A 60,948-nucleotide genomic window follows, 5' to 3' on the forward strand; every position below is an offset into this window, starting at 1 on the left:
GGCAATCTTGATTCCAGCTTGTGCTTCCTCCAGCCCAGCGTTTCTCATGATGTACTCTGCATAGAAGTTAAATAAGCAGGGTGACAATATACAGCCTTGACGTACTCCTTTTCCTATTTGGAACCAGTCTGTTGTTCCATGTCCAGTTCTAACTGTTGCTTCCTGACCTGCATATAGGTTTCTCAAGAGGCAGGTCAGGTGGTCTGGTATTCCCATCTCTTGCAGAATTTTCCACAGTTTATTACGATCCACACAGTCAAAGGCTTTAGCATAATCGATAAAGTGGAAATAGATGTTTTTCTGGAACTCTCTTGCTTTTTCAATGATCCAGCAGATGTTGGCAATTTGATCTCTGGTTCCTCTGCCTTTTCTAAAACCAGCTTGAACATCTGGAAGTTCACAGTTCACATATTGCTGAAGCCTAGCTTACAGAATTTTGAGCACGACTTTACTCACGTGTGAGATGAGTGCAATTGTGCAGTAGTTAGAGCATTCTTTGGCATTGCCTTTCTTTGGGATTGGAATGAAAACTGACCTTTTCTAGTCCTGTGGCCACTGCTGAGTTTTCCAAATTTGCTGGCATATTGAGTGCAGCACTTTCATAGCATCATCTCTTAGGATTTGAAATAGCTAAGCTGGAATTCCATCACCTCCACTAGCTTGTTCGTAGTGATGCTTCCTCAGGCCCACTTGACTTCACCTTCCAGGATGTCTGGCTCTAGGTGAGTGATCACACCATCGTGATTATCTGGGTCATGAAGATCTTTTTTGTACAGTTCTTCTGTGTATTCTTGCCACCTCTTCTTAATATCTTCTGCTTCTGTTAGGTCCATACCATTTTTGTCCTTTATTGAGCTGCATGAAATGTTCCTGTGGTATCTCTAATTTTCTTGAAGAGATCTCTAGTCTTTCCCATTCCATTCTTTTCCTCTATTTCTTTGCATTGATCACTGAGGAAGGCTTTCTTATCTCTCCTTGCTATTCTTTGGAACTCTGCATTCAAATGGATATATCTTTCCTTTTCTCCTTTGCTTTTCACTTCCCTTCTTTTCACAGCTATTTGTAAGGCCTCCTCAGACAGCCATTTTGCTTTTTCATATTTCTTTTTCTTGGGGATGGTCTTGATCCCTGTCTCCTGTACAATGTCACGAACCTCCGTCCATAGTTCTTCAGGCACTCTGTCTGTCAGATCTAGTTCCTTAAACCTATTTCTCACTTCCACTGTACAGTCATAAGGGATTTGATTTAGGTCATACCTGAATGAGTTGGACTATAAAGAAAACTGAGCACCGAAGAACTGATGCTTTTGAGCTATAGTCTTGGAGAAGACTCTTGAGAGTCCCTTGGACTGCAAGGAGATCCAACCAGTCCATCCTAAAGGAGATCAGTCTCAGGTGTTCATTGGAAGGACTGATGTTGAAGCTGAAACTCCAACACTTTGGCCACCTGATGCAGAGAGCTGACTCATTTGAAAAGATCCTGATGCTGGGAAAGATTGAGGGCAGGAGAAGGGGACACCAGAGGATGAGATGATTGGATGGCATTACCGACTCAATGGACATGGGTTTGGGTGAACTCTGGGAACTGGTGATGGACAGGGAGGCCTGGAGTGCTGCGGTTCATAGGATCACAAAGAGTCGGACACGACTGAGTGACTGAACTGACTGAATGAATGAATGGTCTAGTAGTTTTCTCCACTTTCTTCAATTTCAATCTGAATTTGGCAATAAGGAGTTCATGATCTGAGCCACATTCAGCTCCTGGTATTGTTTTGCTGATTGTATAGAGCTTCTTCATCTTTGGCTGCAAGGAATATAATCAGTCTGATTTTGGTGTTGACCATCTGGTGATGTCCATGTGTAGAGTCTTCTCTTGTGTTGTTGGAAGAGTGTGTTTGCTATGACCAGTGTGTTCTCTTGTCAGAACTCTATTAGTCTTTGCCCTGCTTCATTCTGTACTCCAAAGCCAAATGTGCCTGTTACTCCAGGTATTTCTTGACTTCCTACTTTTGCATTCCAGTCCCCTATAATGAAAAGGACATCTTTCCTTTGTGAAATTCTCAATAAGTTTTGAACAAGATGCCCACATTTTCCTTCACACTGGATCCCACCAGTCACAGGACTTTAGTCTGTTGGTTGAGGGTGGACAAGAACAAGGAGTATGTAGCCATGGCTGCTGTATGCTGCCATCTTGCAAACGTAAGACAAGCAACCTGAAGACAAAGCCAACATTTAGAGGGCAGAACTGAGAGACTCACAGAGAGCTGGCGCCCTGGCTGGGTCATGCCTGAAGTCCACCACTCGACTGGACTTGTTGATTATGCAAGCTAAAACATCCTCATTTTGGTTTAAGCCAACTGCAGGGAAATTCTCTATTATCTGCAACTGAGCACATCCTACCTGATATAATGACTAAAGACAATTGCCTAATGCAATAAGTTAGACTCTTAAAGCCACATCTCTAGGGCAGGAAAGGGTGCCCTCAGCTACCTCCCCCACATATTCTGTACTCCAGTCCCACCTTCTCCATGACATGTGTCTTGCCTGTTCACTCCAGCCCCCAGGGGCACCCCTCCTCAATACTCCTGAAGAAACTCAATTGAATTGATACCTATTTCTTGAACACCTGGCATAACATGTGCCCAGGTCTGGGCTGGGCTGAACCATTTATGTACCAAATACTATCTGTTTATATAAGGGGAACCGGAACTAGCATTTAGAGCTCGGCAGGACCTAAGAGTCTGAATCCAATACCACTACATTCTCCAGATAGGGACAAAGTCCCCAGGGAAAGGGACTCATTCAAGGATACATAAGAGGTCAGACTGACCCCTTCCCCCAACCCCCGCTCTCTCTACCTACTCTGCCTTGGGAACCATCCAGGTATCTCTATAATATGTCGACAATTGAATTTTTGGTCTTACTAAAGTTGGAGAAGTCACAGTAGCCCTGCCAGTCACAGAGTTTGATGTTCGAAACCCTTTGCACTTTCTCCAAAACATTCACTCCCTCAGACATGTACAAGTAGCAGAATCTGATCAATGTCCCATCATGATAAAAATTGCTTCGCGGGCTTCCCTGCTGGCTCAGTGGTACGGAACCCACCTGCCGATGCAGGAGACATGGGTTCGATCCCTGAGCCAAGAAGATCCCACATGCCGTGAAGCAATTAAGCCTGTGTGCCACAACTTTTGAGCCTGTGCTCTAGGGCCTAGGAGTCGTGATTACTGAAGCCCAAGCACCCTAGAAATTGTGCTCAGCAACAAAAGAATCCACTGCAGTAAGAAGCCTGTGCACCCCAACTAGAAATAAAGCCCACGCAGCAACAAAGACCCAGCACAGTCAAAAATAAATAAATAAATATTTTTAAATAGCTTTTTCTCCCTATTGGAATTTAATCATTCATACTCTGGTATTAAGTAATCTGGAGTCACATTGTGGGTTCTTCCATTTGCTAACTTTGTGATCTTAGGCGAGGTTTTAAATATTTCTATGACTCAGTTTTGTCCTTTCTAAAACAAGATAATCGTTCTTACCTCAGAAGGGAGTAGTAAAGATCACTATCAGGTCACTCAGTCAAGTCCGACTCTTTGTGACCCCATGAACCGCAGCACTCCAGGCCTCCCTGTCCATCACCAACTCCCGGAGTTCACCCAAACCCACGTCCATTGAGTCAGTGATGCCATCCAACCATCTCATCCTCTGGTGTCCCCTTCTCCTCCTGCCCTCAATCTTTCCCAACATCAGGATCTTTTCAAATAAGTCAGCTCTTCGCATCAGGTGGCCAAGGGATTGGAGTTTCAGCTTCAACATCAGTCCTTCCAATGAAAACCCAGGACTGATCTCCTTTAGGATGGACTGGTTGGTTCTCCTTGCAGTCCAAGGGAATCTCAAGAGTCTTCTCCAACACCACAGTTCAAAAGCATCAGTTCTTTGGTGCTCAGCTTTCTTTATAGTCCAACTCTCACACCCATACATGACTACTGGAAAAGCCATAGCCTTGACTAGTCGGGCCCTTTTTGACAAAGTAATGCCCCTGCTTTTTAATAGGCTGTCTAGGTTGGTCATTACTTTCCTTCCAAGGAGCAAGCGTCTTTTAATTTCATGGCTGCAATCACCATCTGCAGACATTTTGGAGCCCCCAGAAATAAAGTGAGCCACTGTTTCCACTGTTTCCCCATCTATTTCCCATGAAGTGATGGGACTGGATGCCATGATCTTAGTGTTCTGAATGTTGAGTTTTAAGCCAACTTTTTCACTCTCCTCTTTCACTTTCATCAAGAGGCTCTTTAGTTCTTCTTCCTTTTCTGCCATAAGGGTGGCGTCATCTGCATATCTGAGGTTATTGATATTTCTCCCGGCAATCTTGATTCCAGCTTGTGCTTCCTCCAGCCCAGCGTTTCTCATGATGTACTCTGCACAGAAGTTAAATAAGCAGGGTGACAATATACAGCCTTGACATACTCCTTTTCCTATTTGGAACCAGTCTGTTGTTCCATGTCCTGTTCTAACTGTTGCTTCCTGACCTGCACATAGGTTTCTCAAGAGGCAGGTCAGGTGGTCTGGTATTCCCATCTCTTGCAGAATTTTCCACAGTTTATTGTGATCCACACAGTCAAAGGCTTTAGCATAATCGATAAAGTGGAAATAGATGTTTTTCTGGAACTCTCTTGCTTTTTCAATGATCCAGCAGATGTTGGCAATTTGATCTCTGGTTCCTCTGCCTTTTCTAAAACCAGCGTGAACATCTGGAAGTTCATGGTTCACGTATTGCTGAAGCCTGGCTTGGAGGATTTTGAGCATTACTGTACTAGCGTGTGAGATGAGTGCAATTGTGCAGTAGTTTGAGCATTCTTGGCATTGCCTTTCTTTGGGATTGGAATGAAAACTGACCTTTTCTGGAACACTCAGGACAGGCCTGGCACATGACAAGTGCTCAATAAACATTAGCTATTATTATTTAAAGTATTATAATAATACTCTTCTTCATGATATTGTCCATGGTTATCTTGCATTGATATTTAACGCTTAAGTTGATGTTTAGCTTTTTGTGGATACATGTTTCCCTGGTGGCTTAGATGGGAAAGAATCCACCTGCATTGCAGGAGATGCAGGTTTGATCCTTGGGTCTGGAAGATCTCCTGGAGAAGGGAATGGCAACCCACTCCAGTATTCTTGCCTGGAGAATCCACATGGAAAGAGGAGCCTGAGGGGCTACAGTCCCTGGGGTCACAAAGAGTCAGGCATGACTGAATGACTCAGCACACACATACATGCTTCATCCTTTCCAGACGGTCCTTCAGGACAGGGAACCATCAGAACTGACTGCTGTCTTCTGTGGTGCACAGGACAGGGCTCTGAGCTCAGTACTCGCCAAAGAATCCTTGAGTCAGTGGTCCACCTCCACCAGCAGGTGGGATGCAAGGATTTTCCTTCCGTCAGTTTGGAAAAGTCTAGCTTTCTCGTTTGCAAAATGAAGGCTCTGACAAATTAACTTTAAAAATTGGCCAGTTAAGGGAAGTTTCTGAAGCTTCTTGACACAATGGGGGCAAGACATTCATTCTTTGTGCCAATTGGAAACAACACCCCAAAAATGAGGCCCCACTACAGCTCAGGAGATTTCAGTTAGGTATCAAGAAGAACTGCCTCGCTCTACCAGTGCTTTGGAGTGTGCTGCCATTTCCTTCAGGGGATCATCCCGAACCAGGGGTCAAGCGATCGAACCTAGGTCTCTGCGTTGCAGGCTGATTCTTTACTGTCTGAGCTACCAGGGAAACTGGGGTGAGGGGGATAATTTGGGGGAAAAGGAGGCAGGAATGAGGTGAGGAATTAATGATATAATTTCTCTCCAGCAACCCGAGCTCCTTGTGAGAAAGGGGTGGTAGGAACACTAGGTATTCTTATTCTGAATCAGAATGTCTTCTCTTTAAATCTCTTCTTCTCTTAATACTCTTAACAAAATGAACCATTTCCAGGAAAAGGGAGTAGGAGATCTGAGAAGTGGTTTTCCAATTGAGTGGAGTGTTTTGGAACATTTCAACCAGGTTTCCCGAACTTTCTTTTTTTTTTTTTTCTTTTAGAATCAAATGTCACCAACTGACCAGACACCATTCTGTCTAAAAAGGAAATCTCCTATCCCTGACCCCAACTTTCTCCTCCCTTCTCTCCTCATTATATTTACCCTTTGACCTGAACATAATATAAATATTTAATCTCATTTATTACCTGAATATCATCTGTGTTTATTTAGTGATAGTTACTTGAAAACAAAACAAAAACTACCGGATGGGATCAAACAACCAGCACATCTGATTTTTCCACTAAGGTAAGACTTTTGGGTGTTTAATTTAGATAACTGACGGGTCACTCCCCAAACACACCAGTCTCCTTGCTCTTGGCCTTTCCTAACATTCTCTCGCATACAACTTCTCTCTCTCTGGCAAAATCCGACCCACCTTTCAAACCCTATTGCAAACAGCCCCTTCTCTGTGAAGACTTCCCTGCTGGCCCCACCCCACTCTGCTGGATCAGCGCTCCCTTCTCTGTCTTCCCAGAATGCCTTGGGTGGACCTACATCCTCAGTCTTATCACAATATGTAATTCCCTGGGACCTACTAGGAGGTTTTCGGAGAAGGCAATGGCACCCCACTCCAGTAATCTTGCTTGGAAAATCCCATAGACGAACGAGCCTGGTAGGCTGCAGTCCGTGGGGTCACTAAGAGTCAGGCACGTCTGAGTGACTTCTCCTTTCCCTACTAGGAAGTTTTAGAGGACTCCAGAATCACAGTCCCTAACATCAGACACTACAACTTTCTAGTTTCCGGAACAAAGGCAACTGTCTTAGCTTTTCGATGGACCAGGGAGCTCATCTTACTAGATTTTATTTAATAAGCCCTCGCCATTTAGGAGATGCTATGCAGTCCTTGGAGGCTGGATATAGATAAGGAAGAAAAGGGAATTGACTGGAAGAATAAAGATGGCACTAAGGGAAACTAGAGAGAAGAGGGCAGGGAAGAGGAAGGATTTTTCTAAAGAGGGAAGAACATATCATTTGGGAGTGGCCGAGACCCCAAACATCTAACCCCTAAGTTAGTATCTCACACCCCAACCCCGAGGCCACCACAGCCTATGGTTTGGGGGTGTGGGTTCATCTGTCAGTCAGCTCTGTGTTACTGCTCACCAAGGTCTGGGTTGCCGCCCTGGAGCAGGAACAGGATGAGGCATGGGCAGGCAGGTTCCCTCTGTCTGTCCTGGCATAACTCACAAAGTCTGCCTCTTGGGCAGGACCTCGCTTTGGGTCTACCCTGCCCCCTCCCATACCAAGCCTGATCTCCTTAGCCTGGGACTGGGAGCAGCCCAAGTCGGATCACTCGGGATCAATTTCCCCTTTTAACACACTTGTCAGACCTTGCCAGCCCCTTGCTCTCAGTGACCCATGACTGCCCCACTCACTCAAGAGGTGATCCAAGGTTCTTACCACATGATCTGGCCCCTGGTGACTTCTCTGCCCTTTGTCCCTACCTGGCTTCCTTACTGCTGCTATTGTTTTGTTTTTGTTTTTATTTTTTTAAGTATTTAGTTAAGGCTTCCCTAGTGGCTCAGATGGTAAAGAATCTCCCTGCAATGCAGGAACCCCAGGTTCTATCCCTGGGTCAGGAAGATCCCCCGAAAAAGAGAATAGCAACCCACCCTAGTATTCTCCTCTGGAGAACCCCATGGACGGAGGAGCCTGGTGGGCCACAGTCCATGGGGGCAAAGAGTCGGACACTTTAATGGCTGTGCTGGGTCTTTGTTACTGTGCATGGGCCTTCTCTAGTTGTGGTGAGTGAGGGCTACTCTCTAGTTGCGGCCCACAGGTTTAGGTCCCCTGCAGCATGTGGGGTCTTAGTTTCCAGAACAAGGATCAAACCTGGGTCTCTTGCATTGGCAGGCAGATTCTTAATCACTGAAATCGTTGGTCACTCAGTTGTGTCCAACTCTTTGCGACCCCATGGACTGTAGCCTGCCAGGCTCTTCTGTCCATGGAATTCTGCAGGCAAGAATACAGGAGTGGGTTGCCATTCCCTTCTCCAAGGGATCTTCTCAACCCAGGGATCGAACCCGGGTCTCCTGCATTGCAGGCAGATTCTTTACCCTCTGAATCACCAGGGAAGCCCACTAGACCATCAGTGAAGGCCCTTGCAGCTTCTTAAATACACTCAATAGGTTCCTTCCAAAGCCCTCTGAACTTGCCATCCCTTTTCTGAGGATCCACTCTTTCAGAGACATGCCTGGCCTGCTCCCTCCTTTCTTCAGGTCTCTGCTCAAATGTCACCTCTTGGGAAATGCCTGCCATGACCACCTTACCTAAAGCAGACCCCCGGCCCCTACTTGCCCTGCTGTGCTTCCCTTCCCCACACTCACTTGACATAGCTTCTCCCCACTTGTTCATTGCTTCCATTGGTTTTTCTCTGCCTCTCCTTGTACATACTGTCCCTGATTGCAGAAACTGTATTGTGTTTACCAACATGTCACCAAAGCCTGGCACATCACAGATGATCAGAAAACAACTGTTGAGTGGACAGCAGAATCAAGGAATCTGACCACCTCATTCACAGTGAAGAAGCCAGGGCTCAGGTCAGGAAGAACTTGTCCAAGATGATACATGCAGACTCGTGTGTGATAGATCCTGTGTCAGCCATGTCTCCTGGCCCCCAGATGGAGGTCAGTGGAATCTGGGGAATGGCCCCCTCACTCACAAACCCCCCAGAGTGGATGCAGAAAGGGAAACTTAGCCCCAGACAGCCCAGTGCTCAAGGTTGCTTTCTGGCTACACCTGAGTCTCTTCACATCTCTTACTCCAAGCATGTTCTGAATCCAAATGAAAAGGTGCTTTAAAAAATAAAAAACAGAGAAGATGATCACAGGCTGGGGGTGACCAGTCCTGGACTATGCCCACAGAAGGCAGGACAAGAGTCCACTGGATTTGACTTGCAAGCGGTTAGGGCAGAAGGAAGCCCTAACGACAAAGAACAGTTGGAATTGGAATGGGTGTCCAGGACAGGGTGAAACACTATGAGAACCCTAGAGAAACAGGAGAAAGCCACAGCTATCCATTTATCCATTTATGTGACATTCAGTCAATCATTCCGCAGATACTCATTGAGCACCCTCTGGAGTGTCTCATGATATGTAAGGTCTATGCATGGTTGGAACAACCTGTGAAGCTTCACAGGCCCAAGGAACCTAATCCTGTATGACTTGTCCCCAAGAATCTCTCTGTAGAACTTCAGCAGCTGAATGCCTGAGCACTGGGGAATCCCCTACAAAGAACGTGACACATTCTTCCTCTTCTTTGCTCCGGCTCAATGGCTCAGATAACAATGACATCCACACCAGAGTCATGGATGCTGGACCCTCTATAGCTCATTTTGTCCATCCCCTGCCCCTAAAAACAAACAGGACTTTTGTAAATCCAGGCAAGGATGAGTCATTCTTAGAGATTCCCTAGCAGAGTTGGTCCCATGTTTCTTTTGTTCAACACTGTGTTACTATTCTCAGCCTTTCAATCATAAAGCTCCTCCTGGAGTTTGTCCTCATAGCTTTCTGCTACACCTTTTTAAGTTTGCTTTTTTTAAGTCAGTCTCAGTCATCACAGATAATTCTCCAGCCATCAGACTCTGTCTGTACCATTTACAGTAAAAGTGAAAGTGAAAGTCGCTCAGTCGTGTCCAACTCTTGGGACCCCATGGACTATAGAGTCTATGGAATCCTCCAGGCAAGAATAGTGGAGTGGGCAGCCTTTCCCTTCTCCAGGGGATCTTCCCAACCCAGGGATCAAACCCAGGTCTCCCACACTGCAGGCAGATTCTTTACCAACTGAGCTATCAGGGAATAATAATAATAATAGTAATTCCATTTACTAAAGAATACACTAAAAAATCAATCAGCCAACAAATATGCACTGAGTATCAGTGATACACAGAACTCTGGTAAGTTTGGGGAGAAGTTCAGATAGAAGACAGAGGAAAGAGTGGTGGGTCAGGAGGCAGATATTAACTTAGAATCACACCTCTGACACTTGTCCCCATGGGGACAAATACTCTTCCCCATGGAGTTTATCATCTGTGAAATGGGATGAGCAGTCCCTGCTCTATCACCCTGGGTTGTTGTGAAGCTCAATAAAGATGATCACAGGCAGGGGCTTTAAAATTGTAAAACTCCATAGAAATGTGAGTCAGTGCAAGACTGTGTAGTGGAAAAGCCCTGAGGTTACAGCCACAGAGCTGAGCAGGCTTGACTGTCAGTACTGATTCCATCACCTACTTCCCATAGGACTTTGGGCAGGTCATTTCACCTCTATTTCCTTCTCTGTAAAAGTGGCAGATAGAGACACTGCACATAAAGAGTATTCTTCATTGGCTCCTAGTACCTAACAGATTTCCAGTTTGGATTTGTGCATTCCTTTGCAACTAATGGGGGAAGAGCAGTACAAATCAACAACCAAGAAGAGAGTGTAGCGGTGAGCACCTTGGTCCAACCAGGCCTGAAGGGTCAGCCTGAGGATCAGTGAAAAATGAGACCAGAAGGGCTGTGACATGAAGGAGATGGGAAGGGGAAATGCCAGCCAAAGGAGTTTGGGCTTGAGAGAATGATTTATGGGCATGATGGAGCCATGGATGGTTGCAGAGCAGTAGGATAATAGATGAACAGTATTTCTGCTCTTTGGGGAAAGTGGCTCAAGAATGGGAAACATTCTATAACTGTTGGGTTCTTCACTCCAGGGCTAGGTGCTAAGCGGCTGGAACAGAACACAGGCTTCAGAGGATCAAGGTCTGACAAGCACCTCTTTTGCATAGCTAGAGCTCAAAGCAAACTTGCCCACATTTCCAGAACTTGGGCCCTGTATTAGTCATAAATGGCTGTGTAACAAATTACTTCAAGAAGTAGCGGCTAAAAAGCACAAAACAAAAAACTTTATTGTCTTACAGTTTCCTGAGAGTGTCCCAGCTGGAAGGTCGGAGCTCTAGGTGTTTCAAGATGCCAGCCAGGGCTGCAGCAAGGAATCTCAATCACTCAGCATGTGGACCTCTTCACAGAGTTGCTTGAGAGGCTTGTGGGATGGCTTCTAGCTCCCCAGAGTGAGTGTCCAAGAGAGAGCATGGTTACATTTGTTTGATGCCCTAACTGCAGAAGACACCCACCCACCTTCACTTTCATGGTATTCTATGGGTCACTGACTAATCCCGGTACGATGTGGGAGGGGTCTACATAAGGGAATGAGCAAGGACCGATGGGAGTTTTCTCAAGGGGATTGCCACCATGGTCAGAAGAGTGAGATGTGGAAGAGAATGAGGCGGCTTCCCTGGTGACTCAGATGGTAAAGAATTCACCTGCAATGCGGGAGACCTGTGTTTGATCCCCGGATTGGGAAGATCCCCTGGAGGAGGGCATGGCAACGCACTCCAGTATTCTTGCCTGAAGAATTCTCACGGACAAAGGAGCCTGGCAGGCTACAGTCCATGGGTTCGCAAAGAGTCAGACAAGACTGAGCAACTAAGCATAGCACAGAATGAGGATAAAAATAATAGCTCCAGCATCAGGACGAGTACAGGAAGTTAAAAGGTGTTCCTCATAGAACTTTTGGTCCAGGTCAAGCCCAGAGGCTGTGTTTGGTAAATGGGAGTTTGTTTACTGGGATTACAACACAGGCAGGTAGAAACAACTGTTCTAGAAGCAAAAACCATCTCTGTTGTTAGGGAAATTAAAATGGAATTAGTCTTGCTCAGGCTTCAAAAGCAGGCGAGCAGGCCTCTGACTGACTTCTGACTCTGCCTGGACAACGTGCCTGCCGGGAAGCACAATTGTCACCAGCAAATTAAGAGGCACTTTAGATAAGAGAGGGTGTGGGTCTTGGAATTTCTGGATCCCCTGGGGACCTGGTCAGCCCCCTGGGGTCTGGAAAATCTATGACTCACAAGGTGAAACAGACAGCATTGTAAAAGTTACAGAAAAGCCAGAGCTGGGTTTTTGCATGCAAACTGATGACAAATCCACAAAATTGCAATTTGAAGTCTCATCCATGGAATGGACACACAGCCGGGGACCCTTTCCCAATTGGGACTTCATATAACTGTCATTCGGGATTTCCCAGCACTGTTCAAGTCTGGACATAGGTTTCAGCCCAAATGGGTGATATATATGCTGCTATTTCTCTCTATTGTTTCTCTTTCTTTTCTTCCAAGAACTGTGTATTGAAGTTAAGTTAAATAATCTTTTATAAAAAATTGAAATTGTTTTTGGGTTGTAAACAAATCCTGCAAACCTAAAACAAAACTTTCAGCAAAACATCTGTGGTAGACTGAATAATGCCCTCCAAGGATGTCCATGTCTTAATCTCTATTCTGTGAATAGGCTACCTTATATGACAAAAGGGGCATCCTCAGGTGGAGCTAGTGGTAAAGAATAAGCCTGTCAATTCAGGAGATATAAGAGACATGGGTTCAATCCCTAGATCGGGAAGATCCCCTGGAGGAGGAAACAACAAGCCACTCCAGTTTTCTTGCCTGGAAAATTCCATAGACAGAGGAGCCTGGCAGGATACAGTCCACAGAGTTGCAAAGAGTCAGACACAACTATGGCAAAAGGATTTTATAGATGGACGCCAATAATATTGACATGGGGAGATTGTCCTGGATTATCTGAGTGGACGTAATGATGCAATCACAGAATTCTTATAAGCGCAGATGCACTTGACCCTCCAGGACCCTGGCCACCCCTCTTCCTCCTCCACTGCTCCCCTCAAGAGCTTTGCAGAGTCAGCTCACAAATCACTGCAGAGAGAAACCTGCTTCAACCAAATTCATCTCAGCATCCCCAGACCAGCCCTGGAGAGAAGGCTCCTTGGTCAGCGCACTAGAGTTTCCAACTCTTTGCAAACCCCCTCCAGGCAGGGAATTAAAACAAAAAGACAGGGAAGGAGGAGGAGCTATCTGAAAACTAAGCTTTCCCCAAACACTTGAGCAAGTCTTAAACATCCTGAGGACTGGGGCCCGACAAGTTCTAACTTACCAAGAGCTCTTCCCCGCTAGCTGTACCAACTAATTACAAGGGAAAGGTTGAAAGGGGAGTTCTGAGCTTTTCGTGACAGTGCGGTTTTCTCTTTTACTCCTCTCTCCTCCATCTCCCTTCCCCATTATCTGATTCCTGGCAACACTGTTGCAGGTAGTTAGGAGCTGGCTGGGCCCACTGAGCACAGACTTGAATTGGATCCCCACCTCTACACACTGCTTACCCATCAGCATCCTCCAGAAAAAGGTTAGCAAAAAGCCTAACCTTCCCCTCAAGACAGCATTTAAAGGCAATGTTAATTTCTCCTTGTATAAGTAATGCATATTCATGAAAAAGCTACTAAGAAGACACTTCAGATCATTCCTCCAATCACCAGAGATAACACACTATCAATATTTTGTTGTACAGTAAATTCTTGACATTCCCAAGAACTGTATTTCAAGATCTTCATGAATCTCCAAATTTAAGAAAAAGGAGGTAGCAAAGTGAAAGCCCACTGGAGAGGAGCACTGGTTGAGATACAGCGAGGTGCTGAGCTACTTGCCCCAAGCATGCTTCTCAGGCCCTGCCTCCAGGTGTGCTGGCGAGATGGCCAGGACCTGTGGCAGAGTGTCCTGCCCTATAACCATGCCAAGCTGTGGCCCGTCACCCACACTTGCCTGCCCCCTGCTGAGGGCCCCAGGCCCTGCATCCTGGGCTGCTTCTACGAGCACAGACCCATGGGACGTAAGGCCAGCGTGAACCCCATGGGTCAAGATATCTGAAACTGTAAGACACTGAGCGGTATCGATGACTTGGAGGAAGAGGAGGAAAACGTAGAGGTCAGGCTGGAGACTTCTTGGGAGGCGAGCTACTGTCCTGCCTATGAGTGTGGATACGAGGGAGAACTTTTAGACTTGGAGAAGAAGGGTCTGGGGCTGGAAATTCTGAAGAGGAAACATTGGATTTCTGTCTCTTGCTGCTGGACAGAACAACAGTGACCGCACGTATCAGCCAGTCATCAGACTTCTAGATGCCAACGAAGCCATCCTGCAGTATTTCTTTCATAGACGTTTTCCCATCCAGGGGCAGACATGATCCTTTTGGATCATGCATACATTGACTAACATCAAAAAGGGCATCCACTTTGTGTTGTTTGACCACAGTGTTGAGGGCTTTGATTCGTGGCCTGAGCAATGTGGAGTCTGTAGGCCCCAATCCAGTGTTGTTGTATGGGGCCATCCCTAGGCCATTCTTGTAAAAACAACCTGACCATACCTTCCAGGATCTGGAACTATTGGCTGGGCCACCTCAATAATCAAGGGCTTGTAGTTCCTGGCGTCCTGGGATCTCCTGGGTCCAATTAAGGGTCCATCTGGGCCCTGCCTTTAAATTCTGAAAAAGTTGGCTTAAAGCTCAACATTCAGAAAACGAAGATCATGGCATCCGATCCCATCACTTCATGGGAAATAGATGGGGAAACAGTAGAAACAGTGTCAGACTTTATTTTTCTGGGCTCCAAAATCCCTGCAGATGGTGACTGCAGCCATGAAATTAAAAGACGCTTACTCCTTGGAAGAAAAGTTATGACCAACCTAGATAGTATATTCAAAAGCAGAGACATTACTTTGCCAACTAAGGTCCGTCTAGTCAAGGCTATGGTTTTTCCTGTGGTCATGTATGGATGTGAGAGTTGGACTGTGAAGAAGGCTGAGTGCCGAAGAATTGATGCTTTTGAACTGTGGTGCTGGAGAAGACTCTTGAGAGTCCCTTGGACTGCAAGGAGATCCAGCCAGTCCATTCTGAGGGAGATCAGCCCTGGGATTTCTTTGGAAGGAATGATGCTGAAGCTGAAGCTCCAGTACTTTGGCCACCTCATGCAAAGAGTTGACTCATTGGAAAAGATTCTGATGCTGGGAGGGATTGGGGGCAGGAGGAGAAGGGGACAACTGAGGAGATAATAAATCAGGAATATATCTTCCAATCATAGGTAAATATAATATATAGATACAATATTTGCCTTACAGAAAAAGGAAATATTAGGGGCAACCAACCTCAAGAAGCTTTACAAAGAGATTCTAACTCCATGGAAGCAACCTAAGCGTCTAGTATCATACAAATAGATAAAGAAGATATGACATATTCCATTATATATATATATCACATTTTATATATACATCATATATATATCACATCTTTTATCTGTATATATCCCATCTTATTTTTTATGGTTGAATAATATTATATTATGCTGTTGTTTAGTCACTAAGTCATGTCAGACCCATTTGTGACCCCAAGGACTGTAGCCTTCCAGGCTCCTCTGTCCTTGGGATTTCCCAGACAAGAACACTGGAGTGGGTTGCCATTCTCTTCTCCAGGGGATCTTTGTGACCCAGGGATTGCACCCGCGTCTCCTGCATTAGCAGATGGATTCTTCAGCACTGAACCATCAGGGAAGTCCCAAAGTTATGTTTTTTATATACATTTACATATATAAATATATATTTATTTTATATATATAGTGGAATATTCATATGCTCAGTCACAGGAGAGAATGAAATTTTCCAACAACATGGATGGACTTGGAGGCTATTATACTTATTGAAATTAGAGAAAAACAAATACCACTTATATATGGAATCTAAAAACACAGCAAACTAATGAATACAACAGAAAAGGAGCAGACTCACAGACATAGAGAACAAACTAACGGTTACCAGTGGGAGAGGGATGGAGGAGGAGCAAGAGAGTAGGGAATTAAGAGTTGCAAACCATTATGTATAAAATAAACTACAAGGATATATTCCACAACAACACAAACAACACTTTATAACTATAAATGGATTATAACCTTTAAAATTGTGAATCACTAGATTGCACACTTGTAACATATAGTGTTGTGCATCAACTATACTGCAATTTTTTTTAATGGAAAGAGAAAAAATGTATTTAAAATAAAGATCTAACAATAGTTTTAAAAGAGAGAGAAACTGTAACTCCATATCTAATCTTTAGCATCATAAGCTTCAAAGATATCTGTTTGAAGCTAAGGGATGGATAAAGTGCCACACACTTTACAGATGAGGAAACTGAGGCCAAGGGGAGAGATCAATTTGTCTGTGTCCCTCAGCTAAATGGGAGTCAAAATGTAGCAGGGAAGAGAAATGCTTTGGCAGTGTCTGCAGAGAACGGGCTGGAGCGTGCATTGGCCAGGGAACAGGGAAGCCAGCAGGAACCCTGACTTCCCACTTGCACAAACAGGTTGAGCCTCCAACTTGATCGAACCCAAGTTTTATAGGATCTGCAGCCAGGCATATTGTCTGGGTTTGGAAAATGAGACACTAGTGAGGTTGAACATCCTCCTACTGGCTGGTGGCCGCTCACTCAGACAGGGCATGTGCTCCCAGGTATCAGAGCTGAGGCCAATGCATCCCCAGAGAAGCTAACCAAGAAGGAGAGATGCTCACCCGAATGTCACAGGAACACTTGGTTCAAGAGTGTGCATCCTACTCACGCAAGCAGGGTAAGCTTGCCAGAGCTGAAAATCTAGGACCAGCCCGCCTCCCACCCCTGTCCTGCACTTAACACTGCTTAATCCTGGTCAAGTCTTCTGAGAACTAGCATCATGCAGTAACAAATCTGCCTTGAACAGAAAGATCCAGACACCCCAGACTGGCAGTTGAGCTTACACCTCCATTCCAGGACAACCAAAGAGCTCAAGGCAATGCTTTGGATTTCTGTTGTAACCTGTAAAGCTGCCTGTCCCTCCCATGCTCCTCCAGGATTTAGCCTGAGGCTAAAAGCCCTCACTTGCCACTCCCTTTGCACCGCCGGGAGCCAGCTGTGTGGAGTCCTCCATTCCTAGACCTGCCTGGGACTGATTCATCCGCTGCCAGATTTCCCTGAGTCCCAGCCCAAAGCCTGTTCTCACCGCGCCCACAAAGCCCTGCTGCAAGCCCCTCTCTTGCGCAGGAACCTCTAAGAGTCTATTTCTTTTTCCTCTACCACGCCTAAGCTCCTATAGCTTCTGTCTTCATATTTTATCTCCTCAGTGGCTCATCAAAGAGACGAAGGAGGAGGGTGATGAGAACAATTCTCAATAATGATCTTTTTAAAAAAAGAGAGAGAGAAGGGGGAAAGATCTACATGCTACTCTTAGAATTTTAGCTAGCTCATTCTTCCAAATGGCCTAATGGGGCTATTGAATTTAGAAAGATCAATCACTCAAATTTTAGGAGGGCCCTTGAAATTCCCCAAGGATCTCCAAGTTCCTGGGAAATGTTTGAAAAGAAAAATTAATGAATTTTGGAATCATTCAAAATACACACAAAAAAATATTTCAGACCCAGATATTGTTTCCTCCTAAGATACAGACACACTTTTACACAGAAACTCTTTGGTACCCATGTCTCCCACATGCAAATCTATGCATATTTCACCTTCAAACAAACTCAGAGTCACGAGGGAATGTGAACACCCCAAGCAGAGTTGTCCAAAAAATACAAAAATATATAAATACAAAAATACAGCAGTCAAATTTGAATTTCAGATAAACAATGGATACAATTTAAATATGTCTCAAATATTGCATTGTTGTTGTTCAGTCATTAAGTCATGTCCAACTATTTGCAATCCCATGAACTGCACCATGCCAGGCTTCCCTGCCCATCACTATCTCCCTGAGTTTGCTCAAACTCATGTCCATTGTGTCAGTGATGCCATCCAATCATCTCATCCCCTGTCGCCCCCTTCGTCTCCCACCCTTAATCTTGCCCACTATCAGGGCCTTTTCCAATGAATTGGCTCTTCACATCAGGTGGCCAAAGTATTAGAGCTTCAGCTTCAGCATCAGTACTTCCAATGAATATTCAGGGTTGATCTCCTTTAGGATTGACTGGCTTAATCTCCTTGCTATCCAAAGGACTCTCAAGAGTCTTCTAAAGCACTACAATTTGAAAGCATCAATTCTTTGGTACTCAGCCTTCTTTATGATCTAACTCTCACATCTCTACATGACTACTGGAAAAACCATAGCTTTGACTCTATGGACCTTTGTTGACAAAGTGATGTATATGCTTTTTAATATGCTGTCTAGGTTTGTCTAGCTTTTCTTCCAAGGAACAATCAGCTTTTAATTTCATGGCTCCAGTCACTAACTGCACTGATTTTGAAGCCCTAGAAGAGCATGGAATATACTTATATTAAATCTATTCATTGTTTATTTGAAATTCCAATTGAACTGGCCATTCTAAACCCTATCTGGCACCCCTAACCCTAAGGGATCTACCTCTAGGTCCCCCACAAAAGTACTCTCACCTAGCCCCACATAGACACTCTACCTTGAACGTGAACTTTGATCCATTGTGAATTTTCTCGATTTTCATCCGAAAATTACCAGGGCTGAGGATACAGGGAGAAGAAGGCTATTTTCAGGCCCTTCACCCATTTGCCTTACTCCTGATCTCACTTAGGAAGGCAGTCAGTGGCTCAAAGTTTGAGGTGTTGCAGTGTGCAAACTCACCGAGTGCCAAAGATCTGTGGTATCCCAAAAGATTATTAGCACACTTATTCTAATCTTCCCCTCCACAACAGTTCTGGTTTGGACTAAGAAAAGGCTATAAGTATAGCTCATATGAAAAGTTTAATTCCCAAGTACTAGAGCCAGGACTCTGCAAGGCCTTTGCCAGGTCAAGAGCTTTCTTTACTTCCCCCACCCCCAATATTTCCATTGTCAAGATGAGGGGCAGAGGTTTGCTGAGACACACCAGTCAGGAAATTCAGACCTCGCTTGAATTAGAAGGGAAGCTAAAGAGAGGCATGAGGGGTTAGGGGCACCATGAAAAAAGTATTGGTCACTCAGCCATGTCTGAGTCTTTGCAGCCCCATGGGCTGTAGCCCATCAGTCTCCTCTGTCCATGGCGGGCACCAGGGGCTCCGCCCAATTGTAACCTAAAGACAGTGACAGCAGTGGAGACCAAAAACAAATCCTGGAGCTACTCCACAGAGAAAGTAAGAGGACAGGGAACAGAGAGAAGTGAGCACAGCTAAAACACACACACACACACACCCCTAAAGACCTAGAAATAGACATAAATACACAGAGAGACAGAGACCAGAGAGGAGGGAAAGCTGCCTTGTTTATTCTTGTGAAAGGCATCTGGATTTCTCGGTGCGATCTTGACTTGGGTTTTTTTCCTCATTTTCCAGCTGGACTGAATGGTGAAATGCCTGGCATGAGAGGTGGTGTGAGTCAATTACAGATCCAAGTCCATCCCTCTGCCCCCTTCCCTGCTCTTTGCCAGACCACACAGCCTCTCTGCCCCTCCTGCCAAGCATGGCTTAGCTCACTGTCCAGGTAACACACTTCAAACGCTTGGGGGTGAGCTGGAGTGGGCTGGACCAGCATCCTAGGAAGGGAGTAGATTCCCCTCCCAGACCAAACATTTCTCGTCAATTTTCTTGAATGTCTTCCCTTCCTCTTATATCCCTGATACTTTGAATGACCCCTGGAAGTTAGAAGTGGAAAACCCGATTTTTCACCAGGGCTTTATTGTCATTCTCTTTTGCACTGCCAGCCTGTGTGGCTTTAGTGTTGTGGGGTTGACCAGATGTCAGCCAATGCCAAAGAGCAGCCTGGCAATAATAGAGTCTGCTCATCCCTGGAGTTGGTTATGATCTCCATGGCAATCAGAAACAAAAGGAGGTACTTAAGTGACCAGAGGGCTTCCCAGGTGGCACTAGTGGTAAAGAACCTGGCTGCCAATGCAGGAGATGTAAGAAATGCAGGTTTGATCCCTGGGTCGGGAAGATCCCCTAGAGGAGGGCATAGCAACACATTCCAGTATTCTTGCCTGGAGAATGCCACGGACAGAGGAGCCTGATGGGCAAGCTCCACAGGGTCACAAAGAGTCAGATACGACTGAAGCAACTTAGCATGCATGCACGCAAGTGATCAGAAGCCATAGGACATCAACTAAAGTATGTGTATTATCGGGATACTCTCGAGTGTGGGTCTTATGGCCCCCAGGCTGCCTACATCTCTTAAGGTATTTCCTTTAGACTACTGTGTACTAACTATATATGTCCAATTTCTTATAGAAAACTGTAAAGACCTATGCACTCAAACACACTCATCTTTGTGTCTCTGGTAACACAAAGTGAAAGACAGTGCCTGGGGTAAAGTGCTCTCATTCAACATCTGCTAACTTCATTTGCTGGTATCTTCCTCTGACTTTTTTGAAACACTACAGAACTTGAGAAACCTAAAAATAACTTAATATTTCTTCCTCTCTTAAGTCTTTTCTCTCTTGACAGTTAGATCTATGCATGAGATTTAGTACTGTCCCAAGGACTCAAAGTCCTATTATTGTACCAGTGGGGAATCTGAGGACAAAAATGGCATTGACCTGTCAAACACTGGGGTAGGCAGTATTCCAAAATGACCCCCAATGATCCATATACTCTTCTCTAATCCCCTCCCCTTGAGTGTTGGTGGGACATGTAACTTGCTTCTAACCACTAGAATATGGCAATAGAATGTCAGCTCCTGTAATTATATCACCTTATATGGCAAAGGTAAAGGGACTTTGCAGATTCAATTAATTTGCAGTTGAGTTTGAGTGAATCAAAAGATAGATTATCCTGGGTGGGCCTGCCCTAATCAGTTCAGTTCAGTCGCTCAGTTGTGTCCGACTCTTTGCAACCCCATGGACTGCAGCACTCCAGGCCTCCCTGTCCATCACCAACTCCCAGAGTTTACTCAAACTCATTTCCATCGAATCAGTGGTGCCATCCAACCATCTCAGCCTCTGTTGTCCCCTTCTCCTCCTGCCTTCAATCTTTCCCAGGATCAGGGTCTTTTCCAATAAGTCAGTTCTTTGCATCAGGTATTGGAGTTTCTGCTTCAGCAGAATGAATATTCAGGGTTGATTTCCTTTAAGATTGACTGATTTAATCTCCTTGCTGTCCAAGGGACTCTCAGGAGTCTTCTCCAACACCACAGTTCAAAAGCATCAGTTCTTCAGCACCCAGCCTTCTTTATGGTCCAACTCTCACATCCATACATGACTACTGGAAAAACCATAGCTTTGATTAGATGGACCTTTGTCAGCAAAGTGATGTCTCTGCTTTTTAATATGCTGTTTGGGTTGATTATAGCTTTTCTTCCAAGGAGTAAATGTCTTTTAATTTTATGGCTACAGTCACCATCTACAGTGATTCTGGAGCCCAAGAAAAGAAAGTCTGTCATTGTTGTCATTGTTTCCATTTTTTCCCCATCTACTTGCCATGAAGTGATGGAACCAGATGCCATGATCTTAGTTTTTTGAATGTTGAGTTTTAAGCCAGCTTTTTCACCCTCCTCTTTCACTTTCATCAAGCAGCTCTTCAGTTCCTCTTCACTTTCTGTCACAAGGGTAGTGTCATCTGCATATCTGAGATTATAGATATACCCTAATGAGGTGAACTATTAAAAGGGGCTCTAAATGTTCCTTGAAGTTAGAAAGTCAAACCAGCAGAGGTTATCCTTCTTCTCCTTCCTTTCTTCTCCTTCTCTCTCTCCTGGAACAGATAATTTTTGGTGTGGGTACAGAGGTTTGCCATCTGTGGAGTCAGGGAGTCACTTCTGCCTCTGAGTTTCCTGGGACTTCTCTCTCCTGCCCAGTCCATCCCAGATGTTTCAAAGGTTCATTTCTTTCCACATGCCCCAATCTCTTTCTACCTTGACATGATGACCAGATCTTGACTTCTTTCACCAAGTTCAAATCAAACAAGGGTCCTCCATCACTTCTTCCTCCCAGTACCACCTCGCTGCCTTCCTGGGAAACTGAGCAATAACCAGGTTCCAGGCAATAACTTGAATTCTCCTCCTAAGCTCAGAACAGGGTGCTCTTCTCTGCATAGCGCTCTCCATCTGGGCATTCCTGCTCACACTGCCACAATTCTGTGGACAGTCCTTAGATCTCTCCTACCATCTCTGCTGTCGTCTCTGCGGTCAGGGCAACTTCAGCAAATGTACCCTGTCTGCCACCTTCTCTCCATCTTTTTTCAGTGCTTCCTCTGGATCATCTGTCTCCCACTCCATCCTCTCAGATGTCCAGACTCAGAAACCTCAAAGTCACTTATCCTCCACTAACCCACTTTCCTCAAATATTCTTTTATTGATCACCAATTTCCTCCTCCATAATAAAGAAGGAAAGCATCTCCCTACTTATTATGTAGAAATGTTTGGGTGGATTTTCAGCATGCAAGAAGAAAGAAGCTCCATAAATATAACCGTGTACCTGAAGCTGAAGCATTATGTTTTCATTTTGTTTGAAAAGTTCAGTCAATGGGAATGGAAGAAGTGAAGAGAGCTGTGTATATTGATCAGGACAGCCATGGAATGGGCTTCCCTTAGTGGCTCAGTGAAAAAGAATCCACCTGCAATGCAGGAGATGCAGGTTCAATCCCTGGATCATGAAGATCCCCTAGAGAAGGAAATGGCAACCCACTCCAGTATAGGCTACATAATATAGGGTCGCAAAGAGCTGGACACAACTGAGCAACTAAGTGGAGTGGTGGAGCTATAGAATAATGGTTGTTTCCAGCTGAAGAATGGACTCATGGGGATTTATTATACTATTCTCTCTACTTTTATGTATACTTGACAGTCTCCATGATAAAAATAAGATGCGTTTTGTAATAAAATTTAAAAAAACCTCCCCTTATCACTCAGTCATATCCGACTCTTTGCGACCCCGTGGACTGTAGCCTATCAGGCGTCTCCATCCATGGGATTCTCCAGGCAAGAATACTGGAGTGGGTTACCATTTCCTTCTCCAGGGGATCTTCCCGACCCAGGGATCAAACCCGGGTCTTCTGCATTGGAGGCAGATGCTTTAACCTCTGAGCCAACAGGGAAGACCAATAAAATTAAATATCCAATTAAATCTTTTTTTAACACAAAAACATTTTGCATTGGGGTAGAGCTGATTAACAATGTTGTGGTAGTTTCAGGTGGACAGCTGAGGGTCTCAGCCATATGTATACATGCCCTGCCACCCAGTAAATTAAAAAAAAAAAGAAAGTCAGAGTAGGGTGGGGCAATGCTGTTTTCATAATCTCAAAGGATAATGATAGTCTGAAAGTGAATTGTAACAGCACCTCTCGAACCCAAGTTTCTCCCCAGCCCCCAACCAGCCTGCATCTTGTGACTTGCCAGGGGCTATGAGCATCTGTTCTACAGCTGTAAGAAAACAGCTAAGTAGATGGATAGCTATATATACACATAGGTGGTGACAATCAGTAAATTATTAGTGTGTTTTCAGTTTTCAGTCACTTGTTTTTAGACCATGACAACTCACCTCTGGGTCTCTAAAATACAAAGCATTGTCTCCTCAAACTATCCCAACTGACACGCCAGTTCCTGCCTGAGTCCAAGATTTATATAGAATTCCTGGTTTTCAGACCAGGGCACCATAAGACACAGGTGGTCACATCTTCGGGAACTGAACTGGTGGTTTGTGGAGCAGAGAGTCATTGCACCAGACAAAGTGGGTATGCATCTTTCTGAAGACTAAATAAAACCCCTGTACCTTTCCAGCCTGTGGCTCCTGATGTGGCTTTTGAGTCTTCTTTGGAGAATTCCATAGACAGAGGAGCCTGGCGAGCTACAATCTGTGGGGTCGAAAAAAGTGGGACACAACTGAGCGACTAACCCACACAAACACACACATTTCCAGCCTGTGGCTCCTGATGTAGATTTTGACTCTCAACTTCTAGAGCCAATATTGACCTCGTGGGTTTCTTCCCAGACTCCCAGGGTAGAGTTGGGTGCCCTTCGTTCCCAAGTCCTAGTCCTGGCCAACAGCAAGTCCTAGGAAGTGCTCCAAGTAGGCTCCAGCTGGCTCTAACACAGCCCCCCCTTCCCCACGAACACCCCCACTGCCCATTGCCATCTGGCCAGGTTTCTAACTGGCTGCAGAGAGTAAGTGATTGAGGAGGATTTAATAACTATCAACAGAGGAAATTAAAATTTGTTTGATTTCATTTCTTTCCCCTTTAATACTTGGCAGTCAAGAAAAGATAACTAGAGAAAGAGGCTGGCTAACAGAAATCAATCCAAAGGGTGGGGGGGGTGGCAGGAATGGGAAGGAAGAAAGAGGAAAGAAACAGACTTTGTTCCCTTATCCACAAAACTTCAGAGTGTCTGCGGTGTGCCCATCGCTGTTCTAAGCATCTAACAACACGATGGTGAACACAGCTGTCCAATCGCCTGGTCTCGGGGCACTTTCTAGACATAAATAGGCCAGGAAAGACAATGAGAATAAAGAAGATCTGAAAATTCCAACTATAAAACTACTCCATGGAAAGGCGACTGAAGAAGGCATTGTGAATAACTACCACAGGGGTGTTAACTGCGTGTTGTAGACGGAATTGTGTCCCCGTGAAATTCATATATTGAAATCCTCACTCCCAGAATGTGCCCTCATTTGGAAATAGGGTCTTGGCAGACGTAACTGGTTAAGATGCGGTCACACTGGAGTGGGACGGGCCACCAATCCACTATGACCAGTGTCCTCATAAAAGGGGGAGTTCGGACACAGACACACACTCAGGGAAACAGCGTGTGAAGATTGGAGTTATGCTGCCATAAACCGAGAGCTACCAGAAGCTAAGAGACAGGCCTGGAACAGATCTTCCCTAGAGCTTTCCAAGATAGTGTGGCCTTGCCAGCACCTTGATCTCAGACTTCTGGACTGAGACATAAACCATGAGACATAAAATTTCTGTTGTTTAAGCCTCTCAATTTGTGGTCCTTTGTTACAGCAGCCCTAGCAAATTAATCCACAATGCAATAGGTGCTGTGCTAAACAAGTTACACAATTATCTCATGTGACCCTCACAACAACCACTGACAAGGACCATAACCCATTTTACAGAATAAATTAAACCAGACGAAGGTTAAGTAATTTGTCCAAGGTTGAGCTGCTTTAACTTAAAATGACGGAAGTATTCAAAGCTTGGGGCTCAGGGAACGCTGCCCTCCACACTCAGTCGACTCTAATTCAGTAAACCCCACCTCTCTCTCCACTCAGTTTTTGGAGCTTTGCTCCAAACACACGTTGTCTCTTCTGTTGGTTTATGGTGAAGATGCTCCTACTTCCTATTTGGTAGTCAGATTGATGCCTCTACCTGTTCTAAGTCTGTGCAAGCAGGATGGCCTAGTGAGTCATGTGGGCATGCTGAATATGGCACTCATTCACCAACAAACAAGTGGCCAACCGCCCTGGCTTCATGACCTCTCTGTGTGCAACCTCCAACATCCCCCCCAAACACACACACATACACACACACACATACCAGCCCTAACAGTACAGGCTATTCATGTTATTTATTTGGAGCTTTTTCTCCAAAATTCACCACCCAGTTGTGTGCAAGTTCCTTACCTCAGCCTTGTACCCAGCAATAGAAGACATCTTTCATTTTTCAAAGGTGTAGAAGTCATTTAACTTCATTTTGATTCTCATGTGCTAATGGGCCAAAGAGTAGGTATGGATTTGATCCTGAGACAACCCGTAGGAGCTGAGCAAAGGCTGGGTGTGCTGAGACTGTTATAAAAGTAAAGGTTTTGCAGTATTGTTTTGTTTTTCAAATGATTTAAGGGGTTTTCCTGGGAAATTTTGCTTATACTGTTTTTGTACGTCAAGCTGACTTTAACCACTATCTAAGCCATGACTCCACTATGGCTTAAAAAAAAAAAATAGTGGGAGACTTAAATCATCAGACAGGACATCAAACATGTGCATGCCAAGCTCAAAAACTCTGCACCATAACAGTTAAACCATAATCACAACATGAACAGTGATTTATTTCCAGCAAAACATCAACCAAACATCAACCAACACACTAAATTAGTGTTGTCATTTTGGGTTTTGTTGGGTTTGTAGTTTTGATTGAGTTTATTTACATATTTGTTGGAGTTTACAATGAGATAAGTGTATGGAGCCCATACCTTAATATGTTTCGACATGTTCAGGTTACACTACAATTAACATATTTTAAGTCCAACAATAGGAGTATATTGGAATTTATTGTAATTTTTAAAGAGTTCATAAATTACTCACATTTGAAACACAAAGGTTGACCAAATCAGTATATAAAGTTACAAAGCAGAAATACATCAACATGAATTTTAAAACAGCCAGAATGATAAAGAGATAAAGCTCATTTAGGAAGATGTTGGAATAATTAGGGGGTGGTAAATGTTTTTCATTCAAAAATAATTTATCAAGTGCCCTCTGCTCCAGGAACTGTACTAGGAACTCACAGCCAAGAAGTAGGGAAAGAAGGAGAAGTGGAAATATGATATCAAGATGAGTAAGACCTTGGGTCCTTCAAGACAGTTAGTCTAACGGGAAGATAAGGGTAGAACAGGTAATCTTAAGTGCTAATGAGGTTCATAGGCATGCTAAGTCACTACAGTCGTGTCCGACTCTTTGCAACCCTATGGACTATAGTCTGCCAGGCTCCTCTGTCCATGGGATTCTCCAGGCAAGAATACTGCAGTAGGTTTCCATGCCCTCCTCCAGGGGATCTTCCCAACTCACAGATCGAACTAGAGTCTCTTTTGTCTCATGCAATGGAAGGCAAGTTCTTTCCTGCTAGCTCCACCTGGTTCATGTAGATGGCCTCATTCAAGGCTCACAACAACCCTAAGGGGTAGGCAATATTATTCCCCCATTTTATTGATGAGGACTCAGAGGACCACATGGGATAAACACTGCTACTCAGCTAGGTGCTCTTGGAAAATCACACATGGGAGTCAGAGAAACCTTCCAACGCAGACATGGTTTCATCTGAGTCTTTCATGATGACGAGTATTTCACCAGGCAGCACAGAGAGGGAAAGGCATTCTTGTCAGAAGGGACAGTTGTGCAAAGCCATGGGGGCACAGAAACACATGGTTTCTTTGAGAAATGGCACAAAGGTCTATACTGGCCCAGCTGAATCGGCTGCCTTGAAGGGGTTCTCGCCCATCCCTCAACCCTAGGAAGGGATCAAGCAAGTCATGTCACTGGACCCATCCTTCCCACACTAGTAGAAAAGCAGTGCTTCTTGATGGTTTGGAAACCAAGCTCAACTCTTCCAAATAGGACCATCACATACAGCTATAGACTGTGCATTGCACAATAAGAGCCCCACCTAAGAGGCATGTATCACACAGCAGACAGCATAGATACATACATTCATTATGACACTTTACTGGAAAGGGAAGAAGAGTTGCTTTTCCCTAACAAAATCGGTATGTTATAACACTTTTCTGACAAATAGAAGTAAGGTACTAACATCTTGAGGAAGAGCATCTTTTCCTAATTCACACAAATGTGCCCTATGAGCTACTGGTGGTAAACTAGCTCTTACCAATTCTTCTTGCACTGTGATGAAACCTATTCCAATCACACATTGTTACTTTATTTGACCTTTTCATGATGCAAATGCATTACATCAAACCTGCTTCAAGCAGGTAACACTTTCACTTTCCTCTGATCCCACGTCATTCCATCTTCCCTAATCAGTCAATCTGTATCCCTCTGAGATGTGGGTCTATCCACACTGTCTTCTGACTCAATGGATCACTTTTCCTGGTGTTGTTGTTCAGTCTCTAAGTCCTGTCCAAGACCCCATGGACTACAGTACACCAGGCTACCCTGTACTTCACCATCTCCCAGAGCTTGCTCAAGCTAATGTCCATTGAGTCGATGTTGCCATCCAACCATCTCATCCTCTGTTGTCCCCTTCTCCTCCTGCCTTCAATCTTCCCCAGAATCAGGATCTTTCCCAATGAGTTGGCTCTTTGCATCAGGTGGCCAAAGTATTGGAGCTTCAGCTTCAGCATCAGTCCTTCCAATGAATATTCAGGTTTGATTTCCTTTAGGATAGACTGGTTTGATTTTCTTGCTGTCCAAGGAACTCTTAAGAGTCTTCTCCAGCACCACAGCTCGAAAGCATCAATTCTTCCGTGCTCAACCTTCTTTATGTTCTAACTCTCTCACTCTTCCTGGTTAATCTCATTTTCCCAAAACTCACACACAGCCCTGGGCCTGCATGTTGTCAAGACATACCAGGTCCCATGACCCAAGAAGACAAGAGCCCTCCAACCAGAAACATACAACACTCTCTATTCTGCATATCTTTCTGGTTCCGTATGCATTATTCTTTGGGAGGGGGAAGGGGGCTGCCCACTCAGCTTCCCGAGGGCCTGTGGCCCCTGCAGTGGGACCGCCAGGGAATTCCCAACGTAAATTCTTAAACTTATATATTGCTTGCATAGAAATAGAAATCATTCTGAGCTGAAGTTGGCTCCAACTTCTTCAAAAGACAGCCTGAAGTCTGTTTAGCCTCTAGCTCAATGGCCTCCACAGCAAGCCCGGATACAAAATGAGCTCAAAAGAAGTCCATAGGTTTGCCCTCAAAATCGTTCTAAGAAACTTCATAAAACCTAGAAAAACACTGCAGAAAGGATACAGAACTATTTCAGGAGGAGGGCTATCTCTGCAGAGGGAAAAGTGGCATGGGCTGCTGCCAGGGGTGAGCTGTTCTGTGTAACATTGTATTTCTTTAAAAATAAAACAATAAATAAATAACCTCCAACAAGATGGCGACAAAATCTTAAGGTGGTAAATGTGTGTAGTGACTAGGAGATATCTACTCTACTGTATTATCCCCTGCTTTTTGAAACCTGGAAATACACCATAATTAACATTTTAAAATGTGAAACAAAAGGACATTTCTCTGCACTTTGGCTGAAGACTATTTTCTAATTATTCACCAGAGAAGCTTTAGGGCATCCTTTGATGAACCCCAAGTAATCAAGTTCTGACCTGGCCCGTCCTCGGCTCAGAGGGAAAGTGATTGTGAATACAGCTGCTGGGGGGACTTGGAAGATCTCCTCGCTCCAAGTGGATTGGTGCTATCACAGCAAAGTGCGGTGCCAAGGCTGGGGTGGTGGACAGTGCACCCCAGGGTCATTGATACGACTGTCCATCCGTGCTGTTGCTTCCCCTGACCCCCATTCCTATTGTCAGACTTCCACCAGGGTCAGCTTCTTTTCCTTCGCCTCAGGAGGTGTGTTTTAAATGATGTATCCATTCTGCCACCTAGCCTTCAGCCCCATCACTACAACAAAGCTGCCTTAACTAGCTCTTCTGCACAGATCTCAATCTTCCTGAATTTCCCTAATCTTGGGGAGTGGGAACACACAGGACCTGGGTGACTGGGGAGACTTTATTTCTCAAGGGTCACTGTACCTTAGATTTGGACCAGGATGAAGCGGTAGCATTGAAACGCCCACTGTGAAAAGGCATTTTCCTTTGGGAAAGGGACCAGTCAATCCCATAGGACCTTTAAAAAGGAATAATAACTCACAGTTTAGGCAAATCTGTCAAGGACAGAGGGGAGAGCAATGACTAGGAGTGAATAAAGACAAAATCCTTAGCTAACATTTTTCTTCTCCAATCAGAGGAATCCATGATGTTTTATGTCCCATTAAAAGCCTTGCTTCCCCAAGTCATCAGGCATCATCCTGGACTCCAAAATCACCTAGAAACTCATAAAAAATGACCACAGGAAAGGACTCAAACTTTATAAAACACAAATGCTATGTACCCTTGAAAAAGTTGTCCATACAGAAGCACAAATCTTTTACTGGGTTGCATTTCTTAAGATATTCGGTTAATCGTTTAAAGGAATGGGAAAAGGTGATCTCTGGGGAACTGGACACAAGTGAATGATATTTAACTTCTTACTTTTCCAAGAAAGATGCAGTTGAAAGACATCAATACTGCCTGGAAAGCAGTACTGGGAAGCTCTTGACAGAGAAGGAGGAAAGGGACCCCAGCTTTTTAATTTGAATCTGGCAGGCATAAATGTGCCACCCCTCCTCCCCGCCACAAAACTAAATTCATTGATGCAAACTTTTTTTTCCCCAAAAGCAGTCCTCTAAAGGTGCTTGTGACAGGTCTAAGGCTTCAGAACTCAGGGGAGGGGAAAATGGAATCAAGAAAGGCTCCAAGGCATCTCCCATAATCCAATATCCTGGAACAGACCTTCCAGTCCACTGTCAGATGTTAATTACCAGCTCTTAGGGGCAAAGCCATCCGGCCAGTAGCCCATCTTTGAGCCAAATTGCCATAGACTAGCCTAGGCTACCGAGAAAGTTCTCTCTTAAGCCCTCCCAGGGAGCCTGCCTACCTGAGGGTCCCTTGGATGGCAGCTTCTGTCCCATCAGCCAACTGTCAACCTCTCACGACATAAGCCTGTTTCCCCATGGAGAGACAGTACCCCTCTCCCTCTCCCTGGCCCCCTGCCGCCCTACCCCACAGACCAGCCTGGCTTCCTTTCTCTCTACCCTTTTCGTCTTCTCTGTGAATCATCCCCTCTCCCTTTTACCTGTCTTCACACATTTTATTTTCCAGCCACTGGAAGTCGGCTAGACAAAAAGACGTGTCACTGAGGCCGTCTCTCTCAGAATAGAGGGTGGCTGGAACTAGGCAACTCATGTTTCTCTGGAAGCAGCACCACAATCTCCCCATTCATCTGAAATGCTACCAGTGTGCCCAGAGCCGGCTTTGCCGCGGAGTCGGTGCAGAAATAGGAGCAGGGGCCGGGACACACACAACACCCTGTCCGAACCTGACACAAAGGGGAAAATAATACGTGATCTCCCTCACTCCTCAAATATTCCAACCAGAGTTGGGAATATTAATTTTCCTCCTACCTTACCGAGCCCCTAGACACAGAGGAGAAGCAATACTAACGAGCCTTGCTTGCTTTTGCTTTTTTTTTTTTAATCATTACACACAGCTCCTCCTCCCTCTCCCAGCCAACACTTAAAGCCCCTCTGGCAATACGAACAAAAGAAAACTTAAAATTTTTGCCTTGATTTTAAAATGTGCCTTTCAGCAAGTAGGTAAGTGGAAAGAGAGATCAGGATCTGGGGGTGTTAACAGCATAGAGTGAGATGCTTCTGAACCCAACCGGGAAGACAAATATTTTCTACCAGCAGAAGGAATTCTTATCGTAGAGGAGGGTGCAGTCTAGTGGCAAACTTCATGAAATGCAACCCCTTCTCCAAAGGGAAGTTAGAGCCCTTCCAGAGCAACGAAGAGAAATGTAAAAGGGGGTGACAGTGCTGACCCAAGTTCCCCCAAAATAGGACAGCCACAGCTGCTCAGCCCTCAGATGGGGCTCCGAAGGCCACACCCCCATGCCAAGTGCAGGGAAACACTAAAACCCCCACCTTCCTTCTTTGAAGGCATTCACTTTCTTTCCTTTCACTAAGGAAAGAAGGGTTCCCCGGGTCCCCAGAGATCCTCTGAGGTTTCAAAAGGGATCACGGTGTTTCCCGTCGGGATCTGCTGGTCTTGTGGTATGCCAGCAGCTCCAATTCCTGGGGCTATGCCTGCTCCCAGGAGGGTCCCTCATAACCTGGGGTCCCTCTGGTCTGTTACCTATGCCCTCCAGGGCTGTGGCCCCATAGAAATACTTCTTTAAAAGAACCTGGAGGGGAAGGATCACTCCACTCTGCCTTCCTCGCCTCTGACAACCCCACAGCAGGGCAGGACACAGGGGGCCTCCGGGCACGATTTTCAGAACCAGCATTTCCTCCCAAGTGCCAGTCTCTGTAGCTCAGTGCTGCCTATGCTGCTGCTGCTATGAATGTCCCTTGGTGCAAGTACATACAATATGCACACACCACACACACACACACACACACACACAGCTTCCCTGGGCCAACAGTGTAACTAAAGAAAAATGGCCCCTTCCCCCTGCGACCAAAGACAGTCGCTTCACCAGCAACAGAAACACTAGATTAAATCCCCTTCCCCAGATTTTTAGGGGGGAATTTAGTTTTTCTTTTCTATTTCCCCTCACCACCCATCGCTGGCCATCTCACACTAACACCCATTCCAACACACACACACACACACACACACACACACACACACACACACACCCTTACTTGGTCACTCAGACACCAGCAGACAGCCATTTCCCAAAGCTAAGGTAGCATTTCTTGGGCACTCTATATACCCAGTTGGCTAATAAAATTCTTCTCCCTCCAGCCTGAGCCTTGGCTAGCTAAGGGGTGGGAGGGACGGGAGACGAGTTGCTCCTTGTTGTATCCACCGCGCTGCAAGGAATTCTTCTCCCCCTCGACCCCCACCTCCTCTCCCTCTCTGGGCAGCTCCAGCCCTGTTCCCCGGGCCCCCCCTCCCCCGTCCCCTCATCACTTTCTTCCATTCTAGGGAGAGGAGGGAGCTGTTCAGGCAGCGAAGGGGAGCCCCCGTGTGTCTAGAAGGCCTCTCCCCACCCCCACCCCGTGTGAGTTTGTACTCCTTGGCATCTTTGCCTGGGTTGGGTGTTGGGGAGCTCAAATTGCAGCTACAAACTGGCTGGCAGCCAGGGGCCGTCTATTTAAAAGCGCCGGCTCAACCGGAGCCCGTAGTCTCTTTGGAAACTTCTGCCGGGGAAAAAAGAGCTAGGAAAGAGCTGCAAAACGGTGTGGGTTTTTTCCTTTTTTTTTTTTCCCCCCTCTTCTTTACTACCCTCTCCTCCGTTTGCACCTTTCTTCGGGCTTCACGCAGAACCTGCGAATTTCGAAAAGGTGCTAGCAGAGTGGGAGAAAAGAGGTGTTAGGTGGTTTGGTGTGTTTTTTTTTCTTTTTTTTTAATTTCTTGATTTCCACATTTTTCCTCCGCCTCCGCGGCTGCAGCCGCCGCCTCTTACCTGTTCCGCAGCAGCCGCGCGCCGCTGGCAGCTGAGGGTTAGAAAGGAGCAGGGTATACTTTGAGATTTTAAACAAAAATTTTGAAGAAGAAATCTATTTTTCTCCCGCCCCCCGCCCCAACTGCCTTTCTCACAGCCTCCGAGCTCTTTTTTTCCGGTGGTTGTTGGGGGGTGAACCATTTTTGGCTCCCCCGCCACAATTCTGACCAGGTCAGACTCGTGGGGAAGGGGATTTGTTTCTCCAGCCTCCGGTTCCTCTGCCTGCACCTGGCGCTGCTCCCTCTCCCCCTACCTGTTGCAAGTCTGTAATCTTTGCAATTGAGACTTGCTTGCAGGCACTCCAGCCCTCCATCGCTCCCTACATTTTGCAATTGTCCGGGGGAGGGCACCTGCTCTACCTGCCAGAAATTTTTTTCAAAAAAGAACATTGCTCCGCGCTCCCTCCTGGCCCCTCTCTCCCAGCACTCTCGCGCTCCTGCCCCGCCCCAGGTAAAGGGGGAGACTCGGAAAAGATGGTGCTCACCGCGCTCCTCCTGCTTCTGGCCGCCTGTGCGGGGCCGGCCCAGGGTCTGGGCTCCTTCGTGCACTGCGAGCCCTGCGACGAGAAAGCCCTCTCCATGTGCCCCCCCAGCCCCCTGGGCTGCGAGCTGGTCAAGGAGCCGGGCTGCGGCTGCTGCATGACCTGCGCCCTGGCCGAGGGGCAGTCGTGCGGCGTCTACACTGAGCGCTGCGCCCAGGGGCTGCGTTGCCTCCCCCGGCAGGACGAGGAGAAGCCGCTGCACGCCCTGCTGCACGGCCGCGGGGTTTGCCTGAACGAAAAGAGCTACCGCGAGCAAGCCAAGATCGGTGAGCGCGCTCCGTGTGCCAGGCAGCTACATGGCGCACGGGCGGGGGCGGAGGGGGATTGTGGGGGGGCACGGGACAGGCTGGCCCCGCGCGCTCTGCCCTGCAAGTGGCTTGGAGCCGGGGTGCTGGCCGAGAGGAGGGCGGGGAGGGTCCCTGCACTTCGGAATCGGAGCTGCAGCCGATCCTGCTACCCCAGGGGTCGGTCTAGCCGAGCGTCTCCGGGTTTTCGCTCCTTCTCCTCGTCCCTACCCCCACCTTCTTCACCCCACCCCTCCCCCCTCGACTAAACGGTGACTCTGAGCTCCTATTTCTTCTCTAGATGCAAATCCTCAGGTACTCCAATCTCCAGTCCGAAAGTGTGCATCTTACATGATCAACTCCCTCTCCACCACCCCCAATATGTTGTGGGTTTTGGTTTTTTTCTGAACTTGAAAAAAAATGCCTTTTGTTAAAATATAGCTTCAACTGGGGACCTGGAGAGAGAGGCGTTACCGGTTTTCGGTGCTAATTCTACCTTTGTCCTCCCCAGCCCCCTACCCCCCTACCAGTCCCTCCTTGACGTTTCTATTCTCCTACCCCGCCCCCCCACACACACGGGCGCACACGCACACTCACGTGCACACATAACACACGCACGCACGCACCCTTGGTAGCTCTTGCCTTTGGGGCGGGGGCTTTGATGCCCCTCCCACGTGCACACTCATTGCTCTTGACTTGATACGATTGACTGGTCGTATGTAAAAGATACTGAAATGCAAAATATCTCTTTTTCCTCCCAGGAAAGGAAAGGTGACTTTGGGCAAGCTCAGAGGCGACGGGGAGGTGGAGCAAGTCGGGGGCGGGGCGGGGGGGGAGGAAGGAAAGGAATGGGAAAGGTGGGCTTGATGTTCCAGGGCTGGCTGTTCCTGAATCGAACTCCTTTCCCCTGCTCCTATTCAGATTTTACCTAGGAAGAAAGGTAGATATAGGGCTGGGAAACAAGAAGAGATGTGAAATTCAGACACCGCGGCTTCCCCGCTAGTGCAATCCCCGACGCTGTCGCGTCGCCCCTCGAGCTCTCAAGCCAGATCACAAGTGGGTGTGGTGTAAATGGAAGAGGGGCCCTGGAAATGCAGAATGCAAAATCAAGGGGGCGGAGACGGAAAAGCCACGCACCAGGCACCTCCCCTCCACCTCCAAGTAGCCCCGCCCCTGGGTTGCCCCGCCCCCAAACTCTCAGTTCTGGGGTTTAAAAGGTTGACAGAGCTGCTTGTTCAGTTGAGACAGTTCGGCTTCATCTTGGAAAGTTACTTGATTTTTTTTTTTTTAAGCTTAATGAACTATACACAAAAGCCTGGGTTCTGAGCATTGGTCCTCCCCCAAAGGGGTTAAGACTTGGCTAAACTGTATTTATTCTGTAAGGTATTTTCTTACTGGGACAATACCTTTCCCTCCTATCTCCGTCCATTACGAGCACCCCAACATGAGTTGTCTTAACTGCAAACTACAGACACTCTCATGTAGGAAAGGAGTGTGTCTGCGGTTGAGAAGAGAGGCACGAGAGCTTTCCTGGGCTCGACGTGGATTCCCGCAAACCCTGCAGGTTTTGTCTGTCCAGCTTTGCAAAAGGTAGCGTTTCTCCAGTTTACGGCCAGCAAAAAAGGGAGAGGGCAATGTGCAGGTCCTGGAGGCCCCTGAGGACGGTTGGTGAAGTTATTTTTATTAAGAGCCAATTTTCAAAGGCGGTCCCGCCCCAGCTCCCTTCATCTTGTGAGATGTGGTGTGGAAAAGCTTAGCACCAGCACCGAGATGGGGAAAGGCATGAATCGATTTCCTGGCTTGGGAGAGAGAGCTCTGGGTAACAATCCGGTCACAGCGAAAGTATGCAAGGTATCGCTTGGCCGCATTCTGGCCCCACTTTTATTTGCCCAGCCGTGTGGTTGGTGTGATGTGGTTGGTGTGGAGGGTGAGCGCGCGCAATTGCTGGCAGAGCAAACTGGCGCATCCAACTTTCCAGTTCAATCCCAACCCCTCCCCACCCCCAACACACACACAAGGGCTTTTGTTCCAAGCAAGATGAGATGCCCTTTAGACTTCTCTGCAGCCCCTTCCTCAGCCCCCACCTTCAAAGTGCCTTGAAGCACGGAGCGGCCTCCCCGCCCCCCCCCCCCGCCCCCCCATCCCAACCCCTCTGAAAGACTCCACCTCGCCTAAAACAGGTGCCTGATCCGCTCCGGTTGCTGGATGGCTGCCCTTGACCGGTAGCTGGAACTGACGCCTTCCTCCCGGACAGATGGGATGGGAGTGGGCCCTCCTGGCTGGAGTTTTTCAGTTTGGGTGGGTCTCCCAAAAGTTGGAGATGGTGCAGCAACAGTACTTAAAGAGAGGAAAACGAACAGAGAAGAGGAAGGAGAGTTTCGGCTACTTTGGCCAAAATTGCTGCCCCCCGACATCCCACCGCCACGCCTCTCTACCAATATCGAGCAGTGTGAACTGGGATTTGCCCCTTCCGATGTAAATTTAGAGACAGACATAGATGATTTATGTATATATACACATATAACCAAAAATATGTGTATAGAGAGATAGCTATAGGGTTTTTTCAACAACAACAACAAAAAAGTGCATTTCTAGAATCAGAAATGGGGAGCAAAGGAGAGAGAGATGGCTAGCCGCCAAAGCTTGTGGGAGGAAGAGAGCAGGGCCGGCGAGGACTGGTGTTTTGCTAGGCGCGTTGCTGGGCAACGGGAGAGGGAGTGCGCCTTCGAGCCGGGTCCTGGGAGCGCTCCGGGCCCTGCATTTTATTTTGGCCAGTTCAGGGGCAGAGATAGATATAGAAACAGAGGGCAGTGTGTATGAGGGCTGGAGCTATTTATTGGACCAAGCTCAATAAATATGGGTGAGCTGGGTCGAGTCTGGGGAAGGACCGAGCTTTGCTCTGGCATTCTTTGGAGAAGGAGCCTTGTGGCTTTACTGGCCCGCATACTTTACCCGTGTCTGGAAGATCTCTCTTGTGCTTGTGAGACATTAAGTTTGGGATACAGGGAGAAGTGGGTGCTGGGTTTCAGTTCTGTCATTGAGAAATAAGAGGGGAAGAGCAGAAAATATGCTTCTCGGAAAGAAAGAAAAATTACCTAAATAAAAATGCATTCAGCCTTCGCCTCTTTGAGGGATTTGGCCCTCCATCACCCTGGCTTCCATTCCCAGCCTAGTCCAAATGCCCTGTTGAAATCAAGTTCCAGGGTTAGGTTTATTGGCCAAATTTGTGTCTGGATTGAACAAGATGATGGAAAACTGAAGGAGCCAGATTCCTTTCCCACCCGTATCCCCTCCCTTTGAAACAAGTCTTTGAGAGGCTGGTTGTGCCCTGAGCCAACCAAAATGGGAACTGGGAAGACAAGAAGAGGGCGCTTTTAACTTGACTTTTCTTGCCTCCCCACTCCTTTCCCTTCCTCCTCTTTCTGCTGTGTCAGCTCAGACTGGAAGAGCACGCACAGTTGGCCACAGTGAGAGTTCATTTTCTTTCCATTTCTCTTTTTCTCCCCTCTCCTTTCTTATCCTTCCCTCCCATCCCACCGCCTTTTCTATCCCACCCCTTTCTCCATCCCCCAACTCCAAGACATCCCAGGGGGCTTGGCTTTTCAATCAGAGCATCTGTGCTAGTCCTGGGGCTCAGGGTCAGATTTGAGCAGGCAGGTGGGCTTGCAGCTGCAGAGGGAGGACCGGGCTGACCTAGGAGCCAGGGGTCACCAGAAGGTTACAACAAAGAGCATGGGAGCAGGAATCCCCATGGAATCCCCTAGGTCCCCTTAAGGCGGAGGAGGAGGGAGGAGCTAGCAGGAAAGGAAGGTGATTTTTGTCTAAAGCTTTTACTTTGTACTCGAGCGATGTATTTAAAACTCTGGGTTATTTAATGTATGGAAAATAAAATTTTGGAGAAGGGACCACCACACTCCAGGCCCACTGCCTCCAGAAACCGGAAGAACATCGTAAACAGATCAGGTACCTATGAGATCCCACCGGAAGCGGAAGTGAACAGCAGAGAATGGCTGCCATGACGTGGATGCTATCTGGTGGGGTTTTGTTTGCATGTCTGTTTTGCATTTTTACTATGGTAGGTCGAGAAGTTACCATCCCCAGAGACCATCCTTCAATTGTAACCTGGCAATATGTTTTCCAAAACAGTAAGATTTATTACATATCTGCAAAAATAAATAAGCAAATAAACAAAAACAGTTCTAAGCTTCCACTCTCCTCTCCCTCTACCCACAGAATTCCCCATTCTTGTTTCCAGCTCCAATTCTTTCCATGATTTCTGTTATGATGTCTTTTTCTTCTTCTTTAATATAAATCCAAAGAAGTGACTGGGAATCTGTATCAGAGGTGAAGTAGCCCTTCCTGCCTGGCCACTCAGCTTAGCTAGGTTTGAGTGTCTCTCCAGGAATTGTCTGGGTATTGGCCAAAGAATGCTACAGCTGGAAGGGACCTGCCATGATCGCAGCATCTTGGCAGTCAGGCCCTCATTTTACAGATAAGGACGCTGAAGCCCAAAGTACAAGTCACAAGCCTAGAATTAGGTGCTGGGTTAGAGGCAGAGCCAGGGCTAAAACTCAGTCTTAGAATCTTCTTGAGCCTAGTCCTCCTAGTCCTAGTTCAGCTCTCCCTGGCTTTCTACCTTAAGTCCCTGGGGCTCTGGCCTGGGCCTGGTCTAACCTGCAATGAGGCCTTTGGCAAATATTACCCAGTGCTGTCATCTCATAGCAGGAGGGGCAGAGAAGGCATGTTGTGAAGATGAAATAAGAGCTCAGAACTGGGAGTGCTCCATTTGAGGAGAAGCAAAGTGGCCCCAAAGTGAAGAAAGCAGTACCCCTTTATTTTCAGTCTTTTCTGTTCCATCCCTTTTTCTGCACGGTCTTGCAGGCAAAGCTGGCTTAGACGAGTGATTTGGTGCAGGATGGGGGCGACGGGCGGGGCAAGGAGGGTGGAAAGGGGTGTGTTCAGCCCAGACTTCAGGCCCCATGTGCCAAACTTCATTTTCTGAATGATAGGGAGCTGTCCTGATGTGGGCAAGCAGGCAGGCCCTCGCTGCCCCTTGGCTGAGCAGCAATCCAAAGCCTCTTAAGGAGCTGGCTTCCTATGGTAACCAGCCTCCTCCAGCATGAGCTTCCACAAAACGGGGCAGCAGGATGTTGAGATCCCAGCTGGGGTAAGGTGAGGTGGGATGAGGGAGTGATTGGGGGATTTTCACATCGGAAACAGAGAGAGAAAACCACACAACAAAAGTTGATAAGAAAGAGAGAGAGAGAGGATCGCCAGGTTTTTTAGCACAGTCAGAGCTCTTTTTGAAGGAGAGGCAAGGAAGGCCTCCAGATTATAGCTGGAAGCCTCCAGTTGACCTGAGGAGTTGTTGAGCACCATCCTCACACGCCTTGGAGGCTGTGGCAGCTGCTCCCTTGGGGGATTCCCAAGAAGGAGGCAGATAAGATAAAACTCTCTTCCCAATGGGTTAGACCACCAAGGAAGTCCTGGAGGGGGTTCTAAAATAAATGTGGGCGCTCAGTCGTGTCGGACTCTGTGACCCAATGGACAGAGTAGCCTGGCGGGCTACAGTCCATGGGATTTCCCAGGCAAGAATACTGGAGTGGTTTCACACTTCCTTCTCCAGGGGATCTTCCCGACCCAAGGATCGAACCTGAATCTCTTGCATCAGCAGGTGGATTTTTTTTACCACTGACCCACCTGAAGCCCCTTAAAATAAATAGGTAATCTCTTTTTTTTTTTCCTTCTTGGTGGGATTTTCCAGGACCAGGGATCAAACCTGTGTCTCCTGCATTGGCAGGCAGACTCTTTACCACTGAGGCACAAGGGAAGCCCCTAGGTTATCTCATTTTTGATCCCCATCCTAAACCGTCAGAGACCAGCCCTTCTCTTGCCAAATCCTGAAGCAAGATCCAAATTGAATTGGCACTCAGAAGCCAGCCCCGTGTGACCTATTCTGACTTGCAGTGATGTTCTATGTGGGTCCTCGTCATCCTGAACTGTGTAGATTGTACCAGTAAAGCTGTACTGAGCATGCTCCCCAGTCTCCCTGTCCCTCAGGGAAGATGCTTCTCATTCCAGACCCTTCAGAGCAGCACTGTCCAACTGAAGTATAATATAAGCCACATGCAGATGTCATTTCAAGCTTTCTAACAGCCACATTTTTAAAACAGGTAAAAAGAAATAGGTGAAATGAAATTTAATTGTACATCTTTTCAGTATATCCACAAAAAACGTTCATATAGATTCAAAATAAGCCATTCTGATGAGCTATTTTCATAAGCCGTTTAATAAGCCATTCTAATGAACCACCTGAGGTGAAGAACGGACTCATTTGAAAAAACCCTGATGCTGGGAAAGATTGAAGGCAGGAGGAGAAGGGGACGACAGGATGAGATGGTTGGGTGGCATCACCGACTCAACAGACATGAGTCTGAGTAAACTCTGGGAGTTGGTGATGGACAGGGAGCCTGGCGTGCTGCAGTCCATGGGCTCACAAAGAGTCAGACGCAACTGAGCAACTGAACTGAACAGAACTGAATGAGCTATTTTACATTCTGTCTTTCATATTAAGTCTTTGAAATCTGAGGTGTATTTTACATTTACAGCACATCACAGTTCAACCACTGAATTTTCATTGGGAAGAGTTGATCTGTATTTTTAGGTTTCATAAGATTTACAGTTGAAGAAGTTGATTCATATTTCTAAGTTGTCCCAAACATATTCACAACTTTTCTGATAACCAAAGGTATTGGTTGTCTAAATTAATTTAAATAAAATAAATCTTAAAAATCAGTCCTACTGGCACATAGGTGAAGTGAAGTGAAGTGTTAGTCACTCAGTTGTGTCTCACTCTTTTTGATCCCATGGACTGTAGCCTGCCAGACTCCTCTGTCCGTGGAATTCTCCAGGCAAGAATGCTGGAGTGGGTAGCCATTCCCTTCTCCAGGGGATCTCCCCAACCCAGAGATCAAACATGGGTCTCCCACATTGCAGGCAGATTCTTTACTGTCTGAGCTACCAGGGAAGCCTTAGCGTCAAAAACCACATTGGCTAGTGGGCACCTAACCAGACAGGGCAGAGGCCTCTGGCAAGCCCCTCCCACACCTGTAAAGGGAACCTGTCTCCACTCTCTGCTCCTGCTCCAAAAGAGTCAAAAAGGAAAAGAGTCTGAGCCTTAATTGCCAAAAAGGACATTGTTTGACCCCTAGCAAGTCTCTTAGGAGGACCTGGCCTGGGGGCGGGGCGGGGCAGTGGGGTCGTTGACCAGAGTCCAAACAATCTGCTCCCTGCCGCCTCCTTCTGGTTATGCAGGGCTTTCCAGGGAATTTGGCTAAAGTGTGCTGTTCTGAATGGGCCGTGATGAATCACCAGTGGGAGTGTGGCCAGGTCGGAGAAATGGCCCCTCACTTCCTCCCTCTCATATCTCCCCTAACCCCATTGAAAGGCTGCTCCCCACCTCACTGCTCCATTACCTTCTGGTTTGGGGTGTGCATTGTTGTTAGGGTGTCAGTCGCTGACTCTTTGCGACCCCATGGACTGCAGCATGCCAGGCTTCCCCGGGGGTGCGTATAGGGAACAGACACAGACATTTTTACTGAGCATGCTCCACCTTCCCCAAGTCTAGAGACCTGGTTGGAGATGCTCATGCTGGGTGTTGTGCATAAGTATGTATTTCTCATGTGTAAATTTATCACCAGCTGCTGCCCAGGGATCAAGAAATGTATACCAGAGTCACGGCCCTGCATCCTAGTTCATCCTCAGGGAGAAAAAGTGAGGAGGATCCTTTCTTTTACCTAGAGGATGTGTGAGTGGGACCCCATTCTTTCATTCTAGGGAAGGGTCACCAACCTGACACTTGCCACATCTACACTGTGAAAGGTAGTAGGTCACCTTTTCTCTCTGCATCTTTAGGGAAGGAGACCTAGCGCCTTAATGCAGCATGAAGGAATGAGGTTACACAAGGGACAAACTTCCAGGCAGTGTTCTCTAAGTGGAAACTGCTTCTCAGAAGCACTTGGGTAAAGTTCCTCTCACTTGGGGCTGGCAACCTAGACACTCCCTGGGGACGAGGGTAGAGCCATTGCTTCCCAGCAGACCTTTCTGCAGTCCAAGGTGCCTGAGACCTTGTGATCTACAAGCAGACACCTGTCAGCCACGTATCACAGCAACCAGATTTTTAATTGATGATGGAAACAGGGGAAGTAGGAGGCAACAGAGTCCTTACAATGGCAGAGACCTGTACTGAGAGTTCACTAGCACGTAACAACTCATGGAATCCTCATAAGCCTATGAAGAGAGGGCTGTTGTCATCCTCCCCATAAGTCAGATGAGAAGACTAAGGCAAGGAGAGGGGAAGAAGCAACTAAGAGAGGGCAAAATACACCTGCACCAGGATTTAGTGAAGCACTGCTAGCAGCCCCATCTTCCACTCAAGAAGAGAGACTGACAGTCAAGGGCTGGTAGTCCAACTCCTGATTCTGTTTATCTGCTTTGCTGTAGGTGTCTTTATTTCCCTGCTCAGGATAGAGATGTTGGTTTTCCTGGCCTGAAATGGAGAGGGGGCTGTAAAGGAGCTAAGAGTTGGATAAGCCTATTGCTCTCAAGGTCCAGTTACTGACTCTCTGAATCTTCTCCCCACCTTTGCCATGTACCCCAAATCAGCAAGACTCCTCCACATGTCTGTTTGCAGCTCCTCCCTACCTGCAACTGGTTCCTTCGGATGACAGTTGTGTGGATTTCTTGACCTCTTGCAAAGTCCGTGCTCCTTCCCTTTTCAGCCCATAATTCAGGTGAAGAAAGAGCCCAGAATATGCATGTCTGTTACTGACCACAAAGGAAAAGAAAACAATTTTCCAGGAAAGACTGGGGCAAGGCCGGCCCTGGTCAGGGATGTCATGGGCAGGGCTGGGGATAGTGCAGCTCCCCTAGGAGGCTTCACAGCCCTCCCTACAGTCCCTGTCCCTTTTTTTTTTATGCAGAGACACACAATGTAATTCAGTCTCTTAGCATCTGCAGCTGGGAAACGGTCAGACTTCAGGAGGCTAAGACATGTCTCACATTTTTTTCAACAGTGAACAGTTGATCCGTCATTTTCCCAGAAGCTTCATGTTGTAGCAAAGAGCAGGAGGCTGCAGGTTGGCTAGGAAACAGGGCAAAGCAGGGAGGAAGCACGGAACATCCAGCCATCCCCAGGCACGGATCAGGGCCCTCCGATGAGCTGCCCAGTGGAATTTTCTGCAGTGAAGGAAGTGTTCTCAATCATCGCTGTCCAACACAGGAGCCACCAGCCACATGTGGCTATCGAGCCCTTGAAATGTGCCTCAAGCAACTGAGAAGCTGAATTTGTAATCTGATTTAATATTTATTCTTTTCAATAGACACATGTGGCTGCTGGTTATCATACTCAACAGTACAGTCTTAGATCAAAGAAGCCCAGTAAATGTAGGGGACGCTACTTCTTCCCGCTCCTGAGGCCCACCTCTCTGCCCCTTGTTCCCTCTGTAGTAAATTCCTGTGTTTAAAGGCAAGTATGTGGGTGACATGACCCCCCAGGGCATCCACTTAGCTCCAACATGCCGCAGCTAGCCTTGCAGGACTGCCACTAGACCTGCACTTTGTCCCATGAGCCGATTCACACATCTCTCCATTTCAAGATTCTTTACTGAAGACAATGTGCTGGAGAGGCTAAGATAAATGACAAAGTTCTGCCCTTAAGACGTTGACTGTCTGAATTCCACAGGGGGAGCTAGAATGAGAGCTGGTGGAAACCCAGCTCCCCTTTTCATTTCTGGCAGAGAAATTCTGGGCGAATCCCTCTTGCCTTCTGACAAGAAAAAGAGACTCTTCCTCTCCCAGGTCCAGGTGGCCTGGCAAAGCGCTACATCCTTCCTGCCCTGCGAGTTCCAAGTATGCCACAGCTTCTTCAACTTCTGTAAGCAAAGTTGCAATATCTGATCCATCCGTTCTTCTCTAGTTTTGACTGTTAAGTCAAGATAGCATGGGAAACAACGACCAGACTGGGCCCAGGCTGTTAATGGTGCCCGGGTAGGACTAAGAGCCCCAGGGTAGAAAGTTCCATCATAGTTTCAATCATAGCAGCAGGTCTCCGTCGCGGGCTTGGGGAGGGACGATGCATTGGCACTTGTGCTGTGAGGAGTAGCGCCCCCCTCCCAACTGGGGATGCGTCTGAGTCTGCAGCAGCTGGGCCTGCACCCAGACACCCTCAACATTCACTGGGGAAATTCTCTGGTGGTCCAGTGGTTAGGACTCAGCGTTTTTACTGCCAGGGCCTGGGTTCAATCCCTGGTTGGGGAACCGAGATTCCACAAGCTGCACGGGGGAAAAAAAAATGTTCACTGGGACACGAGGATGACACAGTCCTCAAGCAGCTTTTTGGGTTGCCAAGGGTGGTGCCTCAGTGGATGTTGTTGTATCAGTATGAATGGGCAGCATCTTAGGAATGAAGCAGAAACTGAGTTGGCTGTCCTAACACGGCAGGGCTGGTACCATCAGAGAGCCAGCTGGCAAGACTAGGGGCAGAACAGAGCAGAGAATCAGAACTCAGCCTAAAGACAACTATCAGGACGCTGCGAGAGCCCTTGCTTTCTTAAGACACTGAATTAAAGGGTCCTGCCGCCACAGCTTCCCAGAGAACGGGACAACAGTGAACACTCGCTGCAGAATCCTTTCAAAAGGACAGCTAGAGAGAGGAAGGGAGGTCCTAGATCTGCTTCCCTTTTTTCCCTCATCATTATGCTTGCATTGTTGACTAAAGAAACAGCCGGGGTTTACACACTTGATCCCTCCCCGCCATCCCTCGCCTCACATAGGTCCTTCCCAGTCTATGCACGTCCATCTTCCTAACTCTAAATGCATGCTGAGAGGGGAAGGCTGGGGTGGCGGTCAGAGAAGTAAGAGAAGGAAACCACAAAAAGTTCCAGATTTTAAAACTGCTTACAATTCCTACAAGGAAGCCTGCAGCCATCAGTCTCCTCCGCCACCTACTGGCCATATGCAGTTACTGACCTGCCAGTTGACAGTTCCAGAACCTACTGCATTGTTAAGTACCTGAGAGACTGCTGTTCACATGCAGCACAACTTCACCAGGAAGTCCTAAATCCTTTTGTAACCCTGACCCATTTTCATCTGATGAAACAGCTCGGGAACTGCCAGTCTCCTTTGCCTTCTTGAGTTATCTAAAATCTAAACCCTTCCAAAATTGCAAGCCTATTTATGACTCGGCCCCAAAGCAGCTGAGTAGGCCTAGCTGGCTCTGGCATCCCAGCTCCAGTCTTACTTTCCAGCCCTTTAATATTCCAGGCTCCTGCCCTGGCTCCAATCCAACTTTCCGCTGTCTCTCTGGAACCTACAGGTGACCACAAGACCCTGATTAGTATCTGATACTTGACTCTCCCGCTGCCTAAGTAATAGGTCCCATGGGGTTAAGTGGCACCAAAACCTGGGAGGCACATCAAAACTTTAAGCCTGCCCTTCAGAAGCAGCCAAAGACTGGGGAGGGAACCCTGCCTTGGTGAAGCCAGAGGAAGGACAGAGGGTTTGCAAAAGTATCTGGACTTCCTTGGAGAATGGCAACCCACTCTAGTATTCTTGCCTGGAGAATCCCCATGGACAGAAGTGCCTGGTGAGCCACAGTCCACGGGATCAAAAAGAGTCAGACATGACTGAGCAACTAACACAGAGAAGGTACAAGAATCTACATTTTGTTCCCCAGTATTGTCCTTGCTTAGTCTCAAGACTAACACCTTCACAGGAAAGACTGAGAGAGGTCTAAGTAAATTGCCCTAAAGTTTCTTGAACCGTTGTGAACAGCCCATCCTCCTCCCAGGAGAGGTGACTCCAGTTTCAGGGCAGCCCACATCACTTCTTGAAGATCCTAAAATATGAAGGGTCTTGAGAAGAGCTGCCGATGGTAGGATGGGGTGTGGAGGGCATTAGCCAATGCACGTGCACGACCACCAAAGCCAGAGCCAGGAGCTCCACAAGGGAAGGTGCAACAGCATCTGGAGGATGACACCCTCTGACCAAAGGGAGACAACAGGTGGCCGAGGACAATGAGTGGCACCCTCCCCCCAGATGTCTCTAAGAACTAGAAAGAGCGCCACTGGGATGGAAGCATGTTCTTGTGGCCCCAGGGGAAAGCTCACCCTTCTTCCACGCACTGGTCAGCACCTGGCTGTCTGGCCCCACTTCCCCTCCCTTCAGCTGGTTACAATCTTAGCTGGGAAAGGGGGTGGCCATGCAGCCCCACAATGCTCCCAACCTTTCAGTGGCAACCACCTCTTGCCGTCTCCCCTAGCGCACCACTCAGGTGACAGTCAGGATGCTTGGTGATGTCCAGGGAGGCTGAGTGACGTGTCAGGTCACTCAGTAAGATGGGACCAGCCCATGGTCAGCTTTTCCTCTCCTCACCTGCTTCTTCCAGATCGGAGCCTCAGGTTTGGGCCTGAGTCTTTCACTTTGTACTGAGTCCCCCAAACCAGCTTGTTCCACCCTGCCTCCTACTCCCATCGCAGCTCATCCCACAACCAAGAAAAGCTGGTTTATGCCACAACCTCACTCTGTCAGCTAATCCCCAGAGGGCTCCATTCTACGGGCCCAGTGCATCGCTGTGTTGGTTCATCATCCCAGCGGGTTTTGATAAAGTAGAGGCAGAGCCCAGAGCAGGACATGGTGTGAGAAGGGAGTGAAAGGCCAGAAGGGCACAGAGATCCTGGTGCTGGGCTCTCTTCAGGGAGGGCCTGCCCACTCTTTTGCTGTGTGTCTCCTCCCATCTTCTTCTCCAGAAACTACTTCCCTTCTTCTCCTTTGGATAAATACCCAGATCAGCTAACCACCCAGAACACTGCACACCACTGGAGGCTTCTTTAGGGTGGGGAGCTTCCCTAAAGGGGCTTAAATCTGCTGGGCATCCATTCAATTAAATCTGACAAACCCTGAGCCTAGAGACAAACCGGTGCTCGGGTGCTTTCTGCCATCTGCCATCCTGACCAGGTGAGGCCGGGTCTCCAAATGCCACCCTCAGCACACACCTGGAACTTCCCCTGGGCTGAGAACTCCTGCCCTGGGGATATGCAACTCCTCTCACCAAACTGCTCCCTCTCTACACCTCTTCTCGCCTCCTGGGGAGCCCAGTGAGAGGAGGATTTTCCTGCATCCCTGGTGGCTCCAATGGTAAAGAACCTGCCTACAATGCAGGAGACTGGGGTTCCATCCCTGGGTCAGGAAGATCCCCTGGAGAAGGGAATGGCTGCCCACTCCAGTATCCTTGCCTGGAGAATCCCATGGACAGAGGCGCCTGGCGGGCTACAGTCCATGGGGTCATAAAGAGTAACTAACATTTTCACTTTCCGGAGCCACCCCAAAGCCCTATTTTCTTTTTCCAGAATTGAAAAAGAAAAGAAAGCAGGGAAGACAGGGCTCTCTGCCCCTGCCCATCCTGCCCTGCGCCTGCTCTGGCCCTGGGCATCCTGGCCATGCCCTGCCCACCTGGGAAGAGCAATCTGGGTCTGGTGGGATCAGGGAACTGAGAGGGGGGACCCAGGGGAGGGTGCCTGTGAGAGGAGAATTTCATGGAAATCTGTGGACCAAGAACAGGCCAAAGGCTGGGGGGTGGGGGGTGGAATTAAAAGATCGACAAATAAATGAACAAAGTCCTGGTTCTTTAAAGGTCATAAGTCAGCTAAGTATAGACTGTCACCAAGTCACTGCTATATATAACCACTCCAGCCCCAGCCAGCTGTCTGCCGCTCTTGGCCGGGAGCTGTTATGTCCCAGGTCACAGAGCACAGAGCCAGCTCTGAGCAGGGAGCAAAGCCTCAGGCCCCGTGCCCCCTACCCCACCCGCCTGCACTGATCCCCTCCAGATCCCATATTCTGGCTCTCCGGAGTCCCTTCCTCCTGTTCTTCCTATGATTTCCTACCCCACCCTGCTAGTCCAGACACCCCAGGGCCCTTCTGCCCTCGGTTCCCCAAATGCAGATGTATTTCAACTCCAGCAGTTCCAAAAGCAGGAAGATCTCACTAAAGGATGGACTTGGCCTCTTGTCCATGCTCTGGCAATCCCTTTTCCTCTGAGAGCCTCAACCTCCAGATGGTGTTCTTACACCTCAGCCCCCCCTCCAGCCACTTCCCCACCTATTTAGCCAGCTCCCCCCCGCCACCACCACCAGACAGGGCCTTCCCTGGTGGCCCAGGTGGTAAAGAATCTGCCCACAATGCAAGACACTCGGGTTCAATCCCTAGGTTGGAAAGATCCCCTGGACAAGGGAATGGCTAACACGCTCCGGTATTCTTGTCTGGAGAATTCCAGGAACAGAGGAACCCGGCAGGTTACAATCCCTAGGGTCATGAAGACAGGACAGGACTGAGCGACTAACATTTCCATTTCCACTTCCCAGCAAACGAGTCCCTTCCCTGCCTCCAGACTGCCCTCTTCCTCCTGTGTCACTTCCCTGCTTGTATCAGCTTGACTTTCCCAGCACTCTCCTACTCCATGAAGTCACCCTTGCTTTGCTCTACTGGACTTTATGCCACTCACAGGCGTGTGGGCTCATGTCCTGATTCTCATTCCCCTTTTCCCAGTTTGGGCAGCCCCGTGGGGGTGCAGAGAGCCTGTCTCCTCGCTCCAAAGCTTGGAGCTCTGGGCTCCACACGATTGGCTGTCAGCTGGCAGACGTTAATCCTCCACCTGCTTCTCCCCACAGAGAGAGACTCCCGTGAGCACGAGGAGCCCACCACTTCCGAGATGGCAGAGGAGACCTACTCGCCCAAGATCTTCCGGCCCAAGCACACCCGCATCTCCGAGCTGAAGGCCGAGGCTGTGAAGAAGGATCGCAGAAAGAAGCTGACCCAGTCCAAGTTTGTGGGGGGAGCTGAGAACACCGCCCACCCCCGGGTCATCTCGGCGCCCGAGATGAGACAGGAATCCGAGCAGGTGAGGCCCAAGGACCCTCTCTCCATCTCCCTCTATATACGCACTCTCAGTCTCTGCCACCTGCAGCTTTTAACCTGGCCCCCAGCTATCTGAATGAGCATGTGTGGTAGCACTTTATACACCCAGGGGTCATGGCAGGGGAGGCAGAGGAAGACCTTGGGTAGCACCTAATCTCGACAAAAGGTGGTGCCTTTCCGTGCAGACCCTTGACCCACACACCTCGGCCACTGCATTCTGCACGTCTAGGTGACTCCCTGGGGTCTGGCCACGCCTCTCACGCCTCCGATCCGCACACAGGGGCCCTGCCGCAGGCACATGGAGGCATCCCTGCAGGAGCTCAAAGCCAGCCCACGCATGGTGCCCCGCGCCGTGTACCTGCCCAACTGTGACCGCAAAGGGTTCTACAAGAGAAAGCAGGTACGTATGTGAAGCTCCTTCTCTACAAGAGAAAGCAGGCCCATCCAGTGCCCCCAGCTCCACTTACTGAAGAGACTGGACACCTGAAACTAACACAGCTCTGTAGATCAACTCGACTCCAGTAAAACTTGGGGAAAAAAAAGAAAGCCAGCATGCCCCGTCCCGTATCCCATGTTCAGGGCATGCATGCTAAGTCGCTTCAGTCGTGTCCCACTCTGTGCAACCCTGTGGACCCCATGCCCGCCAGGGTCCTCAGTCCACGGGATTCTCCAAGCAAGAATACCGGAGTGGGTTGCCATGCCCTCCTCCACGATGGAACCTGAGTCTCGTGTCTCCTGCATTGGGAGGTGTGTCCTTTACCATTGACGCCACCAAATCGCCACCTCTAAATGCCTGGATTTCTGTATTAACAACACTGTGTCCCCAAACACCAGTATCCTTTCTCCCACCACAATCATGACTGACCCCATTCCCACCTCCACTGTAATCTACTCAGGTTTTAATGACTCACCATAGGTACGTGAGTTCATCTAAAAGGAAACTTTCTATCACTGTGTCACAGCCCATGTTGTCTGTGTTATTTTCTGATACACTTACATAAACATATGGGGCTTCCCAGGTCGTGCTAGTGGCAAAGAACCCACCTGCCAGTAGAGGAGACGCAAGAGACGTGGGTTGGATCCCCAGGTCAGGAACATCCCCTGGAGGAGAGTATGGCAACTCACTACAGTATTCTTGCTTGGGAAATCCCATGAACAGCATAGCCTTATGGGGTACAGTCCATGGGGTCACAAAGAGTCGGACATGACTTAGTGACTAAACAACAACATCTAAGTTAGAGCTCAAGAGCCAGATAGCTTTGGGTGAATCCTTGGGTGTCCTGCTTACTAGCTGTATCTTCTTACCCCAGTCCCTTTGGCTCTAGTTTATTGTATAAAATGGAGAATAACTGTACCTATTGTTCTCACATGATTATGAGGACTAATGAAGTATCTCTGTAAAGCACTTAGAACAGTATCTACATTATAGTTGTGTTAAGTGGTGTCTTGTATATGGTACAGTTATACAAGTGTTGCTTTTTATTATTATTACTGTCATTTAATGGGTTCCCCTCATAACTCAGTCAGTAAAGAATCTGCCTGCAATGCAGGAGACCTGGGTTCGATTCCTAGGTTGGGAAGATTCCTTGGAGAAGGAATTGGCAACCCACTCCAGTATTCTAGCCTGGAGAATCCAATGGATAGAGGCGCAAGAGTTGGACACGACTTAGTGACTCAACCACCACCACATTATCTAATAATTTAATTTATCATCATTGTCACCATCATGATCATGATCAAGTTATGTCACTCTCTGGAGAATACCAAGTTGGAGGTAAAAACCAACTTGTTTTGGGTGACATAAGAAAAAGTTGCAAGAGCTAGCCAAGGACAGGCTGCCTAAATGAGCACCTTTCCCTGGGTTGTCCATGCAGTGTGGACACCAGAACCCCAAGGATTGGGTGTTGATGTTGTTCAGTTGCCAAGTCGTGTCCGACTCTTTGTGACCCCATGGACTGCAGCACGCCAGGCTCCCTGTCCTTTACCATCTCCCAGAGTCTGCTCAAGTTCATGTCCAATTAAGTCAGTGATACAGTGCCCTCAACTCTTTGGGGATGAGAGTCTTTCTTGGGGCAGGGAAGGCAAAGGGTCAGGGAGGAGCAGAGCCTCAGGATACAGCCATGCTCACGGCCTGTCCGTCTCCCCACCCCAGTGCAAACCTTCCCGTGGTCGCAAGCGTGGCATCTGCTGGTGCGTGGACAAGTATGGGATGAAGCTGCCAGGCATGGAGTACGTGGACGGGGACTTCCAGTGCCACACCTTCGACAGCAGCAATGTTGAGTGACGCGCCCCCTCCCCGTCTTTCCCTCACCCCGTCCCACCCCCGGCCCCGACTCCAGCCAGCGCCTCCCTCCACCCCAGGACGCCACTCATTTCATCTCATGTAAGGGAAAAAAAAAATACATATATCTATCTATTTGAGGAAACTGAGGACCTCGGAATCTCTGGCAAGGTCGCAACTTTGAAAATGGCAACAACAGAGATGTGAAAAGCTAAGGAGACCCCCCCTTTTTAAAAAAGGTTTTCTTTTTGAGGCAGTTTGAATGAACAAGGAGGGCAAGAGAGGAAGAACAAGAGAAAGAGAAGGGAGGAAAGCAGACGAGTGTAAGAGAGGGGAGGATGAGAGTCACGAGGAGGAGAAACAGAGCTTGGGCGAGAAGCATCCATCTTTACGTCCAGCCCTGGCCCGAGCGGGGAAGCCATCTGGGCAGGAGCAGGTGCGGCCCTAGGTGTGGCCTTTGATGCCACGCTTGGAATTTGCCCAGCTTGGATGGGTCGCAGGGGGAGAGAGAAGCAAACAGGTGCCAGTGCCTCTCCTGGGTCAATCTCCTGCAGCCAGCAGCTTGCACAGCTCAAGCCCTGTCCTTCTTCTCCTCCCACCTCGGCACTGTTCTCTTTCCCTCCAATTTACAAAGGAAAAAATGCATTCCATCCTTCTCAACACAAGGCCAATTCATAACTGAGTGATACTAGATGGTAGGTGTTCCTAAAGCAGATCCATGAATATGAAGAATATGTGCAGATTTCACTCCCCATGCAGACTCTGAGAAATCAATCCACACTCCGATAGTGGGAAGACATGTGCTTCCAGGATGGCTGAAACTCAGCGCCGAATGAAGCCTGTGGTTTCAGCCCTTCATTGCATCCAATTCACAGCTAGCACAGCCTTCATGGGGGAGGATAGGCTGAAACAAAAGTGGGCTTGTATTTATCTACAAGGCTCCATATAGTCATATATAGGCATATAAGTCTATTTTCTTTCTTTTTTTTTTTTTTTACCCCTTTCTTCCTTCCTTTCTGTCAAAGGTTTGCATTAACTTTTCCAAGTAGTTCCTCTGGGGGCTGAAGAGCGTCCTTATTCTGGGGAAACCAAGAAAACCCATGTTCTTCTAACACAATCCATAAAACCAGTTTTGCCTGCCTCCCATGAGCAGCAGCAAACTCAGCCCTCTGTGGGACACTGTGTTGGATTTTTTTTTTTTCCATGACTTCCCATGTGCACGTGTGCTCATGTGCCACCAAGCCAGGTCGGTGAGCACACCCAACAGCGCGCCCACCAAGCTCCCCAGGACGTCACATTCACCTTTAGACCCTTGGGAAGTTACTGTCTCTGGACCCTACACCCAGAGAACCCAATCAGTTCAAGCTCAACTCCCTGGTCCTGCCCAGCGTTTTCATTTCATCTGGACAGAGCCTGCATTTGGAAAGCCTCTCTCAGCCTTCATGCTGGCAGAGCAGGAGAGAGACTGAAAAGAGAGATGGCCAAGAGGGAGATGGAGGTGAAAAGTGTGAATACGGGGAAACAATAAAAGTGATTGTTCAGGCCAGAGTAGATGGAGAGAAGGGCAGACAGCTGGAGAGACAGAGGGCTGACTGCCCCGTCCTAGCTTTGGAGCAAAGCAAAAAGAAGAGGGGACAAAGCCAAGAGACACTTCCCTGGGTCCCCACCTGATAAGCCCTCTGGGATTTAAGAAGGAGAGAGGTTTAAGAAGAAGAAAAGGAAACAGGTTGTAAGAGAGAAATGAGTTAACCCAGCCCTGTGAGCCAGAGAAGGTGAGGAACTTTCGGTGGGTTCTAGACCATAGGAGCTGAATAGGAACAAGGATAAGCAGATACCGGCCGTGGTTTGGAAGGGACAAGTCTACGAGCTCACCTGCCCGCCTTTGCCCTGCAGTAAGGGACGGAGGCTGGAGAGGCTTTCAAGCTCTTGGTCCACCCTGGCCCCTTCCAGCTTCCTTCCTGGGGTGGGAGATGGCAGAAAAGCACAGAACAAGCAGTGAATGGGTACTTTGGGGGAGCCAAGATTCTGAACCAAGAAAATTCCCATCCTCCGCTGACTCCCCCCACCCCTGCAACAAATGGGCAGCCCTGATGGAGAACTCTGGCCAGGAGATGGGGCTTGGACACAGCAAAGGAGACCCTCTCTCACTGTGAACACAGCTCACTCCACTCTTCTCCAACGACATGACGCCGTGGAGACTACTCCAGCATCGAACTCGGGGACGGTGAAGAGGGGCAGCTAAGGAGCAGAAACGCTTTAGCTGGTGGCAAGCCTGCAGCTCTGGGATTCGGTAGGGGAGTGTCCCCTGCTCCCCTGGAGCAGACAGTCGGCTGGGATGGGAGAGGCATCGATCTTCATTGGACAAAGGGCCTGATGGGATGGCAGCCGTGAGGACTTCCTTGACCTGCTGTGTGTCCACGTGGCCCTTTCCTGCGCCACTGTCCCCAAACCCCCGACCCACACTTCAACGTCTTAGGCCAGTATTGTCAGCCTTTCCCACTTCACTCTTCTCTCCACCCATTCTTTCTCTGGATCTTCAGCAGTCGTCTAAACTGGGACTGCCACGTGGATACTGGGGTGCCATTCCCCCTAAGACTGAGCCAGGAATTTGCAGACCCCACCCCACCACCTCCCCCCAAGGCCTGGACCCAGTTCCTGGTTCCTGAGAGGGGGCCATCTTTTCCTCCCACTGTTTACTGGACTTTGAAGGGGCCTTGGCTCCTTCCATGGGCTCTTTGCAGTCAGCCACAAGGTAGGGGGTTAGGGCCTGCTTTAACGCCACCCTTGTCTTCAGATCTCCAGAGCTCACGCTGACAACCCCAAATCTGTGAGTCTCTGCTTGCAGAGGGGGTGGGGAGACTCTGGTCCTCTGGCCACTCCCTAGAGGATGCTGGACCTTCAGACAGAGCCCAGGGTGGGAGTCCAGGGGGAGGGAGTCATTGAGGAGTGAGACCTCTCTGGGCAGGGTGGTGAGCAGGCAGGTGTGGCGAGCTGCCAGCTGTGAAGTTCCAAGCAGGGACCTTCTTGACCCCAGGCTGCCTGTTGGCCACTGTCTGCTCACCCAGAGGCCTCAGGCTCCAGGTTTTCCGTGGCCTCAAATCTAAACATTGGCCCGCAGCGCCAAGAGGAGGTCTCTTCCCATCTCCCTTTGACTCAGGCCTCACTCCAGCAGAGGAGACCTGTCTCCACCACTGCCGCCAGGTGACTAAGGGGGTCCCGGCCAGGACTGACCCCCCGCCCCGCCTCAACCCAGGGAAAGCAGGCGGTCTGGGACAGAGGCGACTTGGAAGTTTTTCAGACAGCCAGGCCTGGAGAGACAAGCCTGGAGACATTCAGCCCCAACTCGGAGAACAACAGGAGGCCCTGCACGGTCCCTCCTCCTGTCTCCTCCCCATTTTCCCATCACCACCTCTGTGGTCTCCATGGTAACCCAGTGGGGCCAACCTCCCCTGGGGAAGCGGGCCTGGACCACCACTCTCCCACTGCCCAGTTCGTCAGCAGCCACAGGGCTACCATGCGGCCACCAAGCCCCCACTCCACGTGGGGCAGTGCCCCACCTCCATCCGCTCAGCCCCCACAAGGGCTCCAGCTCAGATGGGAATTGCAGAGAGGAGTGGGCCAAGGAGAAGCAACGCCCCGGTCTTGGAGAAGACACAGTTGGCTTCCAAGATTGAGGAGGCTGTATTTTAAGAGGTGGTTGTACTGGGCGTTGTACTGTCTTTGTTTTTAAAACCACTAAAGTGCAAGCCTTATTTTGCACTTTTCTCTACTTTTTTTTCTTATAGGTTTTTGGTGTCTTTTTTTAAGCATCCTTTCTTGGTTCCCTAATGGAGTATATAGTTTAGCTGTTTCCACAGACTCTGGCCTCCTCTCTTTAACTTTTTTTGGATGGAGGAAAGGGGAGGTGGGGGGTGGGCAGCCACTCTGCACCCATTCACCCCACCTCTCTGGTCCCCGGCCACCAGCCCGAGTCCCGGACCGTCCACCACCATCATCACACAGTAGCCCACATGGATAGACAGTTGTCAGACAAGATTCCTTCAGATTCCGAGTTGCCTACCGGTTTGTTTGTTTCTTTTTAGACAGCAATAATCACAGCACATATGACTGTAGTTCTTTATAGTTTGACATGCATACATACCATAGTGCTATTCTCTCCTCTTTTTTTTGTTTTTGACTTTCCTGTTTTTAAATAAATGCTCATAATCTTTACTGGTGAAAAGGATGAAAAAAAAATTTAACCAGCAAACAAAACCTGTTTGTGGAAAAAAAAAAAAAAGCGGGGGGAAAAAAATCACCTGAATGTGGAAGAGCTCGCCTCCTGTTTAGTGTTTTGTACCTAAGGAAATAAAACAAAACAAAAAACCCCTGAGGATCTCACGTTTTATTAAAAGAAGTGAAGATTGCTGTATACTATTTATTCAACTTATAATTTATGTTACTCCTTGATCTTTGTCTTTTATCATGACAAAGCATTTATTTAATAAAGTTATGCATTCAGTTAGCCTGCCTCAGCTTCCTCCTCGGGCCCAGGGAAGGTAGGCAAAGGGAGAGAGGACAAGGGGAAGAAGAAGGGACCAGTGGAGGCAGGACTAGGGCCTGCACCCTCCAGAGAGGGCCCCCCCCCCGGACCCGCCCTCCCACCTGGCACTCTGGTGCCCCCTTCTCTAGCTCTTCAAAACCTTTTCAGTGAGTACACATAGCACTTAAGAGGGCCAGTGGTCCTGCGGGGTCAGCTGCTATTACCACTAGGACTATTACCCTTATTACCGTTTAAGCTTAGCTCCTGCTGCTAAAGAAAGTCACCTTATTATTTATCTATTGGCTTCGCTGGGTGTTTGTTACAGCGCGAAGGCTTTCTCAAGGTTTCTCTAGTGGCGGCACATGGGTTTAGCTGCCTCTGGCATGTGGGATCTTAGTTTCCGGACCAAGGATCAAACCCCAGACCCCTGGATTGAAAGACAGATTTTTAGCCACTGGACCACCAGGGAAGTCCCTAAAGAAAAGTGATCTTAATTGACTGTTAAGCAAGTGATGGGTCTCTTCTCCTCAGGTAGGACTTTAAGGAAGGCATTGCTAGAATGTTCCTCGCAAGATCTTAACTCCTGGGAACCTCTGGTCGAGGTGAATCCTACCTCCTGCTTCTGCCCAGCTCCCCGCTGCCATTGCCACCCGGCGAAGAGGAACGTTATGAAATGGCTAACCCTCCATCGACGTAAAGGGCACGGCTCCTACCGTCCACCCTTCCTTCCTCTGGCCCCTTCTCCTCTCAGTCTCTTCTCCCCATCTCCATGCCCCCTCTTCATCCATGAGTCCACAGTAGGCACTGCCCTTCGTGTACCCCCCTGACTGCCCCCAACAAGGGTCTCCTTCTGTGGGCACAGCGAGGGAATGAAGCTGGGGGCATCTCCACTCAGCCCAGCCTGGACCTGGTGCCCTGCCCCGTCCGAGCCACGTGGCAAGAAGAGTCACTGGTAGTGTCCCTGCCTGGCAAGGGGCTGGCCTGTGGCTGGGCACACGGGCTCCTGAAGCTCTCTCCCCTGAGACCACTCAAGCCCGTGCACAACCTTGCAGACGTACCGCCGTTCAGCCAGCACCCAGCAGCGACGGGAGAGTTGGAGGGTGGGGCAGCGGTGCTGGGAGGGGTGCTGCAGGGGTGCTGATGGGGGAGGGGTGGGTGCAGAAAGAGCAGCGCGCAGGAAGGCCATGCTGGCCCAAGTCCGGCCACAGGGCGCCACCAGCCCTGGCACTGTCTCCTGGCCCCTCCATTGGCAGCTGCTCACCCACATACTGCCTTGGGGTGGGGCCAGTGACCTAGGATTTTTGGCCCCTTTGTTCCTCCTTCAAGGCTTGTCCCACCCCCCAGACCCACTCCTCCATGCCCCCTACCCCTACAACCCTCACCACCCAACACCCTGTTCACCTCCCCCACGTCATTAGATCTGGCTCCAGGCTGCTCTGCCCTTCAACCTGCTCCTCCTGGCACAGTTCATCATTGCTGATCATTCATTCATCTGGAGGCCTTGTGATCTGGACCCGGCAGGGGCCTGGGGTCTGCTCTGTCCCATATCCACCCTTAGGTGTGGGGGCTGATCGGAGACCACACTCTGTTAGCAAAAGTGAAAGTGGTAGTCCCTCCATTGTGTCCAACTCTTTGAGACCCCATGGACTGTAGCCCGCCAGGCTCCCCTGTCCATGAAATTCTCCAGGCAAGACTACTAGAGTTGGGTTTCCATTCCCTTCTTCAGGGGATCTTCCCGACCCAAGGATCAAACCTGGGTCTCTTGCGTTGCAGGCGGTTTCTTTACCATCTGAGCCATCAGAGAAGCCACACTCTAGTCCACACTCTATTAGAAATGTTCTCAACTCCAAGGTCCTCCATCCACTGCAGCCACTCTCTGAGCCTGGGTTCTCTCAGGGTCCACACGGAAAATCTGAAGGTGCTTCTTTCCCATTCCAAGCCCAGCTAGCTCTTTCAGCGAGAGAAATGCGGTGAGAGGGCTGCGGTGTCAACGTCTTACTCAGTGGAGAACGAGAGCCTTTGGCCTCCCACATTCGGTTTCTCGATTCATCAACACTCCCCTGGCTTGGCTTCCTTCCCCCAGGAGCCTGGAGCATCTACTCGTCTGGTGTCGCCTGCCCTGCAGCCCCTCCCCCCTGGGAAACCTCCCCTTGTCCCTCCTGCACAGCCCCACTGAGCCCTGCTGGAGAAAGTCCCAGCGTCACGGGGGCTGACACCACCAAGGCGTCACCAAGCTCCAAAGCCTGCCTGGGGAGTCCCCCACCTTCCCCTCCCATCTACTGCACACCTTCCGGCTCGGCCTCACATTGTCATCTGGCTACTAGGGAAAACCAAGACCACCTTTGCGTACATCCTGCCTCGCCTTCCCAACCCAAATGGAGTCAGCCACTAAACCACCGCCACGTTCCACCCTTGACATCACTCTGCCTCGGTTTCCAAGGGACGGCCCCCTTCCTTTCCTCTCCCTACCCATCCCCTCCATCAGCCATCCCCTCTCCTGCTGTACTGGTGACAAAGGAGAGGCAGAGAAGGGGGCAGACAGGCCGATGGGACTTGCTCATGAACCAGATATTAGGATGAGAATGATGGGAGAGTCAAGGATATGTTCTCCACCCAAAGTCCCCCAGACAATTCAAGTTCAAAGTGCCCCAAACTGAACTCGTACCATAAGCTCATGTACTTTGCCCGTCTGATTTTATACTTTAGAAGCACAAAGTTCAAAACCACAAACAAAATTTGTACTCACCATCCCCACTCTTGAACTGTTCTCTCTTCATCTCCTTTCTTCTCCTCCTCCCCGCCTCTCTTTGCTCTCAGAGAATGGAATCACCATCCATCCAGCTGCCTTGGCCTGACTCTCCTTAACCTCTGACACCTGATAAGGTCCCAAATCCCAGGAATAAGCCACCTCGTTGACAGCTCTCCGTTGACAGTCTGACTGTTCTCATCACCTCCCCTGCCCGCTTCAGACCATGCTCTCTTCTCACCTGGGTCATTGCAGTTCCTTCCTGCTGGGACCTTCCATCCCCACTCGTGTCCTCCATGCTGGACACTGCAGTCAGAACTCACTTTCTAATGCACAGACCATGACAAACCTACACAGGATATTAAAAAGGAGAGACATCACTTTGCCGACCAAGATCTGTCTAGTCAAAGCTATGGTTATTCCAGCAGTCATGTATGGATGTGAGAGTTGGACCATAAAGAAAGCTGAGCACCAAAGAATTGATGCTTTTGGTATTGGAGAAAACTGTCAAGAGTCCCTTTGACTGCAAGGAGATCAAACCAGTCAATCCTAATGGAAATCAACCTTGAGTATTCACTAAAAAAACTGATGCTGAAGCTGAAGCTCCAATACTTTGGCCACCTGATGCAGAGAGCACTCACTGGAAAAGACCCTGATGCTGGAAAAGATTGAGGGCAGGAGGAGAAGGGGATGACAGAGGATGGGATGGTTGGGTGGCATCATTGACTACATGGACATGAGTTTGAGCAAATTCCAGGAGATGGTGAAGGACAGGGAAGCCTGGTCACAGACTCGGACACAATTTAGCAACTGAACAACAACTAGTCACATTATCCTCTGCCTAAATTCCTTGACTCTTGAGAGCTTTCAGTCCAAAACCCTTTAGGAAGATACCCAGGTCCTTCCTGGTGGGCCCTCCTCACCTTAAACCTCCCATTCCACAGGCAGCCTCAACCTCAGGCAGGTCTCCACGGTCACTGTGTAGCTCATGCTGGTCCCTCTGTGTGAACCCCACCATACACACATGCACACTCACATACACACACTACCCCTTTCTCCAAATGTCTACTTCCTCCTTCGCCTCTGTTTTTACATCTCCCAAGGCACAGATGTCCCTCTTAATCTCACTGGGCACACTTCTGTCGGTGGCTGGTTCCCTCCACTAGAATGTCAGCCCCTTCAGGTCAGGGACCATAATCTTTTCCTTCTTTATATTGTAAAACCCTAACACGGAACCCAGGATGCAGTACAATGGCATGTGTGTGTGTGTGTCAGTCGCTCAGTTGTGTCCAACTCTTCGCAACCCCATGGTCTGTCCGTGGGATTCTCCAGGCAAGAATACTGGAGTGAGTTACCATTCCCTCCTCTAGGGGCCTTTCCTGATCCAGGGATTGAACCTGCGTCTCCTACATCGCAGGCAGATTCTTTACCATCTGAGCTACCACGGACGCCTACAGCTGCATGTAGGTAGCACTTATTATATGACAGAAATGATTTTATATTCTCAAAGCAATTCTTTGAGAGAAATTATCTCAATATTTAAACATGAAACAAATGAGATTCAGAAGTTAGAAATGTGTCCAAAGTCACCTAGGTCAAGGAATTCCCTGGCAGTCCAGTGGTCAGGACTGCACTTTTATTGCCAAAGGCCGAGGTTCAACCCTGCTCAGGAAACTAGATCCCACAAGTTACATGGTACAGCAAAAAAAAAAAGTTCACATACGCTTTAAGCAGGTACAGCCCAAATTCTAAGACTGCCTTATCTCCAAACTCATGCTCTCAACTACCCCATCGCACGGAGCCAGTATTCCAGACACACCTGACAGATAGATGAGGTCACTACAGCAGTGATTCTCCAAATTCAGAGGGCACGGGAACAGGCAGTCCAGGATAGATTCCACAGATCGCAAGTTTAACAAGCATCCCCAGCTGACTCAACCGGGACTCCTGGGACCAACCCTTAAGCAAATGACTCTTTGCTACTGCTGTTGCTGCTGCAGCTGCTGCTAAGTCGCTTCAGTCATGTCCGACTCTCTGCAACCCCATAGACGGCAGCCCACCAGGCTCCCCCGTCCCTGGGATTCTCCAGGCAAGAGTACTGGAGTGGGGTGCCATTGCCTTCTCCCAAATGACTCTTTGAGACCATGTAAACTCAGATGCAGTTCCCTGTATTGCCACACAGTGGCAGTATAGCCCCAGTGTTCATCAACTTCCCGCCTTAAAACTAAAATTGGAAGAGGCAGTTAATCCCAGAAGGTGAGCCATCAGCTTGACATCTCTGATCAGCAGAGATCGCTGCCCAGCCAACCATCTTCCCACGTGGGTGCAATTAAGCTTTCCCTCTGAAAAGGTTTCTAGGTCACACTGTACATCAGTCAGTGTGTTTCCTGTAGCAAGAGTCATAGCAGAAGGGTGCTCACGCACCCGTAAAAATCCACCTCTTCAGAGGGTTTAGGGTACAAGGAGGCTGTGGACAAGTGACATGAAAATGGGCAAAGAGACTGTGGCATCCTCAGGAGAACTCTGCAAAAAATATTACAGAAAGGATCTAAGCAAGTTAGCAACCTTGAGGCACGTGAGCTATTGTGGAGGCTGGCGTGAGCACTGACCCCAGCAATGGCCCCATCCTAACCCTTGTCATTTGGTACACTCATACAGCTTCCAGAGCACAACCACATCTGTTGTCTCACGTTGATACCACGCTGCTGTCAATTGGGTGACTTTAGGTATCAACCCTGTTGAGGCTGAAATCATCCATCCCCAT

General features: G+C 48.3%; 1 protein-coding gene across 2 annotated transcripts; it reads left to right on the forward strand.

Annotated features, from left to right (window-relative positions):
• Positions 1–32,366: 32,366 nt before the first annotated feature.
• Positions 32,367–55,420, forward strand: IGFBP5 (insulin like growth factor binding protein 5). Of its 2 annotated transcripts, none has more exons than XM_040228403.1 (4): positions 32,367–33,644; positions 48,389–48,618; positions 48,865–49,035; positions 50,788–55,420. In XM_040228403.1, the coding sequence occupies exons 1-4, from the start codon at positions 33,311–33,313 to the stop codon at positions 50,917–50,919; spliced, it is 867 nt and encodes a 288-aa protein (XP_040084337.1). In that variant the 5' UTR covers positions 32,367–33,310; the 3' UTR covers positions 50,920–55,420. The 2 variants fall into 2 exon arrangements, with proteins under 2 accessions (XP_040084337.1, XP_040084338.1); XM_040228404.1 differs by having other exon boundaries at positions 48,916–49,035.
• The last annotated feature ends 5,528 nt before the right edge of the window (positions 55,421–60,948 follow it).

This window comes from Oryx dammah, unplaced genomic scaffold, assembly GCF_014754425.2.
Source record: "Oryx dammah isolate SB20612 unplaced genomic scaffold, SCBI_Odam_1.1 HiC_scaffold_27, whole genome shotgun sequence".
NCBI classification, from domain to species: domain Eukaryota; kingdom Metazoa; phylum Chordata; class Mammalia; order Artiodactyla; family Bovidae; genus Oryx; species Oryx dammah.

Bases quoted from the DNA above. Each gene is read 5' to 3' on its own strand.
- IGFBP5 (XM_040228403.1), top strand. From the start codon at position 33,311: ATGGTGCTCACCGCGCTCCTCCTGCTTCTGGCCGCCTGTGCGGGGCCG. The intron at 33,645-48,388 runs GTGAGCGCGCTC...TTCTCCCCACAG, and splicing joins CCGCGAGCAAGCCAAGATCG to AGAGAGACTCCCGTGAGCAC. The intron at 48,619-48,864 runs GTGAGGCCCAAG...CTGCACGTCTAG, and splicing joins TGAGACAGGAATCCGAGCAG to GTGACTCCCTGGGGTCTGGC.